At 35.2% G+C, this 72,089-nt stretch overlaps 3 protein-coding genes across 10 annotated transcripts; 2 read left to right on the plus strand and 1 right to left on the minus strand.

Moving 5' to 3' along the window:
* Window positions 1–14,490: 14,490 nt before the first annotated feature.
* Window positions 14,491–28,290, minus strand: LOC11407131 (protein VACUOLELESS1). Its single transcript, XM_003599734.3, has 16 exons — window positions 27,912–28,290; window positions 26,746–27,170; window positions 25,780–26,070; window positions 24,639–24,778; window positions 24,380–24,485; window positions 24,209–24,301; window positions 21,711–21,800; window positions 21,516–21,629; window positions 21,259–21,366; window positions 21,079–21,152; window positions 19,054–19,108; window positions 18,449–18,630; window positions 18,075–18,204; window positions 17,643–17,745; window positions 15,697–15,794; window positions 14,491–14,906 (listed from the first exon to the last, which is right to left on the minus strand). Exons 1-16 carry the CDS (start codon window positions 28,288–28,290, stop codon window positions 14,742–14,744), a joined length of 2,553 nt encoding a protein of 850 aa, XP_003599782.2. The 3' UTR covers window positions 14,491–14,741.
* A 7,179-nt stretch (window positions 28,291–35,469) lies between these two features.
* Window positions 35,470–38,529, plus strand: LOC11405562 (uncharacterized). 8 transcript variants are annotated; one of them, XR_003010047.2, is made up of 9 exons: window positions 35,470–35,705; window positions 35,913–35,996; window positions 36,081–36,350; window positions 36,461–36,557; window positions 36,669–36,872; window positions 36,962–37,091; window positions 37,185–37,339; window positions 37,928–38,002; window positions 38,110–38,529. XR_003010047.2 is itself a non-coding variant. In XM_024778187.2 (8 exons), exons 4-7 carry the CDS (start codon window positions 36,706–36,708, stop codon window positions 37,947–37,949), a joined length of 474 nt encoding a protein of 157 aa, XP_024633955.1. In that variant the 5' UTR covers window positions 35,478–35,858; window positions 36,081–36,350; window positions 36,461–36,557; window positions 36,669–36,705; the 3' UTR covers window positions 37,950–38,002; window positions 38,110–38,529. The 8 variants fall into 8 exon arrangements, 5 of the variants coding, with proteins under 5 accessions (XP_024633955.1, XP_024633956.1, XP_024633957.1 ...); XR_003010046.2 differs by having other exon boundaries at window positions 35,472–35,858; window positions 35,984–35,996; XM_024778187.2 differs by lacking the exon at window positions 35,913–35,996 and having other exon boundaries at window positions 35,478–35,858.
* Window positions 38,530–43,827: 5,298 nt separating this feature from the next.
* On the plus strand, window positions 43,828–45,416 carry LOC11405563 (cytosolic sulfotransferase 5). Its single transcript, XM_003599736.4, has 2 exons — window positions 43,828–44,098; window positions 44,361–45,416. Exons 1-2 carry the CDS (start codon window positions 43,852–43,854, stop codon window positions 45,122–45,124), a joined length of 1,011 nt encoding a protein of 336 aa, XP_003599784.3. The 5' UTR covers window positions 43,828–43,851; the 3' UTR covers window positions 45,125–45,416.
* The last annotated feature ends 26,673 nt before the right edge of the window (window positions 45,417–72,089 follow it).

The following is a 72,089-nucleotide window of genomic DNA, read 5'->3' on the forward strand; positions in this document are numbered from 1 at the left end:
AAATTTTAATGTTGGGATTGGAAAAATCTTAAATTAAACAATTTTCATTAAGTGGGTTTCGTTCTTTCCTTCCTATGTCTTGGATTTTTGTTGCTTTTTATTTCTTTTTTGCTTTGTTTTCTTGTTTTGCTTTTTTCTTGTCTGAGAAGGTTTTGGTCTATGTCCCCCTTCTCTTTTTGTTTTTGTTTCTTTCTATTTATATATTTTAAGGGTGTTGCAGTTGGTTCACCATCTGCACCTCTTTTTGCTTTAAAAAAAATGTTGGGATCCGAAACATCTTAAATAAAACAAATTCCATTCTATTAAATTCTTTCAAAAAAGGGATACCGTGAGCAATATTTCAGTTAAGTATTTGACTAGAAGGAGTATATTGATTTGGTTCATTGACGTCTTGCATCACAACATCATGTAGAAAATCACATTTGATTTGAAATTTACATATATATATTGCAATGTCTAAGGATGACGAGGACGAGTAGTGATCGCTAGTGCATAAGGCATTGCGATGGGTGGCTCCTAAAGGCATCTAAGCAACCGTATTCGCATCAGAATGATAGGGTTCCTGAGTTCGTGCATGTACGCTTATAATAATATTTTGGTACTAATAACATGCAACTTCTTTTAAGTAGCCAGTACCATAAGAACTCCACATTTAAGTGTGCTTGACTTGATCAATTTTGAGATGGGAAACCTTCTCGGAAGTTCTCCAAAAAGTGTATGACTGAAGACAAAGCATGCTGAAAGAACCCGTGTTGATTTGTGGGGTCAGTTGGCAATAATTAAAGTCGTCTTGGACATTACTGGTGGTATCAGAGCATAACTCTCCCAGTACGATGTGGGTCAGGGACTACCCGAGAGAAAGCTATTGGGAAAGAAAGGCTTGAGGTTGATGAGGGCGGGGAGTTATTTCCTCTGCACAAGACATGGAAATGAGAGGCTCCTAGAAGTTTCTAAGCAACCGTATTCACATCGGAATGATTTGGTTCCTGATTTCGTTCAGGTATGCGAGTGTACGATTGAAGAAGGCTTATAAGAATTGTTTGGTATTACCGGTACCAACAAGATGCCACTTCTTTTCAGTAGCCAGGACCATTAGAACTCCAAAGTTAAATGTGCTTGACTTGGATCAATTTTGGGATGGGTGACCTTCTGGGAAGTTTTCCTAAAAGTGTGCAAGTGAGGACAAAGCACGCTGAAAGAACCCGTATTGGTTTGTAAGGTCCGGCGACAATACATAAAGTCTTATGGGATGTTAGATATATGTGGACCGTCATAATATTCCTAAGGAACTGAAAGACCTCCAAAAGGGCTTTTAGATCCCTCAAACAGTCCTTAACACCCTTAAAAGAAGCCATGGGCTGCGGGCGCGCATTACCCAAAACCCAAGCCCATAGAAGGTTATAAATACCACCCTTGAGAACACTCTCAAGTATCCAATAGTCAGTCTAAAACCCTAATATACGATTCTTAACCCTAGAATCCTTATTGTACCTTTCTGCAAGTACAGTTGGCGCCGACTGTGGGGAAAGGTAAAACTAACCTTGACCACGATTCTTTGGATCGAAATCTCGATACAAAGAAGCACTGGGTCGTAGTCCTCTCTGCGATTCGGTATCTTAGACCTTACTCAAACCTAAATCGCACCTCACGTACGATTTAGAGAAAAACCGCTATGGCAACGCCAGAAGAAGTAGAAACGATGAAAAGTCAGATCGCCCAGTTGTTGGAACAGAACGAAGCTCTACTCGCTTCGGTGGAAACCATCCAGCAACAACAGCAACAGGAGAAAGCGGACTCCCGCCACGGCGAGCTGGATGAGCCAGAACCCCAGCCGTTCTCAGCCGAAATATGGAACGCTCCGGTTCCAGATAACTTCAAACCGCCTCACTTGCCTACCTTTGACGGGAGGGGTGATCCATCGGAACATATGACCGTCTTCAACACCAGGATGTTTGTATACGGAGTAGCTGACTCCCTTAAATGCATGTTGTTGGCGGGTACTTTTGCTGATGCAGCTTTACGCTGGTACATGAGCCTTCCTCGCTTTTCCATTGTTGGTTATCAAGATATGATCAGGAAATTCACCCAACAGTTCTCTGGAAGCCGCCACCGTAAATTTTCGTCAACTAGCTTGTTCAACGTTCGACAAGGGCAGAATGAATCGTTGAGAGAGTATCTTGCTCTTGCTCGCTTTAACGATTCAACAATTAAGGTTTCCAACCCCAACCAAGAAGTCTTCGTTGGCGCCTTTCAGAATGGTTGGCGAGCTGGACAGTTTAATGAGTCTCCTTGCGCAAAAGCCCGCCGACTCGATGGAAGAAATAATCGCCCGTGCTGAATGTTACATGAAAGGGGAGGAGAGCAATGCGGAGAAAAAAGCTCGGGATGCAAAGGAAAAAGGAAATTCAGGAGCGGAACGCAGGAATCACTACGTTCCTCCCAACAGAGATAAAGGAACATTCAAGAAACAATATGAAAGAAATCAACATCATTACGCGCCCAAGCACTTCACATCTTTGAATACGCGCCCTGAAAGAATCCTCAAGGAAGTACTCGAATCGAAAATCATCCCGCCAGCTCCAGTAAGTCGAAGCAAGATCATGGGCCCTAACAAGGATGCTTGGTGTAAGTATCACATGGTACAGGGCCATAACACGGATGAATGTGTTCATCTCAAAAGAGAAATCGAAAAACTCATACAAAACGGGAAGTTGCGAGGATACGCTAAGGAGAGGGGTAACAATGAAAGACAACAAGACAAGCCCAATACTGAGCCCAAACACACGTTACACACTATTTCAGGAGGTTTTGTTGGAGGAGGGGAATCAAGCAATTCAAGAAAGAAGTACGCTCGCAAGGTAAGGCTTTTGGGAGACCACTTCACATCGTCCTCTGAAAAAGTCCTATTATCTCTTTTTCAGCTAAAGATTTCGAGGAAGTAATCCCTCATGACGATGACCCGTTAGTCATCTCTGTCCAACTGCTTAACTGGGAAATTAAGAGAGTACTCGTAGACACAGGCAGCTCCGCAGATGTTCTGTTATGACGCCTTCAGCAAAATGGGTTTGAGCGAAGAACAACTTCAACCTTTCAAAGGAACTTTGTCCGGTTTCACTGGTGAGAAGGTGCACGTACGTGGGTATATTACTTTAAAAACCCTATTTGGATCAGGGGACCAGCAAAAATCAATTAAAATAAGGTTTCTGGTAATAAACTCGCCTAGTTCGTACAATGTGATTTTAGGTCGTCCTTCCATCAAACTTCTAGATGCATCTGTATCCCCCAAGCATTTGACAATGAAGTACCCACTGGACGATGGACGGGTAGGCACGGTGCGTGGCGACCAGAAGGTAGCAAGGGAATGTTATCAGGCTAGCCTCAGGATGAAAGTCAAAAGGAGCGAGATACTTGAAGTGATTGTTATTGATCTAGATCCTCGTGAGGAATATCAGCAAGAACGAATAGAACCCATTGAATCTGTGAAGGATATCATCATTGGGTCTCTGCCGCACCAAGTCACTAAGATAGGTACTTCACTAGGAAAGTTTGAAGAAGAAAGTCTAGTACAACTCCTGCGAAAAAATGTTGACTTATTCGCCTGAGCGCCCTCAGATATGCCCGGAATTGATATTGAAATAGCTTGCCATCATCTGGCAGTTAAGCCTTCTGTTAAGCCAGTGGTACAAAAAAAGCGTAAGATGGGAGAAGAAAAAAGGAAATCAGTGGACGAGGAGGTGAAAAAGCTACAAGAAGCACACTTCATTAGTGAAATCAAATATCCTTCTTGGCTCGCAAATACCGTTCTCGTCAAAAAGGCTTCAGGAAAGTGGAGGATGTGTGTCGATTACACTGATCTCAATATGGCGTGTCCGAAAGATTCCTATCCCTTGCCAAACATAGATCACTTGATTGATAACGCGTCCGGGTATAAAGTCCTCAGTTTCATGGACGCATACTCTGGGTACAATCAGATCAAGATGGATCCTTTGGACGCCCCCAAAACAGCCTTCATGACTAATCAAAAGAACTACCATTACCAGGTCATGTCGTTCGGGTTACGAAATGCAGGGTCAACTTTCCAACGATCTATGGATACCATGTTTAACAAACAAATTGGAAGAAATTAAGAAGTATACCTCGACGACCTTGTGGTAAAAACATCAGAAGAGGGACAGCACTCAACAGACCTTAACGAAATCTTCCAGCATATCCAAAAATTCAACATGCGCCTTAATCCTGCCAAATGCACATTTGGCGTGCAAGCTGGAAAATTTCTTGGTTTTCTTCTAACCAGAAAAGGTATCGAAGCTAACCCGGATAAATGTCAAGCCATTATCAATATGAGGAACCCAGGTAACGTTAAAGAAGTGCAACAATTAACGGGAAGGCTAGCAGCTTTGTCAAGATTCCTCTCTTGCGCATGAGATAAAGCTTTCGCTTTCTTCGCTACGATTAAAAAGAAGGAGAAGTTTGAATGGACTCAAGAATGTGACAAAGCTTTTCAGAAAGTAAAAAGTTTCCTGACCACGTTGCCTATATTACATCGCCCTACTCAAGGGGCGGTATTGTTCCTATACCTTTCAGTTTCAGAAAACGCCATGAGTTATGTGCTTGTCGAAGATTCAGAAGAGAGAGAAATGCCGGTGTACTTTGTCAGCAGAGTGCTCAAGGGGGCTGAATTACGGTACCAGAAAATCGAAAAGTTGGCTTTGGCCGTCGTAACAACCGCTAGAAAGTTACGCCCTTACTTCCAGAGTCATAAGGTTTTTGTCAGAACGAACTACCCGGTAAAACAGATCCTTGGCAAATTGGATTTAGCAGGAAGGATGATGTCTTGGTCAGTTGAGCTTTCAGAATATGATATCCAGTTTGCTCCTCGGAACAACATTAAGTCACAAGTATTGGCGGACTTCATGGTCGAATTCACTTCTCCTGTCCAGGAGGTTGCCCCCCATGTATGGCTGTTATTAGTGGATGGCTCATCAAATCTAAAGGGAAGTGGAGCGGGTATTGTTTTAGAAGGCCCAGGTGATTTACTCATAGAACAATCTCTAAGGTTCGATTTTAAGGCTAGTAACAATCAAGCGGAGTATTAAGCTCTGATAGCTGGGATGATTCTGGCACAGGAGATGGGGGTAGAAAACCTCAGAGCACGAAGTGATTCTCAATTAATGACCAACCAAATTTCAGGGGAATATCAAACCAAGGATCAACAGCTTTCCAAATACCTGATAAGAATGCAAAATTTAGCCAAAAGTTTTCATTTTTTCGAAGCTATATACATTCCTAGAGAGTCGAATGCTCGAGCAGATTTATTAGCAAAATTGGCCAGCACAAAGCGACCTGGCATTAATCGAACAGTAATTCAGGAAATAATATCTACGCCTAGTACCGAGGAAAAAGAAGTACTGAATATTAACCAGGAATCTGAAGGTTGGATGGCTTCACTTCTAAAATATTTAACAGGTTCTTTCATCCCAAAAAGCGAAGAGGAAGCTAATCTAATCAAAAAAAGGGCGACCAAGTTTGTCATAGTTGCTGGAAAGCTTTATAGGCGAGGAAGGGCTACCCCATTGCTTAGATGCCTAGGCGAGGATGAAACAGATTTGGTTCTGTTAGAAGTACATGAGGGAGTTTGTGGAAGTCACATTGGGGGGGATCATTGGCCGCCAAACTATTACGAGCAGGATATTATTGGCCCAAAATGGTGCAGGACTGTTGTGAGTTCGTTAAAAAATGTGATAAATGCCAACGTTTCTCTAACAAAAAGAATGCTCCAGCTAACGAGCTCACATCTGTTTTTTCTCCATGGTCTTTTCATATGTGGGGGGTTGACATCATCGGGCCTTTGCCACAGGCACCAGGGCAATTAAAGTTCCTCATCGTTGGCGTGGACTATTTCACAAAATGGGTTGAGGCGGAAGCAGTGTCAAAAATAACGGCGGAACGAGTCATAAAATTCTATTGGAAGAAGATCATCTGCCGTTTTGGTCTTCCAAAACATATAGTAACAGACAACGGGACACAGTTCGCCAGTTCTAAAGTTGTGAATTTTTGCAAACAGTTAGGGATTGAAGCAAAATTCGTTTCAGTAATTCACCCCCAGGCTAATGGACAGGCGGAATCTGCCAACAAAGTAATAGTAAACGGCATCAAAAAGAAACTTGAGGAGGCTAAAGGACTTTGGGCGGAGCAGTTATATGAGGTAAATTTTTCAGCAAGGCTATTTGATTTATAATTCATTATTTCTATACTAATAAAAGATGCGACAAAAACTTTGCATGAATGACTAAGTACAGGTACTATGGTCGTATCATACAACCCCACATTCCACTACTGGGGAAGCGCCGTTCACTACGGTCTATGGTACCGATGCTAGGCTTCCAGTTGAAATTGATACCCTAAATTGGCGATGGGACAACTTTTCAAAACAGGCCAATGAGGTAGGTATCCAGTGTTCTATGGACATGATTGATGAAGTTAGGGAAGCAGCACACATCCGGGAGTTTGCAGCTAAACATAGAGCTGCTCGGCGGTATAACTCAAAAGTTATCCCTCGAAGTATGAAGGAAGGCAATCTTGTCTTTAAACGTAGTCGCCCCCACCAGAATAGGGAAACTATTGCCGAGCTGGGAAGGTCCTTATAGAATTAAAGAAAGGCTGCAGCATGAAGCTTATAAATTGGAAGAACTTGACGGAGCTCCAATTCCCAGAACTTGGAATGCCGTTAATCTGCGTCATTATTATAGTTAGAGTATTATGATTATCTTTTTTATTTTTCTTTTCATTCACAGTTATGACTCTGGACAAGTTTATTATTATGAATAAAAGTTTTAGGGGAGCACTCTTTTTCCCCTGCAAGGGCAGGGTTTTTAATGAGGCACCCTAAATTCTTACATAACTATACTTTTGTTTTTACTTTTGCAAAAACATCGAGAGACCGCCCAAACTGGGTCAACCTTTTATAGGCTTTGAACTCGGCGGCCCGATAAAAAAGAAGTTATCGAGAGACCGCCCAAACTGGGTCAACCTTTTATAGGCTCTGAACTTGGCGGCCCGATAAAAAAAAAAGTTATCGAGAGACCGCCCAAACTGGGTCAACCTTTTATAGGCTCTGAACTCGGCGGCCCGATAAGATCTCACAATCATAAGGCAATTACAATATTAAGCCATCTGAGTTTTATAAAGCACGAACAAACAAGACCTTTGTTCGAAAGACATCGTTTGAAGGAATTGATTTGGGTACAGACCAATATAGAATGTTCTACTTCAACTTTTGTCTGTCTGGCAGCATAGTTTTACATCATATTTATGGTTTTGTAATCTCTTGTTCTGATAAATAAAATTCCAAAGTGTTCAAAGCTTTTATAAGTGGTTGATGAAAAGGTATTGTTTAGAGCAGAAAACAATGTTACAAAAGCAAGACGATATTGTAGAGATAGAACAAAAAGATAAATATTCGCTTACAAAACAAGACAGTTATCGGAAATTGTTATAGATCAAACCATAAAATTAAGATGTCATCAGGAAAGATAAATATTTAGTGTTACAAAACAAAAAGGCATTACAAAATTCAAAATGCCCTCAGCAGCACAAAAAAGCAATATAAATGCGTGATCAAAATAGAAAGTTGTCAACATAAATTTTAAGGCTCATCCACCAGCTCGCCATCTTGGACAATCTTCAAAGAGTCCAAACCGGATAAATTCAGGTCCGGGTAGAAGTGTAACACTTGCGATTGCGCCCTTTGAAAACCATCTTCAAAGAATCCCGCCAAAGCCATTTTTCCATCGTCAACCTCACTCAGGGATTTGCTCAAGTCGTCTTTTAACTTAGAATTTTGAGCTTCAAGCTCACTTTTCTCCGCCTGCCAGTCAATTTTTTCCTTCTCCATATCAGCAACCGCCTTTTCAAGAGCAGCCTTGTCCTTCCACTCTTTCTTCAAAAGTTGTGGCTTTATGCTTGAATTTCTCCACATCTTTTACGGAATCCTGAAACTCTTTCTCCAAAGCTTCATACTTCTTCTCCATTGATTGTGAGATCTGATCTAAATATGAATGCAGTCCTATCATAACTCCTAATGATACTAACAAATCATACTATATTAAATATAATAAATATCAATATCTCAACACTCCCCCTCAAGGTGGAGCATACATATCATATGCATCCATCATGTCACATATGTAAGTTATCCGAGGACTTCGTAGAGATTTAGTGAAGATATCTGCAAGTTGATCCTTAGAATTGATAAATGAGGTTTTGATGACTCCAGAGAGAATCTTTTCCCTAATGAAATGACAGTCGAATTCTATATGCTTTGTTCTCTCGTGAAAAACCGGATTGGAGGAGAGGTGTAAAGCTGATTGATTATCACATACGAGTTCCATCTGACCAACCTTACAAAAACTTAATTCTTGCAGTAAATGTTTTAACCACACAAGCTCACTTGTAGCATGAGCCATTACTCGATACTCAACTTCTGTACTTGATCGAGCTCCACTTTCGTTTTATGAATTGATATTTGAGATGATGGATAAACAATTATCAAACCCTCCACTTTCGTTTCCACAGTTTGATAATGGTTGATCTATGTTAAAGCGGTGAATTTAGATAAGGAATTAGGGTTACATAAGATTAAGGTTTAAAGCTTGGTTTGATTAGGATTATGTCATTAGACTTATCCAACAATCCCAAGACAAGAGAAGTCTACTCACTGACGTTCATTGTAGACAAGGAGAGGAAGAGAGAAAACATAAAAGTAAATAGAAAGAAAGTAAAATGAACTTTTATTAGAAAGACAATTGTCACATATTGCATTCCAAGAACAATTTTTGTGGAATTAAGAACAGAAGCTGCCTCTACCAACCAAGAATCATGAATATTAACACCAACTAACATATTTTTGTGGAAGTTCACCTTAAGACCAGAAGTCACTTCAAAGAGAAGAAGCAGAGCTTTCAACGCTCTAATATTGGCCCAGCTTCGCTCCCCAATCAACAAGGTGTCATCAGCAAATTGTAGATAAGTGATGGAAACAGGATTATTTGCGCCAACCTTGTAGCCAGAGAACAGGCCAGCCTCTATAAGAGCCTTCATCATAACATTTAACCCTTCAGCTGCTATTAAAAATAGAAAAGGTGAAAAAGGGTCACCTTGTCTCAACCCTCGTTCAAGTTTGAATTCATCTGTTGGGCTACCATTAACAAGAACAGAAGTTGAGGCTGTACTGACACATTCCATAATCCACTTACGCCATAAGGTAGGATAATTCATTTTTTTCATGACAGCTTCAAGGTATGACCAATTAATGGAATCAAAGGCCTTCTCAAAATCAACCTTGAATAAGAGCAAATCTTTTTTCAAGCGCTTAGCATCTTTCACAATCTCGTTAGCGATGAGAATACCATCAAGAATTTGTCTACCATGAATAAAAGCTTATTGAGTTTCTGAAATAACACTAGACATAACCCTTCGCAATCTATTGGAGAGAACTTTGGAAAGAATTTTGTAAAGACTTCCAACCATAGATATTGGTCTAAAATCATTCAGGCGCTGCGGGCACTCGATTTTAGGAATTAAAGCAATAAAAGTATTGTTGATGCCTTTTGACAACTTCCCATTCCTATGAAAATCAGATAAGAAGTGCATAATATCATCACGGAGCTCCGGCCAAAAATCCTTAACAAACCCCATATTAACACCATCTGGTCCAGGACTTTTAAAACTGTCACAATCCCAAACAGCTTGTTTAACTTCGTCAATTGAAAATGGTTTAGTTAGCTCACCACATTGGCCTAAATTAAGTATATTAAAATTGAGATTCTCAATGCTAGGTCTTTCAGCAGCCACGGATTTAAAATGAGATGAGAAGTGATTGAAAACCAGTCCTCGGATTCCTTCAACGCCCTCAACAATAGTGCCATTAGCAGATAAAGAAAAAATGGAGTTTGCTCGCCGCCTAGAGGACATAATGCTATGGAAGAACTTAGTGTTAGCATCTCCCTTTTTCAACCAAAGTAATCTAGATTTCTGCCATTGCATGCTGGTGTTGATGCGAGATAATGAACGAAATTCTGATGATAGAGAATGAAGCTCCTCAATTTCCTCTAGTAAAAGATCATCATCCTCCCCTTTAGCATCTAAGAAGGAAATACGATCTTGAACGTTGCTTAAGCGGCCTTCAATATTTTGAGTGTGATTCTGATGCCAAGTGTTCAGGCTCCCCTTAATCAGTTTCAATTTTTCTTTAAGGACATAGCCACCCCAACCTTCAATATGATATGATTGTAAATTATCTCTAACAAATTTTTTGTAACCTGGTAAATCCCCCCAACACTTCAGCATGCGCCTAGGTCGAGGGCCCCAATTTTCTTCATCTATAGACAGTTAAATGGGACAATGATCAGAAAGGCCGCGATTTAAAGCATGTTGCATCATATTGGGCCATAAAGCGCACCACTCTTTTGACAAAAGAAAGCGATCTAGACGGCTCATAGAGACACCATCCCCTCTAAACCAAGTAAAATTTTTGCCACAAAGAGGAAGATCAAAGAGAATGTTACTATCAATGAATTGATTGAAATGAGAAAAATCTTCAACAAAAGTACCAACCACTCTGCTCTTGCGTTCAGTGGGAGAACGAATAGCGTTAAAATCATCACAAACACACCAACAAGTCGCTCGAAAATTACCAATGATTGCACCAAGGTGAGCCCAAACATCTTGCCGCCGAAGGGGGTCACACGGTGCATAGACATTTGCAAGAGAAAAATCGGCCCCATTTTTCACCAATTTTCCTTGAATAATAACAACATGAGCCAGGCTCCTAGTAACAATAACATCAACTTCCATCGAGTCCCAAATAGTTAAAATACCACCGGACGCTCCCACAGAAGGTCTGTAAGAGAAACCGTAGTTTTGATTACCCCAGAGCGAAGAACAAAGAAAATCATTAATATTTTCCAACTTGGTTTCATGTACACATAGAATCCACGGACAGTGAAATTTCACAATCTTTTGAATTTCCTTTCTTTTCTCAAAACTCCCCAACCCTCTTATATTATAAGAAATGAATTTCATTTTGACCACCAACACGTAAAATCAAAACACACAGATTAACAACCAATAGAAGAGGCCATAACCTTTGCGTGGCTGCCCTCAATGCCATCATCAACTAACAATGACTTCCTCTCCAATTTATTAGGCCGAGAGAGAACTTGAAACATATTAGAACAATCACCCTTGAATTGTAAATTGATAGCTTTGCCAATATCTATAATATCTTTGTTACCTCCATTAGATTTATCATGCAAAGGAATCCAATTTTTCCAATCTTCCCCGGATGATGTTGAAGATGATTTAGCATCCAAACTTTCTCTGTTGTTGCTGCCATAAGAACTAGAGAGAGCTGTTGATTTTTTGTTGATTTTCTTGAGCATATGAATTAAATTTTGTCGGTCTTTGAGTGGCATACGAGCAATACGGCGAAGATTAATAAGAGAAGGATTATGAGGAAGTTTATGCCGCTGATGCATTACCTTTTTCTTCTTTTTATGTGAAAAAACAACTCCAACGTCTCCTACATGATGGTCTTTAATCCAATCGAAACTCCAAGGACCCGAAATTGATGTAGATTTTCGAGTGTTGGAATAAGAGGCCGCTTTTTTTGGATGAAGTTTGCTTACTGCACCAGAACATACACCATTTGGAGGAGCACGACCTTCTAATTCATTTGGCTGCATGGGATCAAGAGGTGTAGATACATGCTGCTGTTGTAAATTAAAAGAAGCTGAGGCATTGCTAATATGCGCAGCTGAAGGAGCTGCACATGTGGCTGCAGCTTGCTTGTCAACTGAGTGCTCCCAAACCTCCTTGAGATCATGAACAAGGGCATTAACAATGGGTTCTTCATTGTGCAATTCATCAAAGTGTTCCGAGCATTCAGAAACGGAATCAGAAGCTTCTTCATCAAAACAAATGTCACGTGCAAAAACCGATTCTGTTTCCTCCACAAATTTAATTTTATACGGCTTGTCATCAATCAAAATATTCTCCACCTCATTGATAAGATCAAAACGTGCTAACTAAAATACGAGCAAAATCAAACCTCTCTAGATTGGTAGTGCAAGGATCTATTTTTAACAGTCTCCCAAAAGATGATGAAATAAATTCAAGAAATTTAAAATGCCAGACATGTAAGGGAACACCATAAATCTGAAGCCAAATACCTCTTTCGGACACAATGTCCTCATCCAGGGACCAAGCACGCAGATCAGAAAAGAAACAGTTAAAAAAATCAGCAGCTTCAAGATAAATAGACATCATATCATCTTTGCCGAGACAAAATAAAACCACATTATCTCCTCCTCTAGGTAACACCCGAACATTATCAAAACCAGCGTCAATGATTTTCTGTTGCACAATAGGAATACAGTCCCCATTTAGCACTCTTGCAAACGCCCCTTTACTTGCCCAAACAACATCTTCGTTATCGGAAACAAACTTGCGTGGGACTTTGGTACCACCACCGACGTGACTATTATTTATCTCTTTAACAGAATAAGAAGTGTCACCAACAACTGCACTTAATCGAATTTTCTCCCTTTCCTCCTCACTCTCATTCGCATTTAATTTAACCTGTTCAAGAGCCTGCTTTCTAGCCAACGCCTCCGTATCACGTAATTCTTCTCCCTCATTATTTTTTCCCCTTCCAACAATTTTACTATTTTTCGACTTATTTTTTCCTCCCATATTTTTTGATTCTTTTTTTTCTATTTTTTCAATTTCGACGTTAATTTTCGACTTATTTTTTCCTCCCACTTCTGCCGATTTTTTACCATCCTCCAACTCCTTCAACAACATAATGATTTGACATTGTGAATAAAAGGTTCGACGCTTTTCATATTCATCGCCAACATAGAATGCAAATCCTTCTTTTCTACCATTTTTTAGTCATGGAAAAATTCAGTAAGATTGATGTCAACAATCTCTAGCAAAATGAAAAATGGTTTTATTTTCTAAAAATAGATGAAGGAGTACTGACACCTGAAGCTAGGTATTGATGAGTCATTTATTATCTATTTTAATATGTTATTTAGTTTCGTTTTAATTAGATTTAAGTTTATTTTATATTTATATTATTTCCTTTTTGAACTATTTTACTTTAAATTCCATATTGTTATATTTTAGGAACGAATATTTGATGGATTGAGTCTTGGAGCAAAAGAAAGGGATTTGGAGCTGATTCGGTACGAAAATACGGAGATTTGGAGACAAAATATATCTCCCCCAAAGTCAGAAGCTTGGCACGGCCGTGCCACACTCCAGAACTACTTTTGCTGCTTTTGCTTAGATTTTAAGCTACTCTGTTTTAGTTTACTTGTGGAACATTCTAGTGATTGCTTAGATTTTAAGTCGAAGGTAAACTATAAATAGAGTAGCTAGCCATCACAAATATTCATCTTTTCTTGGAATGCAATATGTGACAATTGTCTTTCTAATAAAAGTTCATTTACTTTCTTGTTATTTACTTTTATGCTTTCTCTCTTCTTCTCCATGTCTACGATGAACATTAGTGAGTAGACTTCTCTTGTCTTGGGATTGTTGGATAAGTCTAATGACATAATCCTAATCAAACCAAGCTTTAAACCTTAATCTTATGTAACCCTAATCTCTAATCTAAATTCACCGCTTTAACATGGATTAACCATTATCAAACTGTGGAAACGAAAGTGAAGGGTTTGATAATTGTTCGTCCATCATCTCAAATATCAATTCATAAAACGAAAGTGGAGTTTTGATATTCGAACAAGTGAATTTAGACAAAGATTGTAAAGGCAGCGAAATAGTCTTTACAATCTTTGAGACATATAGTTTCGAACTTCAAGGATTCTAAATTATGATCAAGTCAGCGAAATAGGCTTGGTTGCAACTTAGGACCAAAATCTAATAGTAATCAAGTCAGCGAAATAGGCTTGGTTGCTAGAGGAACAAAAGAGAAACTGTCTTTAGAAGTTAGGTCTAACATAAAGTTATAAGTTTAATACTTTGGCTTGTGAAGAACTTGTCAATTAGATGAACCAATAATCCCAAGGCTTTTATCTTTTCTTTTATTTTCTTGTAATTAAAAATCCAAACTTTTATCTAAAACTCTTTCATCTAATCATCATTAAAAGTTAATTGAATTCATAACTCCCTGTCGGAACGATACTCTTATTTTACTATTTCGATAGAACCGTGCACTTGCGATCTTATCCCATCAGGTATATGGAAATCTGTCCATTTTGTATTATACATACATTAACGACAAAAACATCTTAAAACAGATACTAGATTGACGAATTTTATATACTTAAGAATTACTTATTATATTTAAGTAGTTTAGAGCCTAAATTAAAGAGAAAATTGTTTAGGGATTAAATTGATGATTGATTCTTAAATTTTTCATTACCCAACAAGAGGAATCAAAAAGAACTTAGACACCATCAATACAAATAACTAAACGCAGATGTTATCATTACTCATTAACAAATTGTATTATACATACATTAATGACAAAATCAAGCAATATAAACACGAAAAAGTGAATGTCTCTTTGATCATGTAAAGAGGTGGAGAAAAAAAGGCAACAACCACATTAACCTCAGATAAGTTACATTTTTAACACAATATACACACAATATTTGTTCGAATTGATCAAAAATAAATAGGAAAATGGTATGAGGAGTCAGGAAAGAAAATCATGAAGCCCCTTGGAAAGACAATCGATCTCGAAGAGTATCAAATATTGATGAAGCTGCTGCATTTTGTGCAAATGTCAATTTCAACCGACCAAGCAACTCACCGTCTTTTGACTGTGCAGCAGCATCCGCAGCTTCCTTGGCCATACCAATTCGAGCATATGACTGTCCAGAATAAGAGAAGATATACAACTATAATACATTATACATGTGCAAAACTATACTAAAAATAATAAATAAAAAATTATATTATGGTGAAAATATATTATTTTATCTGTATTTTTTTCTTGTAATTATTGCTTTGCATCTACGTAAAATTGATTCCGTTGTGTAGTTCATAATTCAAACAGTTTCTCCATGTTTTTCTATTTTCTCCCATTCAACATATTATTTGGTATGCAAAACTCTAATTTGAGCTAAAGTCTCGTCGCTTCCACAGCAAAAGCTCTAGCTTGTGCTATACAAATTTGCAGTAGTATACACTTTACGCAGTCTATCTAGATCACAGTTTTACTAGAATTTAATTTATTATTTTCTGAGCTGTTTTTTTTTTCTTTTCAAAAAGCACTGGGTTGTAGTTTCGGCAATATTGTCCCAAGTTCAGCACATATTGTAGGCTTCATTTCTGGAGATAGAGGACTTGGCATCTCAATGGTAAAATTTTCATTTTAGACAGAAAAGTGGGGAGTTTTAGCCATGTCCAATGGTTGAAATTGTGATAAAATGTATGCATTATTTAAACCTCAAACAATCAATAATGTATCTTTTCCCCTGGTTCAACTAATAACATGAAAAGAAAAAAACAATAACGAAGAACAAAAATTGAAACTGACTACTCTGATATTGGTTACCGGTGTTGCTTGTTATAAACATTTCAATCTTTTAATCCTCAAAAACTAAAAAAAAGAAGAAGAAAAAATACATAAAATTGAGATTTGAGACAAGCTTAAAATACCTCGGCTTTTTCTCGAGGGTCTGCAAGTTTGGGGATATATTTAATAGCTTCTCCCTTTTCATCTGCTTCAATGCATGCCTCCACAAATGGCCTATAACCTATGGATGCCAAAACATGTAGGTATTGGTCGTCAAAATAATAATAAGGTACCAAACATAGTAAAAGGAAACAACTACCACTACTTAATGATGAACATTACAAGAGGGAAACAAAATTTCAAATCTGCATCTCTTGCATAATTCATAGGGTGTTGCTATAAGTTCCCAAAATATATTGGTTAAGGGGCATTTAATAGAGTATGTATTAAATGTTCTCCAATTACTTAAAAAAAATTAAATCTAACATCGTTCTTATATTTTCAAATACTTACCTTCTAATTAAATACTTTCTACTAATATTTCATTAACCAATGCTCTAAGGGCACTCCTTAGCATTCTCACTTTCCATAGGTATCCAAAATTGCAAAGTATGTACTGGAATTCTTTATTAAAAAAACAACGCAGCTTTACTTTGAAAATTGTCACACTTCAAATTAAGTACAAAAAACTAATTGATATAACATAAACAGCTGGAAATCAAATCTACACAAATTCAACTACATTTCCAAAACCAATATACAAAGCCATAGAGATATTCGAAAATAAGATATTCCTCATAATAAAAGTATTATTGTTTATTTGAGGTAGAATTAATTAAAAAGTAATTACACTACTATTAATTAATGGATATTTGCTTAAATAAAAAACATTGTGCAGTAGGTTTCTTTTTTTGGTTACAACATTGTGCAGTAGTTACAAAGCCACAGAGAGGATCTAAAATAAAATATTCCTCATAATAAAAGTATTTCTGTTTATTTGAGGTAGAATTAATTAAAAATAATTACACTACTATTAATTAATGGATATTTGCTTAAATAAGAAAAAATCGTGCAGTAGTTATCAGTAGAATTAAATAAATTTTAAAAGCAAAAGAAATTTATCAAGTCATGTTTAAATCTATTATAATAAGTTACTAGGGTTTACTCGAGTATATGAGTTTGGTTCATATGTCTTACTTATATAAGTAGTGCCAGAAACAGTCACTAACAATCTTTTTCCAACGTTCACTCTTATTGGATAAATCATGTGGACCCCACCACTTTATGTGCAGGCCCATTTCCAAAATTGTGAGACCGCATGAATTTCGCCAAATAAGAGTGAGTGTTGGAAAGAGAGTCTCTAAGTGAGTGTTCATAGCACTCCTCTTCTTATATACTACTCTTAAATATGAAGATGAAGGTCACTACATATTGTGATCAAACATGTTACAGTATCACGTCATTTGTTAAGTGTTAGTATAAGATGTTGCTAGGGTTTAGTCTTTTCTTAAATTTATGAACTTCGTTCATATTTCTTTCTTATATAATACTCTCTTAAATATGAGGGCCACTGCACATTGTACTGAATCCTATCACAGAATTGTCGTGTCTGCTCTTTTTCTACTTGCTCTCTTTGTACACTGTGTATATCACCTCCGGTGGGAAGTTAGTTTAAGCAACGCTCGTAGACATTTTACATGCTTTCTTTTATCTCATGTTTGTAACCATCTTTTTAGAAATGAATAGGAGAAGGAGCATGTGGTTGTTTTAATCATTTATTATTTTCAACTGTAAACATACACACACAGACGTGTGTGTGTGTGTGTGTAGATACATATATATCAACCCATTAATTAATTAATTAATCCAAACTGCAACTAGAAAGCCACCTAAAAAGATGGTTAGTGTAATGAACAATTTAACGGAAATAAAAAATTGAGGGGATCTTCGAAAAGAGTCCTTTTAAAACTCCATAGATTTAGGCGTGTGATTGTGATATGAACAAAACGTAGCTTGAATAATACCACTATTAAAGAAAAAGATACCAAATACAATATGAAAGACATATATTACACATTCTAAAACTTACCTATTGGAGGTTTCTTCTCCTTCGAAAATTTTTCTAGGGCAGCCCAGTCCTTGATTGTGGCCAGAGCAAAAACCTTAAGCCAATACCATCTCTTCTCCGACACCTGTAGTGTTAGAACCACAAAATTATGAGCTCAGGAACTGATTTACACAGAAGAGGTAGGGGTCATAAAAAGTGGTCCTATTTGTTGGTTTCACATTGTTTTATTTTCATTTACACAAATCATTCATTCAAAGAAGAGGTAGGGGTCATAAAAAGTGGTCCTATTTGTTGGTTTACACAGAAGAGGTAGGGGTCATAAAAAGTGGTCCTATTTGTTGGTTTCACATTGTTTTATTTTCATTTACACAAATCATTCATTCAAAGGCACAAAATGAATCATTCTATTCCTTCAAAGAACCATAATCAAGGTTCAAATTAAGAGTTACCAACCTTAAATTCTGTTTTCACTTTTAATGCAGCTCGATGATTTCCCAAGACAATACAAGTCCGGATTGTGTCACTTATACTTGAATCCACAAAAATGGCCTGCTTTGTGGTCACTTCAAGTTCATGCTGGAGTCTGCAGTAGCAATAGTTTCATAAATTTCCCTTGACTGAAGGCATGAATATTTAGTCACCAAGGATTAATAATTTTATCTAACAGCTAGTAACACAATCCAAATGTTTTTGCAGAACTTATATGAATATCATCACTTAATGATAAATATATGAATATCAAAACACCCCAAAAGCCTAACAAATTAAATAATTCAATGATGATTTATTTATGGTCCAGCAGTGTAACAAAAAACTGATAATCACACCTTAAAAGTTTTGCATGCTCCTCAGCTGCCTTTGATTCAAAGGTATGTTCCTTGGTTTCTGCAAAAAGATTTTGAGCCTTCTCAATAAGTTTTATTCGAGGACCATGAAGTGGAGATCCCTTGCTTGCCATGGGATTTTTTTCAAGTTCCCATGATTCTTTCCAAAGAAGAAATGCCACATCCTGCATGGATTAACTTCAGAATAAATTCCTAAATTCCAATACTAAATGGAAAGCATGATAAAGTGCTGTTGAGGATATAAGTATATGATTACTAGCAATACTTAAATTTAACATATTGGAAATGGCATAACAATTATGATTATAAACTTTATGAGAGTGTTGTAAATTGTCAATTCCGCGCAAAAAAAAAAAGAAGCCATAATGTCATGATAAGCAGTTGACGACATGGGAATAGAAAAATCATCAATTCCGTGCAAAAAAATAAAAGCTATTGATATCGAATGAGGTTATCAGTATTTTTTGTGAAACCATCTCTATTACAAGGAAATGCAACTGATGATATATAGTAGACATTTTCACCGTATATAATATTCCAAATCAGAAGTAATGCATATTATACAATTTGTTGCAAACAGAACATACTTGAAGTTGCCCTGTTGATAAGAAGAAGTCCTTCAAAAATTCATGTTTATAGCACCTGAAAATGAGATATATTTATCAAAGGATGCATAACATTATTTCCCAATAAAACGTATTTAATACTACAAATCATGCGACTCTATTGATTATTAAAAAGGGATCTAGTCTGTCCAAGCTAGAAAATAAGGACAGAGAATCATAAACGGGATCGAGATTAAATCTTAACCATTGCATTTCACTCATCGCTACCTCTAATTTTAATATTTAAAGATGTGCCTCCCAAAACACTAATCCACTTTTTACTGTATTAAATTCTTAATCATAATTAAATAAGGGGGAAAAAAATGTATGAAAAATAGAGATATCGAAAAGGGTTAATAATGTTTTTGGTCCCTGTAATGAGAGCATTCTGATTTTTATTTTTTCATCCCTGTCATTTAAGATTCTCCCACTTTTAGTCCTTCATAGAATATACCCTTGCCAAAATGCTGATGTGTCACTCTTGTGTGACACAATGCACACTTATGTTGACATTTTTAAATGATGTGGCCTTCAATTAATAATGTGGCATTTTTTGTAATTGTGTCGGTTTCTTTGTTAAAATAATCAAAATAACTAAATACTATAAAATAAAAATAATTCAGGTATCATTTTCCCTTCCCCCCAATCACCACTAACCCATATCTAAACCTAGAAAGACAGAAATTGAAACCAACTTGAAACTCTGAAACGATTTCCTCAAGAGGTGCACATACTTGAAGCTCTTAAAAAAGTTTCTAACAACATACAATCGAGAGAGGAAGATAGGCAATTAACAGCGCACATAAGGCCACCTATTTCATCACCCACCTCAAGAAATCCTAAACCCATGATTCCAACATGTTTAAACCTCTTTTATATATTTTAACCAGCACCACCATCATCTGTGTTGCATCATATACTTTATATGAAGTGTTACTAGAAAGTAGTCGCTACGAAACACTAGTAGTTTATAGGTTGATGGACTCATACTTCATTGCTCCGTTAAAAACACGCTATCAAATCAATAAAGGAAAACATGAATTCCCATTGTGATTTGTGACCCCCTACTACCCTCTATTTCCCAACTCCTGCCACTTAACTTTCCCTTGTTGCCAACCACACATCTGCCTACTTTTACTCCCAACAAATATATTAAAAAATTGCATTGATTTTGTCAAACTTCTAATGATTCTTATGATTTTTTCTTTATCGATAAATGATGAATAATCTATTTCTATGGAGACTATAGCAGGAAAGACCAGCTATTTCAAGAATGCTCAGGTATGGTTACTTCTATCCGACAATTTCACCATGACTATTAACCATCCAGTTCTTCATTGAGTCCTGCAAGGTCTGCAATTTGTTTCCTTCTGCCAAAGAATATAGTAAGCTGGTTCAGAAAACAGAACCACAAACTATACCAGTGCCCCTGCAACAGCATTGTTCTCATCTTCTTTACTAGTTGTTTACAAAAGCCATGATCCACCTTCTTATCTTTGGATTGTTTATGTGAGGATTGCATTGTAAATGATTCATCTTAGTCTAAGTACTCTATTTTGTCAGGGTAATTTATAATTTACAGACACTTCTATGTTGCTATGAGGGTCACATACATCACATTCTACAGCGGAGCAAATGCACACTTTGACTCTGGCGAAGGGGACAAAGGTTGACATCGGTGATGAGACACCAAGAAACAAATTTAGACATTCTAGCTTCATATTTCAGAGAATGGCAGAACAAAGATGCCTTTGGACCATAACATATGTCAGATAGGGTGTATCCAAGAGTGCATAAGTAGCATTGTTCAGCAATCTCCTGAACTTCTACTTTTATCATAATACGCAACTTTCCGGGCAATGATTTGGTAAAAAAAAACGTTTTTTATTATATGCACTATGCAGTTTTTTTCTTCATTTTCTCATGAGTTAGCATTGAACCTTAATATTACATTACAAGGAAGATCCACCTGTCTTGCCTTTTGAAAAATGGTTCAATGGAACATACCGTGCATAAGTTATAAATAAGTCCCGTGCTAATTGTCTGGCCTGTATGGTTCCAAAGAACTCCAACGGTTGCCTCTGCATCATCATAACAAGAATGTGTGTATGAGATACATGCGTTACTCCATATACATCACAAACCTGACAACATTTAAAATATATAAACCTTTCCAGAGTCCAATACCTTTTGCCAAATATGAAAAAGTACAAGGTAAACAAGGTCTGTATCACCACATTCAGTCGCCTTCATCAAGGCTGTATCTTCTTCTCCTATGCTTAACAGGAGAGGAACCTAAACATGAGAATTGATGAGAACAATAAGAAAATATCTAACCAGAAACCACCCATCAAATTGGGTGTGACATAGGGATGAGGGGACACAAAATTGAGACGCCATTAATTTAACATGTATCCAAAATAACTAGAAAACAAGAATTCCACCTGTTTAGATGAACGGGGTTCGTGTTCAACAAGCAAGGCAGCTAACTTCCGGCGGCCATTTTTGTCTGCATGAGCAGCAACTGCTGCATAGGATATGCCTTTGCACACTTTTAACTGAAAGTAAAAGAACACAATTCAAGAGTAGTTGCATAAAATATGATGATTGTAACAGAGCTTGAGGAGGGGGAGGGGAACCTTATCAAGCAGAATCTCTAGAAGAGTAGCATCGGGTATTGCCAATGATGCAGTTATCTTAGCACATGCCCAGTGCATTATCACTACCTCCTACACAAAAGTAGTCAACAAAAAAAAAAAAAAACAAACTTTACTTTTACACTCAAAGAAGATTGCTAATGAAGCGATATATCAGTAATTAAAAAAACAGAGAATAAAACAATCAATCAATAGAACTGTAATAATTCAGTAAATCATTTTTTCCTCATACCAAGCACCCTATGAGCCCGCCATTGATCCTTTAACTGCTGTTACCTTTGTAATTGTCTCCCAACCAACAATCATTTTTTCCTCTTCTATCCAAAAATAAAGGGTTAATAGGCTTTTACCCCCCTGCCATTTGAGGGTTTTTTGGTATACCCCCCCATGGAAAAAAAACTTGGAGATTCCCCCCTGTAAAATAGAGATTCTTTGGATTACCCCCCCACAGTCAATAGTCAGCATCTGACTGGATAAATTTGATGACGTGGCATGCTGACATGATATTTTATTTATTTTTTTAATTTCCACGTGGCATAATTTAAAAATAAAAAATAAAAAATCCAAAAATCTTTTTATTTTGAAAAAAATCTGAAATTTTTTTAATTTCGATTTTTTTCTATGTTCTTTTTATTTTATTTTGATAATTAAATTTCAGAACTTTTAAATATCTTCTTAATTTAAAAAAAAAATCTGATTTTTAATTTTGATTGTTTCTCTACTTTTAAATATCTGGGAGGTTTTTTTCAAAATTTTAAAAATTAGAAAAAAAAATTCTGATTTTTTTTATTAAAAAGATATTTAAAAGTTCTGAAATTTAATTATAAAAATAAAAAAATTGAAAAATCGAAATTAAAAAAATCTGGGGTTTTTTTTCGAAATTTAAAAAATTAGAAAAAAATTCAGATTTTTTTTTAAATTAAGAAGATATTTAAAAGTTCTGAAATTTAATTATCAAAATAAAAAAAAAATCGAAATTAGAAAAATCTCAATGTTTTTAAAAAATCTGGGGGTTTTTATTTTGAAATTTAAAAAATTAGAAAAAAAAAAATCATATTTTTTTTTAAATTAAGAAGATATTTAAAAGTTCTAAAATTTTATCATCAAAAAATAGAAAAAAATCAAAATTAAAAAAATCTCAATGTTTTTAAAAAATCTGGGGGTTTTTATTTCGAAATTTAAAAAATTAGAAAAAAAATTCAATTTTTTTTTAAATTAAGAAGATATTTAAAAGTTCTGAAATTTAATTATCAAAATTGAAAAAAGCTGAATGTTTTTAAATAATCTGGGGTTTTAAAAAAAACAAAAAATAGAAAAAAATTGAAATTAAAAAAAGTTCAAAATTTTTGTGTTTATAAAAAAGTTTTTTTGTTTTTGAAATTTTTTCTTTTTTTAATTTTTTAAAACTTTGCCACGTGGAAATTAAAAAAAAATAATATCATGTCAACATGCCACGTCGTCAGATGCTGACTGTTGGCTGTGGGGGGTAAACCAAAGAATCTCTATTTTACAGGGGAGAATCTCCAAGTTTTTTTTTTCATAGGGGGGTAAACCAAAAGACCCCCAAATGGCGGGGGGGTAAAAGCCTATTAACCCTAAAATAAAATAAAGGAAGCTTATGAACATTCAAAATTTTCATATACCCACCACTTCTATTGAAGAGTCTAATTCACCTCATATTTTCACATTACAACCTTGCAACATGGTTATTTGTTGCTTCCATCAATTTTTAGATTTTCAATTCTATAATATTTCCATAAACAGAATTAGGACAAACAAAGCATCTCTAATAATTAACTACCTTTGTAACTTTGTTAAAATAAGAAACTCACTCTTCACATATACACCGTATCTGTACTGTTACTACTGTAGTGTATAACAGATCAGATTTGTGCTCAACACATTTCCTCAAACCCTAATTGCATATTTATAAACTCGGAGCTGAGTTTCCTATATCATTAAAAGTATAAACAAATACACTGAACACTATCCAGCCGTGTATTAAGCAGATGAGAAGCATGAACCATTACACGTCCATAACCATCAAGTCAAATACATGTTTTACTTTGGTGCATTTGGTTGGTAAGCTAAGTTCTCATATTATTAAGGATTATCATTTGGATGAGGGTTGAGGGCATCCTCTTTTTAAAGGAATTTTCGTTACATATGTCAAAGGATTGGGAAGCATTGTTTCGTGTCACTGATGCCTTATGCATGCTTTGTTGTTTGTATTATCCTTTTTCATTTTATGCAGGATCTATCATCTTACAAACTCTTTGTAATCGTCTTCTCATTGTCTTAATGAATATATGGTTTTATTAAAAAAGGGCAGAAAAGTCCAGGACTTGGCAAGTAATGCACGTATTTCTGCTCGTATGGGGGAATATTTCAAGAAAATCAAGTTTTCATCGTGTATTTGATCAGCTGGTGCTACAGAATTATAATAAAAATGAAAAAATATACAATATGCATACACTTACTTGATTCATTCCGAGATATTCGGATATCCGCAATGCAAGCAGATGTTGGTGAGCATTGATCAGGCGACCAATCAGGACAGATGGTGTAAGCAACTGATAGGAATAAGCAAATTCAGTACAATGTCCGCACAGACAATTTCAGCACTAAAGAGACAAGTATGCCTTAAAAACCTTATATTGCTGAATACTAAGAGGTATGCCGATCTCAAAGCTGCGCACTGCATTCAAGACCCGCAGAATTTTACACATTTCTTGGATACGATCACGATGAAAATTGCTGCCAAAGTCAACTGGATATCATTACCGAGAGCGAATATCAGAAAACATGTTTGCCAAACATTCACTGCTAAAAGAATGTAATTAAGGCAGCAAAACAATTTTTTAAATATTTTGGTCAGTATATCCAACAGATAATTCAAATCAAGCTCACCTACAAAAGGCCTGCCCGTAACTGGCTGCCCTTAGGAGAGTTCGTTGGCGCGAAACATCAAACTCATGACCTGCAGCATCAACACATGCTTCAACAGCCTCAGGAAGGGACGATCTTATCAATCTCAAATTTTCATCTGCCTGGGGAGTGATGATAAGAAAATCAGATAGTCATCTACAATTATTAAATTGCAAATAAAGATCTCACACATCAACTAAGTCCACATATAACCAATCACTTATTTCTCTCTATTTTTATATCAAAAACATGTTGTAAAAAACACCCATGAATGCTGGTTTCCTTCATCACTTTCCTCTATGTAGAGCTAAAATAGAGAAAATTAATTGACCATACTCAATGAACCAAATCTACTTTTATCATCCATTATTGGGAGTCATAACCATTGTTTGTTTCTTTAAAAAGTCTAATAAAGGTATATTACATTGTCAGTAGAAAGCAATGCTCAATGTGCCCACCACTCAGTAAAAATATTTGAGCATATACTTAAGCTGTCTATTATTAAGTAAAATCAAATTGAATACAGCTTACATTGTTACAGACTTACAATATATAAAAACTTGAATACACATTCCAATATCCAACTAGATTCTGTTGTGCAAATCGGGCATAATCTTGTTAATCCACTTATATTCATTAAATATAAGGGTACACCTAAATAATTAACATACATTCATTCTTGGTAAGAAGTAGGCTATCAGTTAGAAGATTCTAACCACAAGAGAAAGCAGCACAAGCTATTGAATGAAGTAAATCACAGTAAGATTGACTGCTAGAGACACTAGTTAAGTTCTTTTTTAAGTATATTCAAAAGAATTATATTAAGATGGAAGACAGAAAGCAAAATTGATGCTCAATATAGTGGTTTTAGCCAATGGAGAATAATGATCAAACTCGTCCGCCAAGAAAAAATTATTTTAAGGTCTATGCAGTATTTCCCTACTCCACATCTTAAGTTTGTAGACTAAAAATTTCAAGTACAACACGAATTCAGTAATTCATTTGTTGGCAATGAGTAGATATCTGAATATAACCATATAACCAATGACATACAGTAGCTGACACCACAGATAATTATAAAGTTAGTCATGCATTAGTAAGAGAACAGGAATGAAGTCTCTACCTTAGCACTACGCCTATCAAAATGATCTAAGGCATCATACAGCAAAGCTGCAGGTGAGGTGCTGCCAATTGTGAAGATTGAAACTGTGGAGTCAGGAACCCGTTGTAGAAATTCCATGCTAGCATTGGACAATATCCTCACTCCATCACACTCAGGAATAAGAATTATTGGTTCATCATAAAGGTATGTAACCGGTTCTCCATCAGGTCCCATCATTAAAAGCATATCATCCCAGTAAAGCAGAACGGCATCCATTCCACACCAAGCAAGCTGCTCTGGAGGAAGAGCTGACTGCACATATAAAAATAAATTATAGACCTTACAGCGATAGCAAATAAAGTATATAGACCATAGATCATAAACAATTATGGATGTCTCTTTGAAGTTTAAATACACTATTTTTGCCACTTAGACATGGTGCTCTAGCAGTATACGTTATCTTAGTAATTAACAAAATTGGGTGGCAACATCATATGCAAAACAGCAATCAGCTTATTGACATGATATAAATTTAAAAATTAAGCTACATCCCCACAAACACAAAAATCTTAAGCATTCTACAAAATCTCATAATCACTTATATTTTATGTAGCATCGACTCTTACGATTAAAGGTGTGTCCGATACATATTGACCGTTACACCCAATCATTCTAATTTCTTAAATTATTGTCATTGCCTATGTGTCAATGATAGTGTCGTGCCCAGTGTCAATGTCTTTGCAAGTGTTTCCAAGCTTATTTTATTCACAAAATAACTAAGTAACAATCAAGAGTCAAGACAGTATTAAAATTTTAAATCGTCACTAATCCTACAAGATCCTAGAACAATTAAGTCTACAAAATTTGCAATGCTTCAAAATCCAAACCACACAAAATTCACAATAACATTGAAAATTCAACAAAAAAAAAAAAAAAAAAACATTGAAAATTCAATTTCCAATCCAATTCACGACAGAATTCACGCACCTCGCACTCCCTCTCGATGATAACACCAGTCAAATCCGATGTAGTAACAAGAAGCCGGCCATCATGCGTAAATGACGCAAGCCACTTCCCATCCCGCGACACCACCATTTTCTGCAACGGTCCTCTTAGCATCTCGCCACCTAGCCGCTGCACACCGTCCTCCTCAACAGCAATCACCGCCGCATCCTCCTCCTCACCACCATCTCCCACACCCAGCAAAACCTCAACATTCCCAGACACAGTATATTGCGGCTCAATAACCGCCATACACCGCGGCGGCTCCACAATCCCTGGATCTGCCAACTTCACCGCGTTAGGGTTTTTAAAATCCGCAATACAAAACAACTGATTTGATTCCGTTATACAAACAACGCCGTTTCCCCAAAACGCACAATCAGCAACATTGCTTTCAAAACACTCTTTACCTGTTACAATAATCAACTATTATCAATGCTAAAAGGGTAAAATAACAATCTAAACATATTTTAATTGGCAGTTAATAACAACCGTCAACAATCGGATCAACAGAAACTCTCACTTTTACTTTAACCACCTCTAAAGTCGCATACATGATTGGTTGTAATACATTAATAGTGTAAAACTTTTTACATTGTCCTTGCCTAGAAATTAAACTCTAAGGTAAAAACAGTATTTAAAATACTAAAAACTTAATAAGCTAATACTTAGAGCTCATTTGTGACGGCTTCTTTCACGAAAAAGTCACTTTTAGAAACTTTCATCCAATTTTCAACAAAATAAGGATCTGAAAAAACTCTGTAAACTGCTTCAATGAGAAATTGTTTTAGGGCCCGTTTGGATTGGCTTACATTGAGCTTATGCAAATAAATATGTATTATTCACAAGCTTGTAAAGGTAGTTTCTGAAAAAACAGCTTAGTTGCTTGCATAAGCTCAAAAATAAGTCAATCCAATCGGGCCAATATAAAATCATTCTCTAATAACTAATTTTTGTAAAAAAGAAATGATTTTCATTCTGGTAAACAATTAACACAAAACAGCTTATACTTTTTATAAAGATCTCTAAAAATTCGTCTCTAAATGATCGAGTATCATAATCACTTTTTTTCTTATAATCCATAACAAACAAGCCCTCAATTCCTAAAACATTACCTAAATTTTCAAAATAATAAATAAATAAATTATTACCTAACGAGAGATTCGGTTCAATCAAACGCGCATGTACATCATAGCGATAAACCGTTCCATCTTGAACAACGCAGACGAGAGTATGATCATCGGTCCACGACATTCCGATTAACCTACCGCCGGGGTTCCGCCAGACGGTATCGGCGAGGAGATGACCGGAGGAGGAAAAGAGACGAAGCTTCCGAAGAGCGGACTCGCCGTGGAGCTGGACGATTTTGGAATCGTCGCGGATCACGGCGAGGGGACCACCGAAAGGAGCGGCGGCGATTTTGTTCCGAGCGAGGTCGACGTGTTTCCATCGCATTGGATAGAGTTCGGGTTTACGGTAGTAACGGTTGTAGAGGAGTTGCCACTCCGCTGCTACAGAGACGTTTGCCATTGTTTGGAAGAGTGGGATGGTGGAAATGTTGAGTTTTGATCAAGGTGGAGATATGGATCTGCTGTTTTTTTTTTTTTTTTTTTTTTTTTTTTTGCGTGTAGTGTAATTTGGTTCAGTTTTGATGTAAAAAAAAATATTCACTGATTTGTTTTTAGTCCTATAAAATAAAATTACACTTTTTACGCCATGTCGGAAATTTTTTACAAGGACTAAAAATGTTGATGGAAAATTTTTATAAGGACTACAAATGGTGATGGAAAATTTTATAGGGACTAAAAAATATGATTTTATTTTGTAGGGACTAAAAGCAAAACTGTGAATATTTATAAGGACTAAAAACTTAATTAACCAAAAAAAAAAATTGAAATACATCTTGTAAAATGTTTTTTTGTTTGAAAAAGGTTTCTACCCCACTATTCAGCTGATTTGGCAGAGTTTTGATCACTTGGCAGTTGATTAGTGTGTAACTTCTGCAACGTGGCGCTGACGTGGTGTGCCACATAATATTAAAAAAAATTAAAAATTAAAATTCTGAAAATTGTCTTAAAAATTAAAAAATAATAAAATAAATTTTAAAAAATTAAAAAACAATTTAAAAAATCTGAAAATAAATTGTTTGAATTTTTTTTTAATGAAAGATCTATTGCTTTATGTTTTTATCAAGTGATAGAATTTAGTATCTGTTATGAACGATGTTTTTTTATGACATTTTGATTTTGATTAAAACTAAAAAATAATGTTTTTTTTTTACAAAAACTAAAAATAATGTTTGTTGCATCTAAGTTATAACAAATCAAATTATCTATTTCAATGACACCAACAATATAATAAAAGTATATAATCTAATTTTCTTTTTTTAATGACACCAACAACAATCGTTATTATAGATAAAATTAGATAAAATTGTTTGATGGTATAATTGGGATAATGAAAAAAGTATGTATAAATATACTTATCTAGTTTGTTACACTTTTTATATGATAAAGGAAAAAAAACATATATATATATATATATTCATATTGTGTTTGTTACATTTTTTTAATATTTAAATTTATTCTTATCTATTTGTTACAAGTGTTATTTGTACTGAAAATTGAGGGCCTTTATTAAAACAAAAAAGTCAGCCTAAAGAAGCTTAATGAGATTTTTTTTTTATATATATATAGTATAGATTAGAATAAACACTTATAAATGAATTATGGACTAAACTATTAAAAATGGTGTAAATGATAAATCACCCAAAATTCTAACTTCATGCCAAATATGTTGAGAAAATTATCGAGAGCGCTTAGATGAGATGGCATGAGTCTCGTCTATCAAGGTTTTAGGTTCGAATCCAGCCTTGGGCATTCGTGCAGCAGTGTTAATATTCGTATGGAGAGTTTGCCGTCCATTTGGGTCTCACAATGCTCGACGGATTAGTCTCCACAATTGGAGAGGATACTGGTTTACACACAAAAAAAATACGATGAGAAAATTCTAATTAACTACAATTCAACTCTTTCCTAGTAGTAGTTAGGTACCGTTGCAATCTTAACATAAACGAGAACTACAAAGTTTGTAGTTCTGCATTGCACCATTAGAAGGAAAAGCTTTGAAACTCTCCCCAATCAAACTTTGACGAAAATCAACTAAATTCTTTCAACAAAATGACAAATTAGGGTTACCTAATTTTAGGTTTAAAAACTTTTAAGGGAGGTTTTTGGTTTGGTCCCCCAACAATTTGAATGATGATCATTCCAGGGCATGAGCCCTCAACAGCGGATGGGGATCGTCTGATCTGAGGTAAATTTTCAAGGACGAAAATTCTATAAGCGGGGGAGAGTTGTAACGCCCTCTTTAATTATTTACTTATTTTCTAGAGTTTAGAGTCTACTTTGATGATTTATGCGATTTTATATGATTATGAGATGAGTTGATATTTTATTTAAAGACTTATTTTATTATTTACTAGAATAAGATTTGAAAATAAAATAAATATAGAGATGTGGGGCTGTTTTGAAATTTAGAAGAGTTTAGTGGAAATAGAGGAAATAAGATAAAGTGGATTGAGGAGAGATATAAGGAGGAAACTAGGTTTAGAAAAGTCTTTTACGTGAAACTGCTTTTTGGAGAAAACAAGAGAAAAGGAGAACCAAGAGGGAGAGAGATCGCCGATCATCATTACTAAGGTAAGGGTGGGACTAACTTTCTCTAATTCTAAGTTGTATTATTCTGAAAATAGATTTAACAAGTAGAGGGAGGTAATTTTGAGAGTTTGAGAATTAGGTTAAAGATGGAGAATTGATGAATTAAGATGAATAATCGGTTAGATTGATGTAGAAATAGTGTCCAGTCCTTAGACTATTCATAGAACAATTCTTAGAATCAGTTTTGATGTTGGAACCAAGAGATTGAGTGAGTTTTGAGAAAATCTGCAATTCTGTCCGAGCTGACATTCATCGCTCGCCCAGGCGAGTATGAGTAGTCGCCTCGCGAGTGATGAAGTTCATTGCTCGCCTAGCGAGTAAACCCCCTCGCCTCGCGAGTAAGCCCAGAACTTGCTCGCCATTGCGAGTAGTTGCTCGCCATAGCGAGTTGACCAGTGAGTGAAACTTGATTTTTGAGTTGATGTTAGAGACCAAGTTTTAGATGGTTTTGAGTGCCTTAATTTGTTTAAGAATGATTGGGCAAACTTTTAGATCAAGATTTGACGTGGAGAAGTCTGTAATGAGGTTTTTGAGTGAAAAATGTCAAAACTCCCGAGAGCACCCTTTTTCAGTTCGCCATGGCGAGTAGTGAGTTCGCCATGGCGAGTAGTGAGTTCGCCATAGCGAGTGCACCATTTTTTGAACTCGCCATAGCGAGTAGAGAGCCTCGCTTCGCGAGTAACCTTGTGGCACACAACCTTGTTTAGGTTTCTTGCGATCTTTTGTCGCACATGATGTTATGAGTTGATCCTTAGGGTAGGAATGAAATTGTTAATGATTATAATGAGGTTCAGAGAGGATGAATAAGATGATTAATATTGATGATTTACTTTGATGATTAAATGTGAAAATATTCATATAATGTGAAAGACGTTGATATGAAGTTGTAATTGTTATATATGATTATTATTGATGGTGACTTGATGCATATGTTTAAATGATGTTGTCTTGCTGTTGTGATGAATTAATACCATTAAGATGTCTAAGTTGTTAAGTTGTAAGATATTGATCCAAATTATTGGAGTCATATGAGATGTCTAAGTTGTTAAGTCGTAAGATGTTGAGTCCATTGCATACTCATTTAAGTTGAGGGCTTGATGCCATGTAATGTATATTTATACATATTATGTTGAGGGCTTGATGCCCTGTAAGTTGAGGGCTTGATGCCATGTGAGCCTATTTACGCTTATACGTTGAGGGCTTGATGCCCTAGTTGGTACCACATGCATGATTAAGAGATCGTAGTTGCATTTTGTCGAGATGGTCTAAGATGAATAAGAAGTTTAAGTTGCATTGTTAAGTTGAAGTTGTGTCGTTGTTGTCACGTTGTTATTTATCCATGTGTCGTTAACGAAGTGCTTATGATGATGATTATGATGTTGTTATGTTGTTTATGATGTTGTTATGATGTGATTATGTTGTTATATGATAATGTTTATGATGTGAAGTATATGATGTTATAAAAGGATATTATGATGTGATGTTTATGTTACTGTATGACGTTGTGTGTAATGTAATGTATATGAAGATAATGATGATTAGAAGTTGATTGAGTTATTAATGAAGTATTATAAGAAGATTAATGTTATTAATTGATGAAGTATAAGTTGTTAAATGCTTTTGATGAATTATATGCTTGTTGTTATTGAATGTGAAATCTCACCACTTCTGCTTAGAAATGTTGCTCTGCGTATGAGTAACTTGCAGGTGATCGAGAATAAGTAGTTGTTGATTGCTGTCGTGAGTGGCTATCCCTCACCGTGTCTTTAGGTGCTCTAATACGTAACGGGATGAGAACTTTGTTGCTATTTTTTATTCCTTACGTATTGCTTATGAATATACATGATTAAGTTGTTAATTGAATTTATATGAGATGTTTTGATGAGGCCTTTGTGCCAAGACTATTTTAGATGTTGAAATAAATTTCTATGCGACTTGAATATTTATGTTGATCGAACTTTGAAGGAAAATTAGTTAATTATTCCCTTTATGATTTTTATGAAGTGTAGCATTCCGTTTGTGATGATTTACTCTGATTAATTTAAATGAAATTTTTATGTTGGGAAAACGGGGTGTTACATAAGGTGACTCGTCGTAAATCACATGTAAGATTCATAACCAAAATTTGTTAGATTTTAATCTTTTTTTTTTTAACAGGAAATTTTTAATCCAATTGATGCTTATATTTAAATGTTTATTTTGTATAGGTCAGATTTAAACATTCTTTGTTATTGGAGGAAGATATCGGTAAAGATTTAAAATTTCTTCTTACTATATCAATTGATATATATATATATATATATATATATATATATAAAAGCATGAGATGTTGGACGGTTTGAGGCTGATGTTGTATGTATGACATGAATGGTGTCTACTCAGTCAGTTTGATGTACACAGTTATATCAGTTGCTTCTAATATGTTGAGAGCACGTCATGAGGAGGATGTTCAACTTCTTGCTAAGGTTTGAAAAAATTGGGGCCCCTCCGAAGTAATTATCTTCTCATGGATGATGCTCGAAGATAGCTTTTCTACCTATTTGAATCTCTTTTGAAATATGGTTATTGTTGATCTTAGCGGTAAATTATGTATGCTTTGTGGGGATCTGATCAAATTAGATAGTCATCTATTTGTCGCATGTGTTTTTGCTTACCAATATATTATAATGATTGTAGGTGGTTAGGTTGCGAGTTGGTTAGGATTGGTTAGCTGATGAACATGTTAGGTAATAGGGACATGGAGCAAAAAGTACTCATCGCTCCCGCCTTGTTACGTTGGCATATCAATGTGGGATTTGAGATGAATACGAGTGTGTCTTTTTAGATTGTAATATATATATATATATATATATATATATATATATATATATATATATATATATCCAATACGTGGACCTATCAAGTGAGAATGATATCTTTTTGTAAGAACAATAGGCGTAAATGATTTGCTTGGTTGCGCTTATGATTAGTATTTGTTAGTTAGTTAGAAATGATTAGAGCTGAGTCCATTATGTTGTTCTGCCACTTTGTATTGACCACCTGGGATGAATACATTTTTGTATGGACTATCTGGTTTGGGTCTGATGTCCCCCTAGTCTTTGTATTTCTTCATTTTTATTTAATATAATTTATGTTTGCTTAATAAAAATGTTAACCCTCTTATTGAAATGCATGGTTGAGATTAAAACATGAGTTAAGTGACTCATATCCATCCATTATGCACCAACGCGTTAACACTTCCTTGCATCTCATGGGTATGCTTTTTCCAGAGTTTTTTATTTCAACATCTCCCTTGCCCTCGAATAATAATAACAAATAAAGGATCCAAATTGATTTTTTTCCAGCATGGGAAAGGGAAAGAGTTTCCACCATGGGAAAGTTAATCTTGACCATTAGATTAAGTAGAGAACATATTTTTATCATAGTCTTTCAATGCTATATCTAACCACTCACCCTCTCCAACACATCTTCCTCCTTCCCTCCCCCACCTACCTCATTGGACTTTCTCACTTCATCCTTATCACCATGCGTTTAAGAGACTGAAGTATTTTTATATATAAGATATGAGATCATTTTTTAAAAAGATGAAAATTTATGAATGCATGAACATATGACTCACCAAATGCATACGATCATACACGACATCATCAATTTTGACACCATCACCGACTCCATAATTAACACCATCATGGATATACATATATTCACCATCAAGTTATACACATATATAATCATCAGGAAAACATCATCAAATTACCATAAAGACGCAACACCATTTCATAAGCGCAAATTGCACAATAGATGAACAATCATCCACAATACATCAAACAACATGTTATACGTCCATTCATCATTAGTTCATTTTCATTTCATTATATTATAATGAATACAAAATCATTTACAAGTTATCAAACCATGATTCCTCATTTTGCCAAAGTTCGTTTATTTTCACAAAATCGTCTATTTTCATTTATCTCAACAAAAGTAGGATACCAAACCCTTATATATCAACAAAGCATTCCTATATATCATCAAACACATTAGTAATTCAGTTATATCATATTGGTTTAACAAAGTCCATTTGTTTCTCAAAATTCTCAAAGTTCATCTCATTTTCTTCATGTTTTGAAATCAATTTCATTTTCAAAACAAAGCTATGTGAAACCAATCATTTAAGCTCAATTACACTCAAATCAAATAGTGCACTTTTGCTCCTAAAAAACGCACGGTCCAGGGATTTGTGCACAATCCCTGCACTCCCTGATGCAGATCGTGCGTTTTACCTGTCACAGCAAAACAAGATTTTTTGTGTTTTTCGCGTGCGGGAAAAATTTGATTTTTGATCTGCTTCGATCCCACTTTCACCAAATTCATTCCAAACACTTAAACAGTAAGTACTCACCCCAAAATATAGTTTTCGAACCCAAAACAATTTATTTCTCAAAAGTGCTTAAAACGGTTTTTTACTCAAAAACCTGATTTTCACCCCAAACGATTCCTCGCCTAAACTTAACAATTCAAAACAGATATTCTAATTAATCCAACTCATCATAACAACTCCATAACTCCATTCATAATCATCAAAATCACAATTCTCCTCTTTTACCCATTTTCACAAAAGTCACCAAAACACAACAACTTAACCAAACATCACATTTATCACATTCAAATTCATGGATTCTCAACACAAACATATACCCATCAATATTCTTAGCATATAAGTCATGAATTCATCATTAATCAAACTTATTTCTAATATAGCTAACATTGCTAACAAAGTGTACCAACCCTAATTCTAAGTGAAATGGCACCAAACAATCATGACCGTTAGATCTCCATCTTTAGGCATTATTTTCATATCAGCCGTTGATCAAATTCAAATTCCCTAATTGCTTATGACACTTAATGACATTTAATGATTTTAACGGTTCAAGGTTATCTCTATTTTCTAGCCTAATTTATTGTGTCTTTCCAAAGTAAGGTTTGAATTGACATTTATTGATTTTGAACTACTCAAGGTTATCCCTATGTTGTAGGCTACAAAGAAGCGTGAGCATATCTCTTTCTTCTGACACCTTAACTCTTTTATTTTTAACCACAACAGTTCCATTCACCTAGGTATCTAAATCCTCATCTCCTCCACCTTTGGCCACCATCATTTGAAGACTGTCGACAGAGCTATGCAATTTGTTCTTTCTCAATTTCTGATTCAATTTGTGGATAAATGTATGTTTCTCTATGATCTACTTTGTTTCATTTTTGCTTTTCTTCATTTTTTTGTAGCGGGGAGACTCATTCTGCTTCTCTATGATAAATATGTTTTCTGTTGATTCTGCATCTTCATATCCTTAGCCTTTTCATCAAGCCTCTGATTGCATGGTATATCATATTTTTTATTTTATTGTTTCCTTAATACCATTGTTTTCCTTTCAGTCCATCACTTATCCCATTTATATTGTGAACAAGTTCTATTGTTTTTTTGCATTTGATTATTCGTTTGCTAGACGTGTTCACAAGGTATGCGATTTGATTTTAGTAGAACTTAATAACGTAATTTTATAACACTTAGTTCATTTAACTTATTTAGTTTTTTCTATGTAGTTAGAGAAGATTCAAGCTACTGTGGAAAGGAATTTGGTTGCTAAAATTAAGTCTGAGGTAGAGGAAGGTCAAGCCTATGAAGTTGAGAATGTATTGTTCACGCATAATGATCCAAAATATGTTACTACAAGTCATAAGTATAAATTATATTGAATTTGATTGATTGAACAACGTGGACCAAGGTTGATTAAAATGTTATACCAAACAACCATTTCGATTTCATGGCTTTTAACGATGTTATGCAATAAGGAAACGAAGGACAATACATATGTAAGTCACGTTTTCAACCTTAAATTTTGCATAGTTATTGGTATATATTCTTATGTTATTCTTATATTAAGGATCATATTACTGATACATTTCTATATATGTGTTTTTAGACATCAATGGACATGTCGTCGAGAAGGATGATATAAGAGATAAGGAGGTTAATGGGAGGACAAGCAAACTAATTGACATCACACTAGAAGACTTGGAGTAAGTCAGCAAAATTATATAAGCTAAGTGTGGATTTTGTATGAATTATAAGGCGAATTTTTAATTATCGTCTTATATGCATTCCTATCTTTTCTTACGCAAAAATAATAGGATTCACTGTTCACTATGGGGGGATTATGCTAGACAAATGCATTCCTACCTGACAAGTCAGAGTGGATCGTTTCCAATTGTGATTGTGTTGCAACTTTGCAAATTAAAAAAATACTTTGGCGTGATGGGAGTATCGAATGCATTTCATGGGACAAAATTGATTATTAATTCAGATGATTCTGCCATTAGAGAATATATGACCAAGTAATAACGATTCATCTCATTATTGATTGTCAAACATCTATTTTTTTTATAATTGATAATGCTAACTATTTTTGTATTCTTCTTGACAGACTTGAGGGTGTTGATGTGGAGGTATCTCAGGGTGTGAGTCAAGTAAGTGGTTTGCAAATCGTGCCCATGTCTGATGATATGCTTCAATTGCACATGATGATGATTGAAGATATAATTGAGTCGACTGATGTAAGTTTATTATATTTTTGTGTCATAATACTATATACCTTAATCATTTGGAGATTTATAATTGTAGTGATTTGTATATGATGTTTTTTGCAGTCATGTGTAGCGGTTGTTGTTGCAACAATTTGTGATATTGAGGCAGAACATTGGTGGTATTATGAGGCATGTACAAAGTGTGCTGGAAGGGTCACAATTGTTGCTGGTAGGATGTTCTGTGGAAGGTGTAATCAATCTAGGAATGCAGTTCAAAGGTTAGTACTGCAATTTATGAGCAACAACTATTAAGTTTTCATATATCATATAACTTGACTATAATTCTTTACAACTTCATGTAACTAGATTTAAGTTGCATGTTCAAGTAATGTATACAACATGATCCACTAGTTTTATCCTGTTTGATCGTAATGTCCAAAATTTTGTTGGGAAAAGTGTGTAAGAGTTGATCGATGCTCCACCACAGGCAAATATAAATTATGGTGGCTGAATATTGGAATAGTTGGCACACTTGCTGTAGTTAGAACATTTATTTTTATGACATAAAGTTGTAATGTTGTTTTTTTTTTGTCAGAATAATAATAATAATAGCGGTTATCCATCTGATCTCGAGATCTTTCAGCGAAAACAGATGTTGTTTAAGGTTGAGATAACTGATGGCAACCTTAAACACAACTAGCGCAACTATACAGTGAAACGTACATTTGACAACCTTGATTTGATTAAGAAATTTGTTGCTTTACATAAGATCAGGGTAGTTTTGTTATTACTATCCATATAATAGTCAACTGTTTCACTTCTTCGAAGCATTATCATCTGAATCCGGTTAATATGTTGTATTGTAGGTGTGTTCCGATGAGGAAGTAGTTGATGACCCTAACGTCAATGTATCGCCATTGTCAAATGAACCATCCATTGAGGTGAGCGGTTCAAGTTTTTTTTTGTTTACTCATTCATTTTTGTGGATAAAGTTTCAATAAGCATACTGTTGTGTTGTTTTTGACTTTTTCCATATATTATATGACAGGTTCGACTACTTGAAGGGGGGATTCAACAAAGTCTGATAAAAAAATGCGTAACCAATTAAATGCAGTCGATGAACTGACACCAGCTAGCAAGAGAAGTGGCAAGAAATCTGCTGAAACTGTGGACCTTATTAATATTGAAAAGGAGCTGACAAAAGGATCAACAACCAAAGCTGTGAAATTGAAGTCCGTCAAGGTTGAGAAGAAGTAAATGTGGAAGTGTTTGCCTACCAGCCGATCGTGTATCATAATAATAATAAAGTCTGTCACCGTAATTTAAAATAAGTTCCTGCTTTTTTCCAAAATTTTGAAAGTATGGATGGATATTTATATTTTGCTCATTTGTCGTTGTCGTATTCGATTGTTTTCGAATTTTAAATACCTATCATGGTTTTGCAGTTTGTTGAAGTTTTAAGTTTTAAGTTAAGTTTGTTGATCATTTCTTTTAAGTTTTAAGTTCTTGCTTTTTTCATTTACGTTAAGTTTTAAGTTTGTTCAACATTTATCTTATAATTGAAATGTATGAATCTAAATTTCAGGTTCAAGGTTAAAAAATGTATTGTTCTTTTTCGTAGAAATATCCGTAACGTAAGGGTCTGAACTGAGTTATGTGGTTTATCACAAAAATACCAAACTTTTGTTCATGCCTCCATATGGACTGAAAACTTAAGAAAACCACCACTGGAATTTCTATTTACTGTATTTTAAACCTTATGTGAATTCAAATGAGATGCTTTAGTAGCAGCTAAATTTTTTGTTTGCAAGTTACACCAAAAATTTACAAGAAGTTGCTTACATTCATGTCATAGTAATAACAGTGTTCAATATATTTTGTTAATGATTGTTATACGCCATAATAGTCATGCCAAATGCATAAATAAGTTTGTTAAGTAACTATAAATTAAACTATAGTTTGAATATGTTGAATAAGGACTCAGAGGACATTCTTTTATACGAGTAGATTGATCATTTTCTTTTCTGCAGAACATTTTTAATCAACGCCGTAATTACTTAGCAAAGGATACTATATTATGCACGAGACCTCCTATTATTTTCTGGATTGTTGCAGCAATTGCACCAATATAGTTTCTGTCATTATTGACGAAACTAATTATTTTGCTGTGCAAATATTTTGAATTGCGGTGTCACCGTAACCTTTATAACTTTACTTTAACGTGTGTTCGTCTATGTTTAAAGGATACTTAATATAATGTATCTTATAAGTTTCAATACTTAATTTGTATTTTAAATATGCGGCATTTTGCATCTTAATATAGATCGTCATTCATAATGTTATAACTAATCTCACATGTTTGTTTCAAAACTCATTTTCGTTTTTTAAAATCCGGCATTGTTGCATACTAAATTATATCGTTTCCACCAACATTCGGTACTTTTTGCATATTTTAAATCGCGGTGTCATCGTAACTACATGTACGGTTCGCTCAATAAAATCAACCATTTCATATACATTGTCTGCAGTTTTGTAGTGCTTTTAATGAAAGATAACATTTACGGTGCTCAATACATGCATTTTATCAGTTGTGAGTTAAAGGAATTAATGCACTGCGTACCACAATGTGAGTTATGGCAAGGAACTCATAAGTTGGTCAATTAGATTTCCAAGGTGTTTCTATGTTACACAATAGACATCAATGATTGCTCAGCAGTTCTGCTACACTAATGCCAAAATAACATTTGAAGTTAAACAGTCATCCTACACTTACACATTACTAGTAAGTAAACACAATAATTTGTGTAAGCAAACATCTTATAATCTCCATCGGCTGTGTATGTCATAACAGTAAAGGTGCTCTCTGTTGTTGGTCTTTTTGCTAAAATGGAACAAAGCAAGAGGCGCAAAGTTCATGGAAGAAATTCCCCGCTAACTGACATCACAAACGGTAAAAGTTTTTGCAGAACTTAGATTATTTAGTTTTTTTCTTATGCTGTAATTTTCTTATGAATACCCATAGCGGTCTCAGAATTTTGTTATCCAATAAACAGATGATATTCTGGATCGTTCCACCAGCAGAAGAAAACATAAACTTACGCCCATTCCACCAGGAAAATATGTCCTTAAACCACGACAACTAGGATGCAAAGGTGACCGCAGTCGTAGTATTGGGTGGTCTGAAAGCCGTGATGAAGGTGCGTACATGGATTGGAGTGAGAACTTAGAAGACATTAATGTCCCTGATAATAACCATGGTATGTATTCTATATATTGCACTTTATAGGTCATCTTTTTTGTGCGATTTTTATGAATATTGGATTTATAAATAGTCTGAACATGTCTGACAAAATGTCACTTTCTTAACAAGTCTTCGAGGATGTCAACTTGCTTTAATGCTAACTTGCTTGATTTAGGAAGATGTGTTTACATTAAGAATAAATCAGTAATTTAATTTGCTTCATGTGAATTCATATGTAGGATGAAAGATGATAACAACTCAATAAAGGCATCTATTGTGCAAGATTTAAAAGATGCTCTTGATTCATCTAATTCATATGTGAAAACATTTAGAATGATTCGATTAAAGCTATCTGATAATGATGCTCCAAAAATGAAGCTACGCATCATAGGCAAACGAGGCAACGACGGTAGACGATATAATATGCCAACTACCTCAGAAGTAGCAGCCTTGGTGGTTGGTGATTATGATGCCGCAAACACCGAGAGAGATGTCGTCGTTGAAGAACGGTCTGGATTACTAAAGCGTATCTCCGTGTTTGAACCATCTTACTTACCGCTGCAATACCCCTTGATCTTCACAAGAGGAGAAAATGGATTTCGACGTGATATTCGATTTACCAATAGGCCAACCAACACTTCAATAAAAAGATTGTTTGTTTCCATGAAAGAATGGTTTGCTTACACTATCCAACAGAGAGTATTACAAGATCCGGCTGCTCTGTTGTATTCTAGACGGTTGTTTCAATAATTCTTGGTTGATGCTGATAGTATGATAGAGTCACGACGTTTAAAATGGTATAGAGACCACCAAAAAGAAGTTAGAGATTATATGTATAGAGGGTTGGCCAAGGCAGTACTCAGAGGTGAGACATCTTCATCTTCAGCTGGGAAGCGGATTGTGTTGCCATCAAAGTTTGTGGGTGGAGCTCGATATATGATTCAAAATTACAAAGATGCAATGGCGATCTGCGCATGGGTAGGATATTTAGACCTGTTCATAACATTTACATGCAATCATAAGTGGCCAGAATTAGTGGATTTTTTCAAGAAGCACAAATTAAAACCAGAGGATAGGTCAGATTTCGTGAGCAGAATATTCAAGATAAAACTCAATCGTTTAATAAATGACATAAAAAAAGGCGACATATTTGGAAAAGTCAGAGCAGGTATATCTACTCTATTTTTATTATTGAACTCTTTTTAAGTTTATTTTTAACATATTGTCAAAATATTTAATTGTTATTGATTCATTTTTATGCGCGTAGTGATTTACACAATTGAATTTCAAAAAAGAGGACTTCTGCACGCTCATATATTGGTCTTCCTTCATCCAGAATTTAGGTGCGCTCATCCGAATAAAATTGACAAAATAATCTGCGCCGAAATCCCTGTTAAAGACCGTGATTCTGAACTGTACAATATAGTATCATCTTTGATGATACATGGTCCATGTGGGGATCAAAACACGAGTTCTCCTTGCATGGACCGTGGAAAATGTACAAAATACTTTCCAAAAAGGTTTGTTGATGATTGTATGTTGTTAAATATAATTGTTGAATTGTATGTTTAATATTATTGTTTTGTGAAATCTCACTCCTTCTGCTTGGAAATGTTGCTCTTCGTATGAGTAACTTGCAGGTGATCAAGAGTAGGTTGCTGGTGTTGCTGTCGTGAGTGATTTATTCCTCACTGAGTCTTAGGTTGCTCTGATACGTAATGGGAGGGGATCTTTAGTGGCTATTTCTCTTTCCTTTGCGTATATGCTATGATTATGTTGCTTAACTGAACTTATGAGATGGTTTTTATGAGGCCTGCGTGCCAAGACAATTTATGTTGAAGAATTTAATCCGCTGCTATTACGTTGATGATTTATGATGAAGGATAATTAGTTAATTATTTGTTTTATGATTTTTAAGAAGTGTGATATCCCGTTATCTGTTGTTTACTCTGATAAATGTTTATGAAATTTTTAAGTTGGGAAAACGGGGTGTTACAATTGGTATCAGAGCAGGTCGGTCCGTCCGGTCAATTAGAAGAGTCGTGTCGAGTTTTAGTAATAATTTTATTACTATCTTATGTTGTTGTTGCTTGTTGTAGAGATTAAGAATGGCTGGAAGAAACGATGTTGTGATTGCTGCTGCACTAGAAGCTGTAGCTCAAGCTGTTGGACATCAGCCTAATGCGAATGCTGGTGCAAGTGCTGAAGCGAGGATGCTAGAGACCTTTCGGAGGAATCATCCTCCTACTCTCAAGGGAAGATATGACCCTGATGGAGCCCAGACGTGGCTCAAAGAGATTGAGAGGGTTTTCCGCGTGATGCAGTGTTCAGAGGTCCAGAAGGTGCGTTTTGTAACGCATATGCTAGCTGAGGAAGCTGATGATTGGTGGATTAGTCTTCTACCTACCTTAGAGCAAGACGGTGTTGTGGTTACTTATGCTGTGTTTAGGAGAGAGTTTCTAAACAGATACTTTCCGAAAGATGTTCGCGGGAAGAAAGAGATCGAGTTCCTTGAGTTGAAGCAAGGAAACATGTCTGTGACTGAGTATGCTGCCAAGTTTGTGGAGTTGGCAAGGTTTTATCCGCATTATACTGCAGAGACTGCTGAGCGAAATGCATCAAATTCGAGAACGGTTTACGTGCTGAGATCAAGAGAGCAATTGGTTACCAAAAGATCCGAGTATTTTCTAAGCTGGTGAGCAGTTGCAGGATTTATGAGGAGGATACAAAGACTCATTACAAGATTGTGTATGAGCGGAAAGCTAAGGAGGATACAAAGACTCATTACATTAGTTCATTCTCTTGCAGGAGTCTAACTTCATCAGTCAATCATTATAATTCTCTTGCAGGATACTTTACTTAATGAAAAATGAGCATATCTATATATCGTCACTAAATCAATCTTGTCTTTAGAAATCTAAACAATATTGTTACTAAATCTAGCCATTTCTGATCTTCCTATATTAATTATTATAATTATGCCCTCTATTTCATCCAAAAAAATAAAATATTATTGTTATCATCCCGGACAAATTTTGTAGACAATTGTTATCATCATTTTAAAACAACAACTTTTTTGGTTACTTGTAATCGCATGAAAATGGTTGGCCTTTTTTGTCTCTCTCTCTATATATATATATCAAATTAAATTAAAAAAATGGTTCCTTCAAGAGAAGTATGGATATCTCAACTTCGGTGGGAAGTATTGGCAGGGTAATTTGACAATATGAACTTTCAAATTCAATTGAAATGTTTAAAGAAATCTCCATAGAATCTTCCTTAAAAAAAAAAAAAAAATCTCCATAGAATCTACCAAAAAAAAAAAAGAAAAAATATAATATTCTTACTTGTCGATGTTGTCCCCCACTAGTTGATTTTTTATTTTTTTTACTAACCCACTAGTTAATTTATTTGTTTCCTTTACTTATATTTTATTAGAAAATGATTTTTTTTTTCTTATATTCTAATTAGAGTTATATATAAAGGGATGTGCATCAAAACAAACTATAATTTCAAACAATTCTATTCCCAGCATTGCTCATTAACTATATGAATACTATGGAAGAAAGTGATGAACACTCTCATTTTCCTAAATACTTGCAAGAAGATGACATAACCCTAGAATGCAAAGAGTTGATACAAACCTTACCAATGGAGAAAGGCTGGGTTTCAACCCACCTTCACCAATATCAAGGATTTTGGCAAACCAAAAAGCATCTTCAAGGAGTTTTATCTTTTCAAAAGCACTTTCAAGCCCATGATACAGATATAATCCTTGCTACCTCTCCAAAAGCAGGTACTAAGTTTGTTAAAATTGCAAGTCGATTGATTCGTGCAATAATTTCGAGTTTACTTGCTGTAAACTCGAATTTTAGAAAAATCGGAAATGAAACTCATTTTGCTCGGTCATTTTGCTCAGTTATCTCATAGATAACTTTGAATAGTTTTTTTGTATATATATATATATATATATATATATATATATTTCTTTTTTATCATATATCAGTTTTGACATTCGATTTGTTTTCGCAAGTAATCGAATTTGACAACCTTAACAGGTACCACTTGGCTCAAAGCATTGATTTTCGCCTTGCTCAACCGTAAGAGATATCCAAATATTCATGATAACAACCATCCTTTGCTCACTACCAACCCTCATGTTCTTGTTCCTTTCTTGGAGCTTAGCCTTTACATCGAGAAAGATATTCTTCCCGATATTAATTCATTTTCAGCTCCAAGGCTATTTTCTACACATGTTCCTTACAAATCATTGCCAAAATCTATAAAAGATTCAACTTGTAAGGTGGTGTATTTGTGTAGAGATCCTAAAGACACTTTTGCTTCAATGTGGCATTTCACAAACAAGATTAGGCCACAAAATAGAGAAACCCTTCAACTAGAAGAGTCATTTGAGAAATTTTCTAGAGGTGTGAGTTTGTTTGGACCCTTTTGGGAACATTTATTAGGATACTGGAAAGAAAGCTTGGAAAGGCAAGAGAAGGTGATGTTTTTGAGATATGAAGAAATGAAAATGAAGCCTTGTTTTTATTTGAAAGAGGTTGCTGAGTTTTTGGGGTGTCCATTCTCCAAAGAAGAAGAATCTAAAGGAGTGGTTGATGATATATTAAATTTGTGTAGTTTTGAGAAGCTGAGCAACTTGGAGGTAAATAAGTTTGGAAAATTACCGTCTGGGGAAGAAAATAAAGCTTTCTTCCGTAGTGGCAAAGTTGGAGATTGGAAAACTCTTCTCTCAATTGAAATGATTGAACGGTTAAATACAGTAATAGAACAAAATTTGGGTAAACATGGTATGAGTTTTTAGAGGAGAGATCATAAGAATGAATTAGAGAGAATCCCGATTTCTTCAAGAATAAAGAGTAGCCAATCACAATTCGGTGCTTGACACAATACACGATGGTGTTACTGAAAAATAAGAAGTGAACAAATAAATCATGCAGTTAAAGCTTGATAGCTGCAGGGACGGAGCCAAGTGTAATAGAAAATACTAGTATTCGCCCCCCTTGATATAGCTATGTGTAATGAATAAATGTAACTGTAGCACATCTGTTTCAAATGATTTAACACAATAATATTTTATTCCTACTTTCAGTTAACCAAATTAGTACTTACTTATAGCTAATCATTGAATTGTTCACTTAACTTAGAATTTAAATTTAAACACATGCCTAATAGATGATAGCATCATTAAATTGAATAAAAAAGGGGAAAATTAATATGTTGTTGCAAGTTGATAGATGTTTGGGCTCTCTAGGCGTTTGATCAAGCATTTAATTCCAAGATTGTTATTTTTTTCACCCTATGAGTTTTTCGCACACCTTATTTAAAATTTAAAATCTGAAATATTTAAACGTGTTTTAGAGGTTTTTATGGGGTGTTTATGCCGTTTGGATTCTATAATTCGAACTGCATAAGGAGCGCGAGAAACTCATAGGTTGGAAAAAGAAGCAGCTCAATGCCTAACTCTAAAATAACTTCTTTAACGCAAGAGAGTATCTTAAAAAAAATGTCGAGAAATAAAGTATGCTTACTCGTTTCATAATAATGAGCATGATGCTTATGAAAATAAACCTTATTTTTCCTACAAAAATCAAAGCTTCTCCATTAATAAAATAGATGATGGTTTTCTTATCCAATATTTCCACGGCTGCAAACACATTCACTATCAAAGAAAATGCTTATGGTTTTTGACATTAATTAGGTGTATGATTTATGACATTTTTTTTTGGTTACATATCAAAGAGAAAAACAGAAGAGGAGACAAAAACAGAAAACTATGCTCTAGGAAATAGAGTTCCTATAGCATCAAAACGAATTAAATCAAGAAGCTCATGAGGGGGGGAGGCATGAACTAAGCACTCTTCATTTGATGAAGATCCCAACTTGGTCAAGTAGTCCGCGCATTGATTTCCTTCACGGAGACAATGATGAACGGAAAAATTATGCGCAGATAAGAGATCTTTTTTCTATCTTGTATTAAGACAGCGTAGGCATGATAGTTTGAAGCTCTTCCTGTAATAAGATTGAAGGAGAGAAGCGAGTCCGAGTAGCAAGCCAACTCCTCTATTCCCATTGCAGAAGCCATGAGTAAGCCTTGATGAAGGGCAGTGAGTTCAGCTAACTGAATGTCTGTCGATTCTGGAAATGAAGCCAGAGAAACAAGAGAGGTAGGCACCAACATTGTTTCGAATGATACCTCCGAACCCAGCACGGATTGGAGTTCCGAGACAACTCTCGTCCACATTAAGGATGTGACATTGATGGTTATTTTGATTCCATATTACCATACAATCGGGAGGGATGACATTACTCTGCATGAAACTTTACTCGGTGACGTTGACAGAATCATTAATACGGTAGCTGATCCTAGTTAAAGGCCAAGTTTCATTGCTAATACACATCAAGTTGCGGTGTGTAACACCCCGTTTTCCCAATATAAAAATTTCATAAAAATAATCAGAGTTTTTCACGTAAACGGAATGTCACATTCTTTTCTTAAAATCATAAACTGAATAAATAACTATTTATCCTTTAAAATTCAATAACAAAATCTTTAATACTTTGCAGCGGAATATATTCAATAACTAAACAGTCTTTGGCACGAAGGCCTCTTCATAAATGTCTCATAAAAATCCACTCTAAAAACATAGTCATAAATCTTCAAAAACAATACGTAAGGAATAGAAAAGCAATAACAAAGTTCCCATCCCGTTACGTATCAGAGCACCTAAAGACACACGTGAGAGAATCGACTCACTTCACAGCTAAACTTGATTACCTGCAAGTTACTCATACGAAGAGCAACATTTTCAAGCAGAAGGGGTGAGATTTCACAAAACAATAATATCAAGCATATAATTCAATAATTATATTTAACAACATAAATAACTTCATCTATTAGTAATAATAATTCTTCATGTAATAACTCTTAATAGTTCAACCAACTTCTAATTATCATTTACTTCATATTCATCACATTATAAACATCATTATATAGCACATATTAACCAAATCGTAACATCATAAATCATCACATCATAGTTCATATACAACCTAACAACATCTTAATCATAATTCATATACAACATAACAACATCATTAATTCGTAATAACATTTCTCCACCAAGCATCTCATTATCAATTCATGAATAAAAGACAACTTATCAACTTAACATAAACGTCATCAAGTACATTTAACAACTCATATATAACATCCTGTAATCATCAATCACTAATAACTTAAACAACACAATATAATCATCACTTTAATAATAATAATTATATACATCACATCATAAACATCATCTCATAATAATATAACAGCAACATACTCATCATCATATAGTAATATATAAACAATATATTCATCATCATATAGTAATATAACAACAACATATTCATCGTCATATAATAATATAACAACACATATTCATCATCATATAGTAATATAACAACAACATATCGTAATCATCACTTAATAATAATAATTATATACATCACAACATAAACATTATCTTACAACAACATAACATAATATTCACTTAATAACCTAAACAACACAATATAATCATCATCACATAATAACTTAGACCACACAACATAATCATCACTTTATGATAATAATCAATCACAACATAATCATCGTAAACGACATCATAACATTATAATCAATATCATAACAACATAACAATATCATAATCAATATCTTAAACAACATAGCAATATTTTAGTCAACATCATATAATTCACATCATAAACATCGTATAATCTTCATAGGTACTTCTTTAACAACACATGGGTAGAAGACAACTCGACAACTCGTAGATGATAATTCATCAACAACTTAACAACTCATGGATGATAATTCATCAACAACGACTTTGACTCGACAAATGTGACAATGCAACTTAGAAACTTATATGCATGTGGTACCAATCGTCATCATAAGTATTAATATACTTTAATCGTGCGGAGGACAAAGCTCCTAATCGTGCGGAGGACAAAGCTCCTATCGTGCGGAGGACAAAACTCCTAATCATGGTGAGGACAAAGCTCAATGAATGCTAATGCATGGACTCTATCAACAAGACACCTTAATCAACTTATCACTTATACATCCAATAATTTGGAGTTCATCATCAACTTATTCATACTCATGCAACTTAGTTAAATAACAATTGCAGCATAATCAAATCACATCAAGCTTAATAACAATTCATTTCAACAACATCTTGATCATTCAATAATATTTCGAGTAATGCATTTAATCATTAAATCACACTACAAACAACTTAGCAGTTCATAACAGCAACAGAAACAACACAAGCAATTCACAACATAAACATCATACATTTTCCACATAAGGCATATAAATATTTCACATAACCAACAACAACAACATAGGCGACACGTAAACATCTCAAGATATAACAATATCAAATGATAATCAACAACAACTTAAGCATCATATATAATTCACATAATGCATATACAAATATATTACATTACTATCAACACTAAATTATATTATAATAGCTTCACAGATCATCAGTAATATTATATTCAACCCACATTCCTACCCCAACACTAAATCATATTATTATACTCTTAAACACCTTAATTGAACTCATAGAACTTCTAGTTTTGAGGGTTGGTATTATCCCATAAGTTTTGGATTAACTTAGAAATGGTTATGCTGAATTTTCATAAGATTTCACTGTGACCTACGTGCAGTAATTTGACCATAACTCAAGTTCTATAAATCGTTTTGACGTCAGACCAATGGCATTAGAAAGCTAACATTCATACCTACAACTTTCGTGTTTACACCTAAGACCAATTCTGTACCAATCAATACCAATTTTCATTTCAAATTCGGACAAAGTTGTGCTGAAATTCATAAAAATTCACTAAGACCTCCTTGGAGTATTTTCATCATATCTCAAACACCAAAAATCATTTTCATGTCAAACCAAAGCCACTGGAAAGCTAACACAATTATCTACAACTTTCATGTTTACACCAAAGGCCAATTCAAAACAGAAACGTGTGAAAAAGACGAAAGAACGCGAAACAGGGAATGCTGTCAAAGTGAAGCTCGCGAGGCGAGTAAGTGTACTCGCTGTGGTGGGTTGCGACGGACAAATCTACGAGAACAGACCAGTTTTCACTCTAAAAGCCCCAATTTCATCAACCCAAATCCCATATTTGATAGGAAACTCAACCTATGTTTATTCTACAGCCTGAACTTCAATTCTTAACACAATTTCGATGGTTTCTACACTTTTCAATTCAAAAATCAATAATCAAAACCTAATCCCAATTATCCAACCTAAGAACAACAACATGTTAAATCACAAATTCAGAATCATAGGCTTAAGAAGATTGAATGTTAGTCACAAATTCAACATGTGAAAATCGCAGCTCTCTCTTGTCTTCTCCCTCTTCTCTTGGCTTTTTCCCCCTTTTCTCCAAAAACAGTCGTACATACAATGTTTTTCTAAAACTAGGTCTTCTCCTATTTATATCCCCTCCTATCTATTTTATCTTATTCCACTTACACCACTAAACTCTCTAAATTCACGAAACAGCCCTTAACTAAATATTTTATTTTATTTTCAAATCTTATTTTATTAAACAATATAATAAGCTACCTAATAAATCATATGATCATATAAACAAACAACATATATATCTCTATAACATATATATATTGCTACACTAAATAACATATATTTCTACAACAAATTATATATATTTCTATAACAAATAATATACATCTCTATAAAAAATCACATATATTTCTATAACAGATCATGTATATTTCTAAACCAAATAACATATATATATTTCTAAATAGCATATATATATATATATATATATATATATATATATATATATTTCTAAATAACATATATATATTTCTAAATCAAATCGCATATATATTATACTAATAAATACCAACATATAACATAATAAAATATCACTCATCAAAATAAATGATATAAATCATACAAATCATATAAGTATATTTTAAACTCATTAAAATAATCAAATAATTAGAGAGGGCGTTACACGGTGCCTCCAAGACCACCAGAGACCGACGAGAAAGTTGATGGAGCGAGGGCCAGAAGAAAAAGTCCTTATCCAGACCTTCACACAATTCGCAGAGAAGAAGGCATCGCTATTAAAACCAAGTTTATGCAAGATAGCTGCAGAGTGTTTACAGTCACGGACACAATGCAAGAAACTTTCATCATTTTCCCCACAACGCCAACAAGTAGCCGCAGGAGCCATATTTCTGTGGTGTAGCGTAACACCCCATTTTTCCAATATAAAAATTTCAAACATATATCAGAGTATTCAACATATAAACGGAATGCTACACTTCATAAAATCATAAATAAGATAATTAACTAATTATCCTTCAACGTAAATCAATTCCAAAACATTGCAGCGGATTAAATTCATCATCATAAACAAGTCTTGGCACGCAGGCCTCATCAAAACATCTCATAATTGTTCAGTTAAACAACTTAATCATAAAATCATAATCAAATACGTAAAGGAATAGAAAATAGCCACAAAAGATCCAATCCCGTTACGTATCAGAGCACCTAAAAGACTCAGTGAGGAATAACCACTCACGACAGCAAAGCAACAACAACTACTCTCGATCACCTGCAAGTTACTCATACGAAGAGCAACATTTCCAAGCAGAAGGGGTGAGATTTCACAAAACAATAATATTAAACATATAATTCAACAATTATATTTAACAACATGAAAACATCATAATATTCATCATAGATAATAATATATCATAATTCACTTCATTAATAATTCATATAAAGAATCACAACTTCAACAACTTCGACTCGACAAATGCGACTATGCAACTTAGACCTCTTATATGTATGTGGTACCAATCCAGGGCATCAAACCCTCAACGTAATAAGTATTAATATACTTCCAGGACATCAAGTGTAACAACCCGATTTTTAGCTAGATTTATTTTAATTACTTTTATTATGTGTTTGTGTGTGATTAATTGTGCTTGTGTGTATTTAATTGTCATTGGGTGCATTTACATGGATTACCGTATTAGAAGGGTATTTTGGTCATTTGGCGGGTAAGGGTAAAATAGTAATTTTAGTGAGAATTATTTTAATATTTGGTGAGAACCCTTATTTTACTAAGTTACTAGTGTAGTGATTAGTTTTTACCGTTAGTGACCGTTCGTTATATTTTACCGTTGTTAGTAATTACCGTTGAGTGTATAGAAACTTTTTAGAATTATGTTAGAATGGGTTAGGCCCATTAGAATTTGGAATTGAGCCCATTAGGGGAGATAACATTAGGGTTGTCATAAAAAATATCATTCATTCACTTCACAAAATATTTTCCTAGAGAGAAAGAGGTGAAGAGAAGAACAAGGGTTTTGAAGAGAATAGCTTGAGGAATCAATTGGGGTAAGCTTAGGAGCTGAATTGAAGCAAGAATTAGGGTTAATCTTCTTCAAAGGTAAGGGGGTTAGTTATTATCATAATCATGTACAAATTTTGCATTTTCTCATGTTGTATGAAAATGGGTTGAGGAACAATTGTTGCTAAATTCGTGCTCTTGCTATGATGCTATTTTCTTGTGCATGAATTGATGATTATGGTATGTTTGTGGGTGAAATTACATGTTTCAAAGTATGTATAAATGTTAAGTCATGAAATTATACTTAATTGATGAAATTTGATATGTTTTGATTGAAATGAGATGTAATTCATATTCCATTGATGTTGTTATTGTTAACTGATGTTATTGTGAATGAATCATTGCTTGGGTATGCATATTCATGAATTGATGATGAGAATTTGAATTGTTGTTGTTGTTTTGGTGAAATTTGTGAAATTGGTGAATTATGACATGTTGTTGTTGAAACATGATGGAATGTATGATCATAAGTTGTGGTTGTGGTTAATTGTTGATGATAATCTCATTACATGACTTGGGTATGAATTATGTTGAGATGTTGTTGTGAATTGTGTCGAATTGGAAGAAATGAATTGTTGTTGTTGTTGAAGACTTATTGTTTTGAGAAAATCATTTTAACAATTTCATAACGTGTACAAATGCCACGAAACGAGCGAGTTCGGTGTGTTAGAGCCTCGGGTTATGCCTCGGATCACTTTTGATGATTGAGGACTTTAAACATTCGATTTTTGGTCAAAATTGGTGAAAACCCGCGGCCAAAACACGAGAACAAGGGCGCTAGGCGCCCACAAGTCAGTAAGCCAGCGCTGGGCGCCCCACTGCTAGCGCTAGGCGCCCTGGACAGGGCAACATGCTTGTTGCTCCGTGTCCGGGTGCTTGGGGGTGGTCGTGCAGGGGTCCTAGGCGATCGTTTTGAGGTGTTCTTTTGCTGTTTTCACCTACTTTTCTACTGGAACACATTTGGTTTTGTCAAAACTTCAATTTTCTAAATGGTTTGAAACTTGAGTTTGTGTCGTTTTGGTTTTTCGGGAGTTGTCGAAACTTGGTCTTTGTGAACAAAAAGGAGTTGCAAGCTTAGTCTACAGTTCTTATGGGCTTAGACAATGATTGTAAGGTTAGTACAATGTCTTAATCATGTCAAACTTAATTTTCGGGTGGGAATGTGGAATGTATAAACTTGGGATTTTCTCATACGAACTTAGGCTAACCTTTGAACTAATGATCGATAGTTCGTAAGTGGCCTATGGTCATACTTATATGATTGATTAAGATTGAATTGTAGGATTTCAAACTTGAATAAGTTGACTAGCTTTGAAAATTATCAATGTTGGCCGTTTGCCACATGATTTGGATTTTTGTCGGAAATGTTTCTTGAACCAATTGTCTTGTGAGTTATTGTGACCATTCCTGTATGACTAAGTGAAGTTGTATGAATGAAAGATTGTATTGGATATGATGTTTATCATGAGATGTGTATGCTATCTTACTAGAATGTAAGGAATGTTTGAATTGGTGAAACTAAATGTGATAGTTGATGTTGAATGACATTGATGATTATTGATAATCATGTTGATATGTGATGATGAATACTATGATTTATTTGTGTGTGGGCATGTTCCTTGATAATGCAATGTTGTGGAGATAATCAATATAATTGGGTGTTGTCCTATATATTGAGTTGAAATTGTGATTATTGTCGCATTATCGAGTTCTTATACATGTCCATGCATCATAGTCGAGTTGTTGTAAAAGAGTCCGGCTCTTTTACTTCGGAGATTATGTAAGGAGTGACCCCTTACATACGATGTTGACTTGTCCATCGGAGATGACGACCTTTTGGAGATTTGGTACCACATGCATTTATGTGTCAATAAGTGCATATCATAACATAAGTCTTATGTGAAATTTGTGATTGGTGATGAAATGAGATGAATGATTATTGATGATGTTGTGATTGATGATTGTGAATGAATATTTATGAATGGATAATTGTTCATATGATTGATGTGTGTTGATATGAGCTATCAAGTTATGATGTAAGTATTTTTGTATGACTAATATTATTCAAGTACATGATATTATTTGATTTAATTGTTATCTGAATTATGATAATGTAATACTTACCCCCAGTGGTTTTAACCGCCTATTTGCCTGTATGGGTGAGTAGACGTTGTGCGTGAGTAGTGCTCGGTGAGTCTTTGCTTGGGATATCGGGAGCTTTCTCCGATATCGGTGTTGAGTCGGCTCTGATCTAGGCTTGTTGTGTCAGTCTAGATTAGGTTGTTTTATTTTCCTTTGGATCATTGTTTTGTTGTTGGCTACCTGTATGTTTGGGTTTTTGGAGATTCATCTTTGGGATATGATTTATTTGTTCATGACATGTACATATTTTGATCACTCTGGTTTACATTCCGCTGCAACTGTTGAGGTTTATATACATGTCTAGTGGTTTTTGAATTTTGAATGTGGCGTAACTTCTATTTCTTGAATAAATGTATTATTCGCATGTTTAATTGCTTAAATAGAAATAGGAGCGTTACATCAAGCCCCCAACATAATTGAGCTAAAGCTCCAGGGCATCAAGCCCCCAACGTGGTGAGCAAAGGCTCCAGGGCATCAAGCCCCCAACAATGAATGCTAATGCATTGACACAACAACTTAACAACTTAGAACAACAACCTCTTAAATAAGTCCAATAATTTGGAACATCATCATCTTCAACTTAGACCGACTCATGCAGCTTAGTTAAATAACAGACAGCAACATAGGCAGTATGCAAATCATCATGATATAACAATATCGAATGCAAGTCATCAACATCTCAAACATCAAACATAATTCATGTAATGTATATACAATTATATAACATTAACAACAACTTAGATCATATAATTCAGGCTTACTGAAACAACAACAACAAGATAAACAACTTAGTTTCTAACCTCCAAGATCATCTAACATCAACTCGTGCGACAAAGATCGCATTTAACCTAAACAAAGCATTCTGTAACTGGGCAGTTCACGAGGCGAGGGCCTCTACTCGCCATGGCGAGTTCAGGTGTAACTCTCAAAATTCGTTCTTAAACTATTCCAGGTTCAATCTTAATCTCCAATCTTTCCTAATCATCATTATACATGTTCAGGGACTCAAAAACATCTAAGGTTCAACTCAAAGGTCAAAATTACGAAATCATGATGCTTCTCTGGTCACACTCGCTAGGCGAGTGAATCTGCTCGCTATGGCGAGCTGCAAGGTGGAACTCGCGAGGCGGGGAATACTTGCTCGCGAGGCGAGCGATGAAGTTCATCACTCGCTATGGCGAGGATCATAGCTCGGGAGGCGAGCGATGAATGTTGGCTCGGGCAGAAGTGTAGTTTTCACGAAAATTCACTATTCCTCATGGTTTTAAGCCTAACATTGATTCCTCTAATCATCTTATGACTTGTTCAAGGTCTGTAAACAGTTTCTACATCAATATAATCTTTCTACATCAATTAATCCTCAATTCCTTTCATTAACCCTAGTTTTCCAACTTCTCTAATCCAATCCTACACTTGCTAAATACAATTATCAGAATCATATAGATTAATAGAATTGAATGCTAGTCTCACCCTTACCTTAGAATATGAAAATCGCAGCTTTTGGTCTCTCTCCCTTCTCTTGGCTTTTTCTCCCTTTTCTCCAAAAACTGATCGTACGTACTGTTTTTCTAAACTAGGTCTCTCCTATTTATATCTCCTCTATCTACTTTATCTTATTCCTCTTTCTCCCCCAAAACTCTCTAAAATCTCAAAACAACCCCTCAACTCAATATTTATTTTATTTTCAAATCTTATTTTATTAAACAATAAAATAAGTCACAACTCCTCATAAAATCACATAAAATCATCTTAAATCACACATATCATATAAATATAATATAAACTCATCTTAATAAATTCTAGACTCAATTAAATAATTAAATAATTCAAAGAGGGCGTTACATGTAGCAGAGATAAGGTAGGAGTTGCGTTATGACAGGCAAGCCAAATTAGGAACTTGTATTTTTCGGGGACCTTCAGTTACCAAATCCAAGACCAAGCAGTATCATTACTTGATATTTCTGAAAGGGAGTAGAGCCAAGAGTACCCGCTTTTAGTAGTGTAAACACCATTCTTGTTGTGATTCCAAATGAGGGCATGATCAATATATGAATTGAATCTCATGTTAGAATTGTTGATCGTTTCAGCTATGTCTTGAGGAAGATTGGTGTAAAGGACATCGGTATGTTGGCCAACGGACGTGAAGACATCTTTAACAGTGAGATGGATATCATGGATGTCAATGATAGGGACCAAGGAACCAAGGTAGCCATGAAAGCTCCAATTACTGAACCAAAAGGAGGATGTGCCCGCTCCTGCACGCCAAGTATACCCGGTTTTGAGAATGTCTTTGGCTCAAATTATAGAGAACCATGAAGGTGAGCTGTTGTTGTTCACGCTGGCCTCAAGCATGCTAGGACCGGATGAATACTTCTTGGCAAGGAGATTTACCCATAATTTATTTGTGGATTGAACCATGGCCCAAACAAGTTTCCCAAGCAGACAAATATTAGCATCTCTTGCGGAGCGAACCCCCAAACCACCAATAAACTTCGGCCTAGTGACTATTTTCCAATTGACAAGGTGGATCCCTTTGTTGTTGGATCCCTTCCAGATGAAATTGCGGGCTGTTTGATCAATACTATCACATATATTCTGAGGAATCCAATTAACCTGCATATAGTATGTAGGTATGGAGGATAAAACAGAAGTTGCAAGAGTCAATCTACCTGTTCTATTTAGGAGTCTGTTCTTCCAAGATGCAAGTCTGGTTTGCATTTTTTCGACAATAAAATTAAAATCACTTCTCTTAGGTCGACCTTAAAGCATTGGGAAACCCAAATACTTGCCAAGGGAAGTTGTACTTTGTATACCAGATATAACAGTGAGGTTATTGATTTTTCCATTTGGGGTGCCAGAAGAATAGTAAGCTCGAGATTTGGAAATATTAATTTTCAACCTGGACGCTCGACTGAACCTATCAAACAAAGTGGTGATGAATTGAAGCTGGGAGCTTTTAGACTTAGTAAAAAGAAGAACATCATCAGCAAAGAGGAGGTGAGATATCTGAGGCCCGTCGTTTGTGATATGGATCGGTTCCCAACTCCCTTGAAGAACAGCATCATGAATAGCAAGTGAAAGTTTTTCCATGCAAAGTATGAATTGGTATGGAGAAAGTGGGTCACCTTGTCGGAGGCCATGAGTGGGCTTGAAAGGAGGCATTTTGTTTCCATTCCATAAGAGAGAGTAATTGGCTGCGGAGACACAATGCATGATAAGTTTAACTGTAATATCCGGAAAACCGAAGTCATGGAGACAAGATTTGATGAATTCCCAATTAACATTATCAAACGCTTTTTCCAGGTCAAGCCTGAAAGCCACATAACCCTTTTTCCTTTTGGATCTTTTCATAAAATGTACAATTTCCTGCAAAACAATTGAGTTATCAGAAGTACCCTACCAGGCAGAAAACTACTTTGATAGGGGCCAATAATATTATTAAGAAAAGGCCTAAGGCTATGCACTAAAACCTTAGTGATGATTTTGTAAACTATATTGCAAAGGATAATGGGTCTGAAATCTTTGTAAGTGTTTGGAGAGTCAATTTTTGGGATTAGTGCAATGAGAGTGTTCGAGATCTCCGGATCAAAATGACCTGTTAGGAAGGCGGATTGGACTAAGTGGAAAATGTCGTCACCAACAATGTGCCAGTATTGTTTGAAGAAATCATCAGGACCAGGGGCTTTGTATGGTTTCGTAGAGTTGAGGGTAGCAAAAACTTCATTTTTGGTAATAGGAGAGGTAAGAGAAATTTTACCAGTGTCATCAAGGACGGGGTGACATCCCTCATTGAAGGTTCGGTTGTGGGGGGCTGGTTACCACAAAAGAATTTTTTGAAATATTTTTGGGCCTCTTCTTGGAGAATATCATTGTCAGAGGTTGTGATGCCATTAGGGAGTTGCAGCTTGTGAATTCTGTTCCGCTTTCTTCTTATGACCGTTTGAGCATGAAAGAAGGAAGTGTTTTTGTCACCAAACTTCACCCATTGTTCTCTCAGACTTTTGGTACCATAACATTTCTTCTTGGAAGAGGATATGGTTGTATTCAATTTGCAATTCTTTTTCCAGAAGTGTAAGACGATAGGAGTCAACTCTCTCTAAATAAGATTGAATGCCCTTGAGCCTCCTTTCCACCTGTTTTTTCCTTTGGAAAATGTTCCCAAAGACATCATGGTTGAAGGTGATTGAGTTCTCCCTGACCTTGGCTAGAGATGCAGTTGGGTTGTGATTGTAAGTGGTCCAAGAACTTTTAACCACATCGCTATAATCACGGTGGTCTATCCAGGCTGCTTCAAAACGAAAGGGTCTAGGCCCTCTAGCTAGAGGGAGACCGCCAAAACGGAGGAGGAGAGGATTGTGGTCAGAATGCAATCTACAGAGGACTTCAACAAAAGCTTAAGGGAAGGAAAGACGCCAGTCGACATTCGCCAAACCTCTGTCAAGCTTTTTAGAGAGAATACGGATGCCATTGTTGTTCTTGTGCCAAGTAAAGCGACCACCTGTTGTTGTAAGGTCAAGGAGGTTGCAATAATTTATGAAGTTTGAGAATGTGGCAGCTCTATTTTGATGGAACGTGCCACCTCGTTGTTCACTAGGGAGATGAGTTTCATTAAAATCACCTATGAGCATCCACGGACCGTTTATGGTATCATTGATGTTCATAAGGTAATTCCCTAGGCTGGGGAGTTCGGGATAGCATAGCTGCAAGTACAAGTAGTGGTAGCAGTACCTCAGCAGATGGAGAATGTTATGGAGTACTGGTTAAAATCAAGAACGGTTGGGGTAATATTCGTTGCAGAATGTTTGAGAAGCCAAATGCCTCAAGAGTGACCATCGGCTTTAATTATGTTGACCGGAGTGTAGCCAATATTAATCCAGAAAGATGAAAGTCGAGCAAAAGGTATATGTGTTTCATAAATAGCCATGAAAGTAGGATGATGCTTTCTGTTATCTCGATTTTGGGGTATCAAGTCATTAATTAGGCTTGAACCTTTCAATCTTTGATATTCTTTATTTTTTCTTGGGAAGGGTAAAATTGAGAAAACCCTTAGAAACTCTAAGTTCGGGGGTCGTTTTCGTTACGGGAAGGTGTTAAGCACCCGTAACGACTATAGTATTCTATAGGAACCGCTTTCCTAGCTTTATGTCTACGCTTTACTTTTATGCTTATTTATTGAAAAAGAGAGTTTATTTAGGTTAAGGATTTGGAAAGAAAGTGTATGAGATTTCATTTTATTGGACTTGGAGAGGTTTTGACCTCTTGCCTACATACCCTTTTAAGGGATCAAAATTCCATGTAGTTCTCTTCCAAAAGTATTTTTGGTGTGTTTCAATTGATTTTAGTTTTTGAAAATGGTTTTGAAGAAGAGAAAGAGGCCGTAAAGGCATGAGAGGAAAATATAGTGAATTGTTGGTTCAATTATTAACGAAAAAATGTTTAAGTAGAAATTAAGATTCATTTGAATTTGATTAAGAAAATAAAGGAAAATACAATGGAGTTTTGACTCCAAGGTTTATTAGGAAAGATTTGAGTGATGGAATTAATTTGCTTTGAAAAATGAACATTTTCTAAGCATCGCGTCTCCTAAACATACATCTAAAACGGTAAACATACAATGTGTGTGCGTGTCGGTGCTTGTGTCGGTGTACATCACTATAAAGAGTCCATTGTCCTTTACATTTCCCTATTTTACATGCTATGGTCTTGTAAGGAATTAAAAGGAAATTAAACTACCTAAAATTACATGTCCATTTGACATAGAAATTGAAAGATAAAATGCCTAAACTACAAAAAATGAAGATAAAGTGATAAGGTGCTTATGAAATGGATGAAACATGAAATAGAATGATTAGTAGAATAAGGCATAAATGGTAAGAAAAAGTAAGCAATCAAATATGAGATAAAACGGTGAAAATGACGACAATAGCCGAAATGTAAAAGGAAACACATTACTTGAAACACAAGAAACTAAAAAATCACATCTAAAACAGTAAAAAAAACACATGATCAGAGGCATATTCATCACAAAATTGCATATCAATCACTCATATCATATATCAAAATATTATGAACAAAAATGTGGCAAAAATTCCCAACAATCAACTTAAAAAGAGAAAAAAAATCAAGAACTAACACACACATTTTATCAATTTCTTAACATGCAAAAATATCACAAAAATATCAAAAATGTATCAAGAAACACATAGAAAATTTTTAGGAATTTTATGGAAAAAAATAAAGCAAGCAGGAGGTCCACATAGCAAGAAACAGGGGTGTGCATAGCATGAAAAAAAAGTAAAAACGCAGAAAAAAAAACAAAAAGAAACAGGCCCAAGCCCAAGCCTAAGGGGTCCGGCCGCACAGGAACCACAGAATTGATCCAGAGGATCAAACCCTAGATCTAACGGTCAAGATCAAAGGATGGTGAACCAAAGCTGGACCGGTCCGGTTCGGTTGCTTATAAAATGTGGAGGGACCGGTCCAGTTTCATTTTTCACTTCCCTCTCTCTCTCTCTTCACTAATTCTAGTGAGAGAAGCTCTCACTTCTCTCTTCTCCCTCCCTCACCGGTTTCTGAGAAAGCCGGCCGGAGAGGATGAAGATCTGGCCGGAACCTTCAAGGTCCGCCGGAATCTTCATCTTCTCCGGCGAGATCTGCAGATTCCGACGTTCAAAAATTCCAGAATTCGACCAAAACTACTTCAATCCACTCGCCTTCTAATCCTGAGTATGAATCCACCACTGAAATTTGCAGGCAAGGCTTAAATCAACGTAGATCTAGAAAAAGCTTTACGGTTTTTCGAAGAAAATTTTAGGTTTTTACTTTTTTGAATGAAACTGTTTAGAAACTCCAAGATCTACGTTGATTTGTCTGTGTTGATGTGTTTTGAAAGAAAAGGAAGAAAAAGAAATTTTGAGTATGTTACCTCTGGTTTTAATCGGAGATTTCGAGCAAGATTCTTCGGAAACACTTGATTCTCGTTCTGTTTGATGATTTGGTGCTCGGAACCGAAAATAAATCGGTGATTCTTTCACTGATTTGATTTCTTCTTCTTTACCGGTTCAATTTCTCCATTTCTTTCCTTCTTCTTCTCCTTCCTCTGACTCTGTGATCGGTGTTGGAGTTCCTCGCCTCCGGTGAGGAATTCGTGCCTTGAATTGCAGAGGAGTCAATTCAGTGATGAAGATTCATCAATGAATCTATGAGAATTGACGAATTTGTTGATGGATTTGGTTCTGGAAAATTTAGGGTTTGAACTTGTTCTTGTGTTCTTGGTGAATTTTCTGTTTTTTATCCTAACTGACAAGAGAGAGAAGATTCTTCTCTGTTTGTGATGTGGCATGTAATGAATGGGATTTTTTTCTTCTGACACTGTGCACTATTTATAAGCTGCCAAGTGTGCCTTTGGACCAGTGAAATGGTGACACCTGTACTTGAACTTGAAATGGCTCGGCCTTGTACAATTTGTGACTTGGGACCTTTCTGCAAAATAATAAACTTGAAGGACTAATCTGCAATTGTAAAAAAAACAAAAAAATGCAATTTTAAAAAGAAATGGGACCAAAATGCAATTTTAGAAACTGTCTCAGGGACCAAAATGCAATAAAAATAAAATTGGACTAGAAATTGGTAAATTGGACAAAACGTAAAGTAAAATCTAAAATAAAATCAACAAAAGGACTAAAATGAACCAATTACAAAAATGAGGTATTTTAAAATACTTCTGTCGAAATTTTGATGGGAAAAGACCAAAATGCCCCTAGGGACTAAACTGACTCAGATGCAATTTTTGAAATGATTTTTTTTTAACAAAAACTCAACAATGATTTATAAAACAAGTTGAAAAGACTCAGAGACAATCACAGGGACTAAAATGGGTTCCACTGCAGGAAATGACCAAAATACCCTTCTTGTATGATTTTTGCAAATATTTGAATTAAAGTGCAAGAAAACAAAGCAATGATTCAGAGAGACTTTTTTAATGACTTGTAACACAAGAAAGGACACTTTGGATGGTTTTATGCAAGAAAATCACAGACAAAATCACAATTGAAAATACTTTGAGACAGAGACAGTAAAAGGTGCAGATGAAACAAAGTAAAGCTTCAGCGTAAAACAACAGTAAATTGACAATTATCAGTAGTAGAAAATAAATTTGAATGAGTATTTTTAGGTCCATAATCAGGGTATAACACTTTCTAATCATATCTTTCAGTTGTCTTCTAGCATTGTTATTGTATGCCCCTCTGATGTTCCAAGAGAGGATTGAAATATCTATCAGAGCATCCATAATAAAACTGGAAAAAAAAAAGGACCATAGAGGTAGGTAATTACGTGACCATGTCTTCATCACAAACACCATGATCATCCTTATTATTCATATTGGCCATACAATCATCTTCTAACTCCTCATTGTTACTATGAGTGAGAATAGTGGTCGAAATTGTGTGAGGGTCAGAGGTGGTTGGGGGTTTCATGGTGCTGCTTCCTGAATTTCCCTCTAAAGCAAAAGTCTGGTCGTGTTTTTGTGGGGACAGGATAGGTGAAACAAAGTTGTTATTGGTCCTTTGGTTATTCTTTATCGGGGTAGATATTGCATGTTTTTATGAAGTATCATTAGCTGGCTTAGGGTTGGAAATAATGATTGGGGAAGTAAAGGAATGCTTCATGAGGTGGTCAGCTGTGTTTTCATCTTGCCTACGTCTTTTGGGGTCATTAGTATGTTTGGTTGCATGTGTTAAATCATTAGGATTAGGGCGCGGGGGAAATGTCTGATTTGGTGGGGTAGGTCTGATTTTTTGGGTCATAGAAGCCAACGTGGTGAACCTATTGGTTTTGTTGGTAACAGTCTTTGAGGAATTTAAGGTGGAGTTATTGGTTGACTTCTTTTTTCTTTTAACAAGCAGCCAATCACCATGAAGTTCTTTACTCCCTTCATCAATGCTAATTATATTGCCTTTAATTGTTGATAAATCATTCGGAACATAATTAAAAATGTTACCATTATTGGAATCCGCCATTAATTGCGACTGGCCGGTGGTGGGATTGGTTTGTTACGGTGTCTGGCTGGACTCGCGGTTGTTGACAACACTCTGGTGTTGTGGTGTTTCAGGAGCGGCGGTGCTGGCAGGCTTAGAGCAGTTTCGACCTAGATGGCCGTAACAACCACAGTTGGTGCATATTAGATGGAGGCCCTCGTACTGAATTTTGTACCAATGTCCATTCACCCAAATCTTCCTTACAACTGGAAGTGTGAGATCAATTTCGACGCAGACTCTTGCAAGTTTTCCTCTTTCAACTTTCAAGGTGTTAGTGTCCACTTTGACTGGCCTGCCAATTGCTCAAGCCATAGCTAGGAGAAAACTTTCATCGTAATAGACTAGATTTAGACCTGGAAAATGAACCTAGACGACCGTGTGTTCCACTTTGGCATTTGGAGAGGCAAACTCGAGGGACCAATGTGTGACTGCAAGACAATGGTCGTAAATTAACCAAGGACCTCCCGTAACAACTTTCTCTTTGTCTGCTGCTTGATCAAACTTCACCATATAGAAGTCATTGTCGTTATCCATGATTTCGAATCCTCCTTGGAGTTTCCAAATTTTTTGCAGCCGATCTCTCATGGAATTGTATCCTAGGTTCTTGCCCAACAGCTTGACCACGAGGGCGTCTTTCCATGGTGTGCATAGTTCCTGGAATACCGTTGGCTCCAGGTAAACCTTTGAGAGAAGTCTATTTTCATCTTCCAATTCAATTCGTACCAGGTTTTTTTCGATCATGTTTTCTTTTTCTCGGATTGGGGCATCTTGAGAGGATCCCAAGAGTTTATCACGGAAGGAGGGCTTTGGTGATGAGGGCTTGGGGTCAGGTGGCTTTTTGGAGTGGTGCAGGGTTGGATCATCTTGAGCTGAGAAGACAAACTCAGAGCTCATTGCACTCATACCCTAAAATTGCATAATGTTCTTTTTCTTATGACATTTAATATTAACTAAATGTATACCATATTATTAAAAATACAAGTTAGTTATGGTTTATTTTGCTTATCATTTGTTTGTTAATTTTTTTTTGCTTATCGTTTGTTCTATTATCGCCCCCCTCAACCTTTTTTCTAGCTCCGTCCCTGGACAACTGTGTCTGAAAATTTTCGGAAAGTATATCAGTCGCGAGAACTAGCATTTCCCTTGAGAATATATTGCACTGTTTTAGATTTTTAAGTGTTGCGCCAATTTCATTTTTTTTTTGAAAGAAGTGTTGCGCCAATTTCATTGGTGAGTTAAACTTGAGTCCTATATTTGACTTGGTTTATTGATCTATATGTGTAGTATGTGTCTGCATGGTTTATTGAGTTTTGACATGGTTGCAAATTATTAATAATTGGGATTAGCTCCTATACAATATCCTTCAGAAAACTCTATATAAAGGGTATTTTAAATGTATGCGTGTGTTCTGCATAAAGGAATAAATGTGTTCTCCTTCATATTATTTTCCCTTCGTTTGTGCTCTTTGGTAATGCAACAATGCTATTGGTGCTTAGGAGATACAATTAAAAACAATTGCAAATTTATCGATTTTATTATCATATTATTTTCCCTTTGATCTTTCCTTTGACTGTCGGGTTGGAATAGTAGATTTCTTTCTTTTGGTGGCCGTTTGATCCTCCTCAAAGCTGTTCTGACATCTCTGCTTGTCTATGCTCTTTCTTTCTTCAAAGCTCCATCAGGTATAATCTCTTCCATTGAATCTTTATTGAATAATTTTTTTTGGGGTGGGAGTGAGGATTGTAGAAAAATTACTTGGATAGGTTGGAATACCTTGTGTTCTAAAAAGGAGCATGGAGGTTTGGGGGTTAGGAAGTTGAAGGAGTTTAATATTGCTTTATTAGGTAAATGGTGTTGGAGGATGTTAGTTGACAGAGAAGGGTTGTGGTATCATGTTCTAGTCGCCCGTTATGGCAAAGTAGGTGGGAGGTTGGAGGTGGGGGCCGAAGTGTTTCCTTGTGGTGGCGGGAGGTAGGTAGGATTCGTGATGGTGTCGGTGACATAGGTGGAGGGTGGTTCGATGATAGTGTTAGACGGAGGGTGGGTGATGGTGTTGCGACTCTGTTCTGGTCGCATAGGTGGTTTGGAGGTCCACCGCTTTTTGTGCGGTTTCCTCGTTTGTTTGACTTAGCAGAGAACAAAACCATTACGGTGGCTTCTTTGTTCTCTATGGGCGTGGAGCAGGGTGGGGAGGGGTGGAGTTGGAGGCCTAGGCTATGGACGTGGGAGGAGGCTTTGCTAGAGGAGTGTAGGGCGTTACTATTTGATATCTCTTTGGTTTCCAATGTTTCAGATATTTGGGAGTGGCTTCCTAATACTACAGAGGGGTACTCCGTGAGAGCTTCCTATGACTTACTAACGACCGGTGATGATTCTCAGTTGGGATTACCGTTTGATTTGGTGTGGCATCCTCAGGTTCCTTTGAAGCTCTCAGTTTCTGCGTGGCGCCTTCTCCGGGATCGATTACCAACGAAAGCTAACCTGGCTACTATAACACCCCGTTTTCCCAATATAAAAATTTCTAAACATATATCAGAGTAAACAGCATAAACGAGATATCACATTCAAATATATTCCAAAATCAGTTAAATAACAATTTAACTTTCAACAAAATAACTTAAACATTGCAGCGGAAAATTGTTTCGAAATCCATAAATCATTTTGGCACGTAGGCCCCATCAGATATCTCAAACGAGTTAACCAATATCATAAAAATAACATAATTGTTCACGTAAGAGAATGAAGCATGCATATCAAAACCCCATCCCGTTACGTATCAGAGCGACCTAGACGACTCAGTGAGGCAAGGTCACTCACGACGGCAAACTGCACACTAAGCACGATCACCTGCAAGTTACTCATACGAAGAGCAACATTTTCAAGCAGAAGGGGTGAGATTTCATAACACAATGATATTAATCAATATAATTCGAATCATAATTAACATCATAAACAGTCTTAATCATCATTGCATCTTTGATAAACAGTTATCAAGTAATCACAGCATTCAATCATCATCAATAACATAACATCTTCAGACTCGACAAATGCGACAATGCAACTTAGACACTCTTATATGCATGTGGTACCAATCGTCATCATAGTATTAATATACTTTAATCGTGGGGAGGACAAAGCTCCAATCGTGGTGAGGACAAAACTCAAATCGTGGTGAGGACAAAGCTCAATGTATGCTAATGCATGGACTCTATCAACAAAACACCTTAATCAACAAGTCACTTATACATCCAATAATTTGGAGTTCATCATCAACTTATTCAGACTCATGCAACTTAGTTAATTAACAATAGCAGCATAATCAGATCACATCAACAGCTTAATATCAATTCATTTTCAACAATTTCTTGAGCATTCAATAATAATTCAAGTAATGCAATCAATCAATAAATCACATTATAATCACTTAGCATTTCATAATAGCTTCACAGTTCTCAGTTAATATCTTAAATAGGTCTCATTAGTACCTAAGTTCATTTCCTAATCAATCCAAGCAACTCAAGTCTCAAAATCCTCAAATGCACTCAGTTCTGGAAGTGCTCGCGAGGCGAGAGCATCTGCTCGCCATGGCGAGTACAAGCCAGATTCCAAACTAAGGTTGTTCCAGGTTCAATCTTGTTCTAAATCATTCTCTAATCTTTAGTAGACACCTAAAGGTACTCAAAGGCATCTAAGGTTCAACTCAAAAGTCAAAAACTCAGAATTCGACATGCTCTCTGGTCATGCTCGCTATGGCGAGTAGGGTTGCTCGCTGTGGCGAGCTACGACATGTAACTCGCGAGGCGAGGGATTTTGGCTCGCGTGGCGAGCGATGAACTTCATCACTCGCGAGGTGAGGATCATCACTCGCCAGGGCGAGCAATGAACATAGGCTCGGGCAGAATGCAGTTTTTACAAAAATTTCATGATCTCGCATGGTTCTAAGCCTAATTTCAATTCCAGAATTCATCCTAAACATATTCTAAGGTTATAGGACGGTTTCTACATCAATCTAATCAATTTTAGGGATTTGACCTAATTACAAAAACTTTTCTAATTCAATCCTAACTTTGTCAATTAATCATCAGAATTATAGCAATCAACATTACCGAATTATTAGTCTCACCCTTACCTTAAAGTGTATAAATCGCAGCCCTCCTAGGTCTCTCTTGCTCTTCTCTTGGTTTTTCCTCTTTTTCTCCAAAAACAGTCGTACGTGCAATTGTTTTTCTAAAACTAGGTCTTTCTTTTTATATCTCCTCTTAATATCTTATCTTATCTCACTTTCTCCCCCAAAACTCTCTAAAATCTCAAAACAACCCTTAACTAAATATTTTATTTTATTTTCAAATCTTATTTTATTTAACAATAAAATAAGTCTCATAATCTCATCAAAACATATCAAAATCATCCAAATCATCTAAATCAACAAAATTCACACATATATTATATAAATATAATATAATTGCCTAAACTCAATTAAATAAATAATCAAACGAAAGTGGGCGTTACAGCTACTTGTGGTGTTATTCCTGCGGATGATATCTTTTCTGTTTCTGGTTGCGGTCACGTGGAGACAGTCGAACATTTATTTTTATCTTGTACTACGTTTGCATCTTTATGGCAGCAGGTGCGCGATTGGATTGGTTTTAGTGGAGTGGACTCTAACATCATTGCAGATCATCTGGTGCAGTTTACTCATTTGACAGGTGTTGGTAAAGCAAAAAGCTCGTTCATGCAGCTTATTTGGCTTTTGTGTTCTTGGGTTGTGTGGAATGAACGTAACAACCGATTGTTCAATAATACTGTTTGTTTAGTCCCCCAACTGTTAGATAAGGTTAAATTGTTATCTTTGGGGTGGCTGAAAGCTAAAAAGGTTGTGTTTGTTTACGGTATGCAGAGATGGTGGTCAAGCCCTTTAGCTTGTTTGGGCATTGACTAACTAGTGTAATCTCGATTTGTTGTGATCATTAACTCTTGTAACTTTTAGTGGTATCCTAGGCACATCTTGTGCTTGGGAACTGCTGCTTGATGTGGTATATAATTTCATTTTAATTTCTTAAAAAAAAAAAACAATTAACTAGGAATGAAAATAAGTCTAACGACCTATTGATGTGAATTTAATTTAGAGAATTCTTATACGGTGCGAAGGAATACTTTGGCAGGCCACCCTATTTTTGGGATCATCCACCTATTTTGAGAGAATAGTGAGTGTGAATCACTACAATCTTATTTATTTTTTAACAAACTAAAATGATAATAAACAACTGTGATATACCCCGCATAAGGCGTGCAAAAGACAAATCACACATGAGTATTTACAAATTCAAGGTGCAAAACACAAAGAAAGCACCCCCAAAACAGAAGAAAAAAAAAAAGATTACAAGTGAACACCCATAGCCATGAATAGGGTCGAACGACCACCTCCAAAAATCGTGAACATCATCCTGCAAAACAATGTTATGTAATAAAACATAACACTCTCTCACACTTTCCACACTAACTTACATTACTCTTTGTGCATTTTAGACTTACATTTATTATCAATGTTCATTTGCTCCTTATGATGCATATTTACACACCTACTCAAAGCTTCAACTTTGTCTATGTACCAAATCGGGTTTTTCACATAGCTAGATCTCAGAGGGACTAAAAGTCTCTACTAGTTCACCAAAATAATTATCATCAGGTCCTGACTCAAGCCAGATTGAAAATGCTATAATTCAAAATACAATGCTACAATTAAGAACTGAAATTAAACTACTTGGACCTATAGCTCTTACTCACACCCCCAAACTTAGAACTGAATGGTGTGAACACCTTTCAAATTCAAGGTTTAGATTTTGGAGTTGTGGCTATTATTATAGTATTTAATCAAAGACTAAAAACAGAGAAGAGATAACAAAAAAACAAACTAAAAAAGTTAATCAAAACAAGAATTTAAAAAAGATAAAAGCAAGACTTCCATGTATGTCTCTGGTGCTTTCCTCATTTATTGGACTGTTATGAGAAGACTCCTTTTAAAGATCAATAATTTTGTCTTGTTCTTCCTCCTCAACAAACTCAATCAGTTTACCTTTTCCCTTGCGATCAACAACTCAGTTCTTTGAAGTTGCGATTAGATTTATTATTGAATTAAGAAGTCCAATTGCTAAATCTTAGTACAATCAACTATCAATAATTTACAACACAATTTACAAAACTAAACAATTCTCATATCAAACCTAAATTCAATAAAACAAGCTATCACTAATGAACATAATGTATATGAACTAATGAATTGGAACTTGATTGAATCCAGTTATGATCAAATTGGCTTAGAAAAGAATATTAATTCAATGAACTAAGATTAGGTTTACAATTAAAATTATGATCACATTCAAATCAATTAACAACAATTATTAAGATTCATATACAACAATTAACACAAAGTAAAGAGGAAGAAAAAGACACCGGAATTTATAATAGTTCCCCCTTTCGTCCTCACTTCGGGGTATATATACTCTTCTTGATAGAGAACGTCTCTATCAAGGACTTCAACAATTGTTAAAATTTGATTACAATGTTATGATTACAAGAATTATCTCAATTACCCTAATTTTCAATTCCTATGCAACCACAACCCCCAATCTTCAAGTAACCCTTGAAATTGGTGATTCTCCAGGTCTTCGAATCCTCAAACACCCATGCAATCCTTGAAGCTCTTCACCTCAAACTCTTCTTTTCTATGTCAGGTGCTTGGATCCCCTTGCACTTGAGAAGATTAGAAAGAACCCCTAATACCCTTGGAGGTGGAAAGAAATCACTCTATTCACTTTGGATTCTTGATTCCCAACCAAGATCCTTAAAAGCAATCAACTTACAATACCTATAACAATCTAGAAATCTATGACTCAAAGACCACAATGATTATTAGAAAAAGAGTTTAATCTGAAGATCAAGTGGAGATAGAGGTTTGGAGACTCTAGACAGAATAGTTGCGAATGACAAGTGTAATTTTTTTACAAAACATAACATAAAATTGGATTCATTAAATGTCTAATTCGATTCAGACATGTAGAAACAAGCAATCTGGAAGTATGAAGATTGATACGAATCAAGCTAAGATTGAAATGAATCAAAATTCATCAGATGATTGATGATACAATTCAAAGACGTGTGAATCGATTCAACACTTAAAAAAAAAACAAGCACAAAATAAAATAATGATACAAATCAAGAAATAATGATTCGATTCACATATGATACGATTCAAAAGATCATGAATCGAATCAAACTACATGAAACTCAAGAATCAGAGGCAGAGAGAATGATTGATACGAATCAATCATATGTGAATTGATTCAACCATGTTTTCTAAAAGATTTGCCACACAAAGAGAAACAAAAAGCCACAATTGACATCTAAGAACCTTATGACACAATGAGGCAATAATTGCTAGGTGCGTTAACAGTTTTTAGGCTATAACTAACATTTGATAAGAATTAACACAACCTAGCTAATAAACATCATCAAGGAAACTATCAAACTAACAAACATCATTAATACAAAAGGTCATATACTAAGGGAAACTTTATTGTTGTATTATCAACAAGTTCCATAGTATGTTATGAAAACACATGAAAATTTTCCTAATGATAGATTGCCAAGTCAGAAATTAAATGCTTCCATGCTTCCCCCTCAATTCTTCATTATCCTTATTGAACGCATCAATTCCATTTCTTTAGGATGAAAGCTTCAACTGCCTGCATCATTGATTATGCCTCCAAAAAGTAATTTAGGACTATAAAAATTGAATCCTTGGAAATCCGACTTCAAAAACCATTTCTTTAGTGATATTGCCCCCTTTTCTTCATTTACTTCAAGAATTCATTTTATCTTTTCTTGAATTTATTTTAACACTACCCTAACATCTACTGTTATTCAAATGAAGAGTATAAATCTCTCGCATACCTAACATGTCTCATTTCTGCATTAGAAGGAGATCCTAAAAAGATCATAAGCAAAAAATTAAGATTGCTTGATTTTTTTTTGAATATATTAAAATTTGAGGTTCATTCTAAACATTAGATATCATTCATAAATACACTCAAGCCCCCATTATATATTTGGCATATTTTTAAGTGTATTTGAAAATTTTAAATTCACCTAGTGTGATCAAATTGAACTTAGAAAAGATTAGATTCACCTTTTAGTGATCAAGTTGAACTTAGAAAGAAATAGAAAAATGTCATTGTGAGATCAAATTGATCATTGTTAAGATCAAGATCACAAAACCATTGTGTCATCAGTTTAGATTCATCCTAAAACATCTTTTCAATGTTGAGAAGCGACTAAAACTTCAAAGGGTCACAATTTAAATCCCCCTTTATTGTGACTATTATGTTTACTTTAATCCTTAAAATAGGTCAATTTAGAACTTGAATACTATTAGACAGCCAATGAAAGCAAGTAGGATTTATAAGGTTGGATGGTGAACTGAAACAAGAATAAATTAAAATTAACTTCAATCTAATACTTTTTTCTAATACATGACTTTCTCTTCTTTATACCCCTTTATAACTTTGATAGAGAGCAGAAGACAAGGAAAAACCAATAAATATATCTTAATTGATAAGAAGTTGACTGACCTACAAAATTATGAGTTCAACTTTCACTGTCGATGTGAAGATATCTTTAATGGGTGATTTGAAAGCACTTATGTATAAGCTTTTTAAGGCTTATGGTCTGGTTTGACCTCGACGAGCCCTTAAAATTGAATTCACTTAATTTTTTTTCTTTTATAAAAAAAAGTAAGACAGGGAAAATAGAAAAGGTCAACGCACTAAAATTTCAAATGGGCCAATATTTCACAAACAAGGCTATTAGATCACAATGTAGGCATGTGATAAGATTTTCTAATCTTAATAGATAAAGTTTAAATATTCTATGAGTCGCTTGTAAAATGGTCCTCGTCACTCTAGTATTTTACGGGCCTTAGACATAGTACGAGAAAATGGCCTCTTTTATATATATATATATATATATATATATATATATATATATATATATATTGTGATAAATGATGAATGACACATGCATTAGTTATGGCGTTTGATAACATATTAT

Source organism: Medicago truncatula, chromosome 3, assembly GCF_003473485.1.
Source record: "Medicago truncatula cultivar Jemalong A17 chromosome 3, MtrunA17r5.0-ANR, whole genome shotgun sequence".
Classification (NCBI taxonomy): domain Eukaryota; kingdom Viridiplantae; phylum Streptophyta; class Magnoliopsida; order Fabales; family Fabaceae; genus Medicago; species Medicago truncatula.

Bases quoted from the DNA above. Each gene is read 5' to 3' on its own strand.
- LOC11407131 (XM_003599734.3), bottom strand. From the start codon at position 28,290: ATGGCAAACGTCTCTGTAGCAGCGGAGTGGCAACTCCTCTACAACCGT. The intron at 24,302-24,379 runs GTTTTTAAGGCA...TATTCCTATCAG, and splicing joins TTAGTATTCAGCAATATAAG to TTGCTTACACCATCTGTCCT. The intron at 21,153-21,258 runs GTATTGGACTCT...ATGATGATGCAG, and splicing joins TTTTTCATATTTGGCAAAAG to AGGCAACCGTTGGAGTTCTT.
- LOC11405562 (XM_024778187.2), top strand. From the start codon at position 36,706: ATGCATTCCTACCTGACAAGTCAGAGTGGATCGTTTCCAATTGTGATT. The intron at 37,092-37,184 runs GTAAGTTTATTA...TGTTTTTTGCAG, and splicing joins ATATAATTGAGTCGACTGAT to TCATGTGTAGCGGTTGTTGT. The intron at 37,340-37,927 runs GTTAGTACTGCA...GTTGTATTGTAG, and splicing joins TCTAGGAATGCAGTTCAAAG to GTGTGTTCCGATGAGGAAGT.
- LOC11405563 (XM_003599736.4), top strand. From the start codon at position 43,852: ATGAATACTATGGAAGAAAGTGATGAACACTCTCATTTTCCTAAATAC. The intron at 44,099-44,360 runs GTACTAAGTTTG...CAACCTTAACAG, and splicing joins TGCTACCTCTCCAAAAGCAG to GTACCACTTGGCTCAAAGCA.